At 39.6% G+C, this 71,691-nt stretch overlaps 3 protein-coding genes across 5 annotated transcripts; 2 read left to right on the top strand and 1 right to left on the bottom strand.

Moving 5' to 3' along the window:
- Positions 1–15,438: 15,438 nt before the first annotated feature.
- On the top strand, positions 15,439–47,370 carry aox6 (aldehyde oxidase 6). 3 transcript variants are annotated; one of them, XM_071910579.2, is made up of 36 exons: positions 15,439–15,494; positions 16,629–16,686; positions 17,489–17,585; positions 18,420–18,528; positions 20,221–20,347; positions 20,560–20,621; positions 21,569–21,646; positions 22,318–22,398; positions 23,768–23,912; positions 24,571–24,663; positions 25,755–25,906; positions 26,803–26,896; positions 27,072–27,181; positions 27,851–28,035; positions 28,847–29,009; positions 30,265–30,280; positions 30,384–30,460; positions 31,284–31,453; positions 32,991–33,117; positions 33,429–33,551; positions 34,043–34,139; positions 34,248–34,372; positions 35,158–35,291; positions 36,220–36,307; positions 36,782–36,868; positions 37,922–38,113; positions 38,972–39,199; positions 39,337–39,432; positions 39,966–40,094; positions 41,509–41,583; positions 41,781–41,833; positions 42,808–42,922; positions 43,561–43,626; positions 44,259–44,447; positions 45,927–46,094; positions 46,982–47,370. In XM_071910579.2, exons 1-36 carry the CDS (start codon positions 15,441–15,443, stop codon positions 47,030–47,032), a joined length of 4,014 nt encoding a protein of 1,337 aa, XP_071766680.2. In that variant the 5' UTR covers positions 15,439–15,440; the 3' UTR covers positions 47,033–47,370. The 3 variants fall into 3 exon arrangements, with proteins under 3 accessions (XP_071766680.2, XP_071766681.2, XP_071766679.2); XM_071910580.2 differs by lacking the exon at positions 30,265–30,280 and adding an exon at positions 20,887–20,889 and having other exon boundaries at positions 30,371–30,460; XM_071910578.2 differs by lacking the exon at positions 30,265–30,280 and having other exon boundaries at positions 30,371–30,460.
- A 4,442-nt stretch (positions 47,371–51,812) lies between these two features.
- Positions 51,813–64,749, top strand: bzw1a (basic leucine zipper and W2 domains 1a). Its single transcript, XM_071898921.2, has 12 exons — positions 51,813–51,910; positions 53,071–53,144; positions 53,294–53,470; positions 54,223–54,317; positions 54,581–54,646; positions 55,659–55,794; positions 56,745–56,854; positions 57,659–57,829; positions 59,109–59,255; positions 61,541–61,679; positions 62,463–62,585; positions 63,897–64,749. Exons 2-12 carry the CDS (start codon positions 53,081–53,083, stop codon positions 63,926–63,928), a joined length of 1,260 nt encoding a protein of 419 aa, XP_071755022.1. The 5' UTR covers positions 51,813–51,910; positions 53,071–53,080; the 3' UTR covers positions 63,929–64,749.
- Positions 64,750–68,889: 4,140 nt separating this feature from the next.
- On the bottom strand, positions 68,890–71,010 carry LOC139911397 (transcription factor 15). The gene is made up of 2 exons (XM_071898923.2): positions 70,483–71,010; positions 68,890–68,925 (listed from the first exon to the last, which is right to left on the bottom strand). The coding sequence occupies exons 1-2, from the start codon at positions 71,008–71,010 to the stop codon at positions 68,890–68,892; spliced, it is 564 nt and encodes a 187-aa protein (XP_071755024.1).
- Positions 71,011–71,691: the final 681 nt, after the last annotated feature.

Genomic DNA, 71,691 nt, shown 5'->3' with positions numbered 1-71,691 from the left:
CCTTCACTCCTTACTGTTGGTTGTTGATCTAAGAATTTAAGCTTTTTCTACTGTTGCACTCTCTGTAAGTCACTTTGGAAAAGAGCTAAATTCCTGAAATTGAAAACGTAAATGATTCCACGGCAAACAAATTAATGAATGAAGGAGGAACTTGAGTTATTTGAAGTTACTTCACCTACCGCAGTGGAAACGTCTTTGCTGCATTTATGTATTTGGTTCGTTTGAGTTCAAACTGTCCAATTACAAGCCAACCAGGGCTTGTAAACAAAAGTCACATGACTCACAAGCAGCTCGTTCATTGGACAGAGTTTTGGTAATATAACTAAGCATGATGGACTTGTCTGTCTCTTCTTCTGTGGTGTTCATACCAGTTAAGAACACATGAAGAAGAAATAGCTGAATATGAGCATCAGTCCAAACTTCATTTTGTTCTGCTAGGCTTTCCAAGCATCCGTCTCCTTCTACCCATAATCCCTTGCGTTTCGGGGCGGTTTCCTGTAGTTGGAGGTGCAGTTCTCTTGTTCGAGGACTGAGACTCTCGGTGCCGTTATTACAGAGGTCAAAGGTCATCGTTCTCACCTGGACAAACCGACTGAACTGAATGAGGAAACGCTGCAGAGTCTGAATGAACTGATCAGAACTTGCTGGCTGTGAACGAGACGTTCATTTGGGAGAAATTAGTCAGTACAGTCTTACAGTTGAGGTGGAAATGCAGCAGGAAAACCCCTTAAAGTCCCATATGAAGAATCAAAGGGTAGAGGCAAGAAATTAGTTTCGTTCCAAAATCACTACGAAACCAAACCCCTTAATTTTATCCCAGAAATATCCTTAATTTCTCATTACATAAACATTAATCATCCATTAAAAATAACATAGCTTTAAAAAAGTAAGGGTTTTTAAGGGATTTATTCATGGGTTGATTCACAGACACACTAGAAATTAAAGGATTTTTCATGCCTTTTGTGCAGGTTTACAGGTTATTAATGAGTTATTAAGGGAAAGTTCCCGTCTCCCTGAATTTTACATTAAATAAGAAAGTAAGCAGTCAAACATTAAGGAGAGTTTAAGGGGGTTTTGATGGGGTCTCCTCTGTTAACAACTCCCTTAACTAATTTTAAGGGGATTTTGCATGAATTAAAGGGTGAATTCATGTAAATACAAGGGTATTTTAGGGCATTACTGTTTCGTAGAGTCTGTTTTACAAATTGAAAATTCAAATCTGCTGTGACAAAATAATACAAGCACAACATGAATTTTTTTAAAAAAGATTCAAGTTGCTGCCTTTTTAAGACCTTCGTCAAAAAATGATTGACATTCCTGAGGATGGAATCATCTGTAATGGTGAAATATTGATTGAGCAAATTCAACTGACATCTTTTTTTCCCCCTCATAATGAATCTTTGCTGTTATGGAAACTGACTCATTCAAATAGTCTCCATCACATCCAGGAAGTACTGGAAGCCAAGTCATGTCTAATGCAGAGTTACATTTATATTTTAGGCATTTAGCCGACAATCTCATCCAAAAATGACTTAAAATGAGCGTAGCACTAGAATAAGCTGATATTCAGAGATCGCCAAGATTACATAACAGCCAACAGAAAGGAGGTCAAGGGTCAGAGTGCCCCAACAAAAACCTCCTGCAACCCTAGAAGATCATTTCTCTACACAAGTGGTAAGTAAGAGCTGAAAAGAAGACATTTTCCGAAGTAAACGGAAGACAGGAAAGTGTGGGAGAGGCAGAGATGGAAACTAAGTACTGGACTTAAGTACACTTTTGAGGTTCTGGCACTTTACTTGAGTATTTTCCATTCTGTGAGACTTTCTACTTTTCCTCCACTACATCTCAGAGGGAAATCTTGTACTTTTTCCTCCTCTACATTTATCTGCCGGCTGGAGTTACTAGTTACTTTGCAGAATAAGGTTTTACACGCAAAACATACGATAAGCTCATAAAATATGTTGCATTGTTAGAGTTTAAACTCCAACAGTATATGGAGCAGTTAGACCGACAACATTAAAATACTTCTGACAGGTTCATGCTTCAATAATTTAACTCTCTGACAGAATGACGACTTTTTCTTTTCATACTTCAGCACATTTTACTGCTAATACTAAAATTTTATTTTGAGTATTTTTCCGCTACTTTTACTTAAGTAAAGGATATGAGGGCCTTCCCCGGCCTTTCCATCAAACAGATCTTATTCATTCTTCTTCTTCTTATCTTACTCTTGTTATTTTCCCCACCTGTGCCACCAGTTTGTATAACACAGTTTGTAAAACACATCAAAACCCTAAAGGGAAATTCCACCCAAAATAGGACTTTTAGATTCGGTATCGGAATCAGTTTTTGGTTTCAGTATCAGAATCAGTTTTATTGGCTGAGTGAGTTTGCATAAACCATTCATCTTGGTGGTTTTCTCCTGTAGGTCATATTTAACGTTAAAAACACAAAATTATAAAGAAGTAGTATATAAAAAAAATGTAAAAGTAAAGACTTAGGGAATAGGTCTCTTTTAATAAATAAAATAATATTAAAAAATTATGTCTACACTGAAAATAATGATGAATTGACAGTTAGATCCTGAGGAATATAGACCAATTAACAGGGGAAAATATTATTTTGTGTTTAATCATTATTCAACTGACTTTTCTTCTGTTCCCCCCTCATTGTTTTATTTTATTTTACTTTTCTTGTTGTATCCTTGTATGTTTTGTTCCTTTCTATCTCTGTAATTGTTATGCATGAAATCATAATGAAAAAAGAAAAAAAAGTTTTCCACGAAAATCCATGAAACAAGTGGCGTCACGCTGGAATCAAGCAGAATTATCTCACCACATTCAGTTCTTTTACTTAATTTAAGAAAAATAAAAACTTAAGACTGAAAACAACAAGACTAAATGACTCTTCAAAACATATTTATGACGTCACACCCGGATACACACAGCACACACTCTTCCTTTTTACTCCAATACGGTAAAACACTCCTCCCACTTCCCATCAAACAGTCGCAATCCGTCTGCAATACTGTTAAATATTTAAAAGCTACATTTGTCATGACCTGTAATAAAAGATGCATTTCTGCTCCTCCTCCCGCAGTAATCCTCGCTCTCTTTTGTGTCTCTGCAGCAGACGGAGCTTCACGTGATCCGTTACAGATTTCCTCATTTCTACATGGTATAATCCTACTGTATAATTCATCACTTCTACAATTTACACAGCGGGGAGCTTCAGCCGAGCAATGTGATCAGTCAGAGATGGTCTTCAACCGCAATGATGATGATTCCCCACGGCGTCCTGGCTTTTACACAACCGCTACCAATGAACGCATAAACGAGATGACGCTCTTTACTCAGAGAACAACAGTAATGCAGCTGCTGATGCACGACTCCCAAATTTCTGGAGTCGATAGGAGTCGCTGGAATCGACTCCTAGAAACTAAACATATAGGGAGCTACAGTTGAGACCGGTGTGTATGTGGCGAATAAAAGGCAAAGCTGTGGTAACTCTTCCATCAGGGAATAGCCTAAAGCTGATTCACGCAAATGAAGAAATCTGAGAAATAGCAATAATAATTTTGTATGCTTACCAGGAAAACACTCACATACTAATTGTAACAACTGTTTCCTAATTGCCTGTTGACCAATTAGCCATTTTATGTACGCAGGCAAAAAGAATCGTCGGTCAAAAAAGCGGAAATCGACAGATATGGAGAGTTGACTCTGTTGTTCTGAAGCTTATAGGCCCTTGTCACGTCGTCATGGTAACAGCTTCCATATTGGGAAACCGATGCATTACAACTTCCTGTGGCAACTTAATTTTTTTTGCGTCTTATTGACAAACCAATCCAACAAAGACGACAAAAGCAACAAAATTGTAACAGTTACTAGCACCAGATACATAATGTAACAACGTTATGCAAATGAGGTGATGACTGCCAAGAGATGACAGCAGACGAGGAGAGACTGAAGATAAAACTTTGTAATCTTGCAGTCTTTGTACTTCACCATGTTACTTTTGGGCAGGTTGTGGAGCGATCTAGTGAAGGCCAGAGCTGGCAACTGGAAGTCGTAATGCACCTGTTTCTCAATGCGGAAGCGGTTACCATGACGATTGAAATCAAGAAACGAATGCTTTTGGAGTCGAATCTCAACCACGACACCAACATCAGAAACAAAGCACCCATAAACACAGTAAAGACTGTCCTCTACTGTATTATGCCTTTTATATAAGACTTATCAATGCAAATGTACTGACTGAAAAGTTTTCTTCAAAGTAGAAGAAAGTAATAAAAGTATTTCCCGTGGCATAGAAACCATGGCTAACGTTACTTTATTGGCAAGGGCAGAAGTAACAAATTATATTTACTCTCCTTACTGTAACTGAGCAGCTTTTTTGTTTACTTGTACTTTCTTCAGTATTTTTTTAAGTCTTGAATTTTACTATTACTTAAGAATGTTTTGACTGACGAATTATACTTTGCTACATTTGCATCCATTACAGAGTACAATTCCTGTAGGCTTTCCATAAGCACTGCAGCATAAACTCACATAATCGTGAATTGAATCTGCATCAAACGTACGCAAACTAGGGCTGGGCGATATATCGTATAATATTGATATCGTGATATGAGTCTAGATGTCGTCTGGGATGTTGGTTATCGTAATATTGTGAAATAACTTAAATGTCACTTCTTCCTTGTCTTAAAGGCTGCGTTACAGTAAAGTGACACAATTTTCTGAACTTATTAACATGCTCTGGCTGAGTCAAATGAACATTGATTGGCTTTACCTGCTCATCATATCCATATTACTTATTACTGATCACACATTACTGATTACTAATTATCATTACTAATTTAAAAAATTATATTATGTAGTGTGTAAATATCTTATGAAAGCACAAATACTCATCTTCAAAATATTGTCACATTATCGATATCGAGGTATTCAGCCTAAAATATTGTGATATTTGCGCAAACTAATGGAGGAAAGGTTAACCACCTGTAACATTAAATGCTTGAAACATTAAGTTAACTAAATGCTCATATTTATCCCTGATAGTTTTTTTAGCCGCTACATATTTCTTCATTTAGTGACATATATATAAAGAGGTATAAAGACACTTAAAGAGTCTCACAGAACAGACTGACACATGATTCAGGGATAACAGGACAGGCGAACAAGTGGGTCAAGTTATGGGAGAATTTAAGGGCAATAAAACCGCTCTTTTGTTTCAGAAACAGGTAAGATAGGCGTCCCATTAGCTCCATGTTTTATAAGTATGTGGAGAGAAAGAGGTGAGTGCCACGCCCCCTCTGACATCAAGTTACGGTTGCTTTTCATTTGTACTATTTAGTCACGATTCATTCTAATTATGTAATTACACAGCGGATTACAGTAATCCACCCTTCCCCTTCCCCTTCCCCTTCCTCATGCTTCCAGGTCTTTCCACAAGATACTTGCGTTTGAAGATACAACTATTGCTGAGCTGGAAGTCCTTTTCATGTGTGTGATTTCATTCATCTGCGCTCTCTATTGATTTCCAATGTGGACATGTTTGTGTCAGTTTGTGCATTACTTCCCTGTAGGCAAGTTACGTGTTTCTAATAAATATTAACCAACCAATAACATGGGGCATTTGATTTGCCTGAATTTCAAGTGATTTTGCTGACAACTTAAACACACTTTATTCAGCCATTTTTGGGGTGTTCTGTATTAATTTTCTATTGCAGGTGCTTACAGTTTCTTCATGATTTGGTTTATATCGCTTCCAACAACCCAGCAGCAGCATCTGAATGCCGTGGCGAACCAAATGGCTGAGCAATTTGCACCACCCATGCGGTACATAACTAATGCATGACTCACTACATTTCAATTACCCTCTCTATCAGACAGCTGAAAACAGTATGCTGTGAGGACCAGCAGGGTTTTTGGGGTTTAATAAAGGAATACACCGATACCAGAGAGAGATATCAGGCTGCATGTGCTGTCGATCTGTCCTGCACTGTCAGGTGAAGTCCTGTTATCCCTATCATGTGTGCTAGTGTTACTTATGTCGTCGATGGCTCCATCATGGAAGTCCAGTGGAGAATTGGCTGTGTGCAAATAAAGTTTAAATCTCTACCAAGCAGCTAGCAACAGAGAGCTAGCTGAAAAAGCTTGTTGTGGTGTGGCTGTAGATCCAGAAACAGACTCCAAGTAGACTCCAAAACACGAAGAAGAAGAAGAAGAAGAAGAAGAAGAAGAAGAAGAAGAAGAAGAGTCAGCTCAGTTAACCTGAACAAACTGCTAGCTAGCTAACTAGCCAAAAGGCTCATTTAGCAAATATTAACAGGCAACTATATCCGCTACCAATGCTAGCTTACTAGATATGATAGTAGTTTTAGTTTGATAGCAGTTAAAGCTAAAGTTAATGCTAACATGCTAGCTTCTACTACTGTACGTTAGCTAGTGTGCTAATCAGATGTGTTAACAAGACAGTGATGGTTAGCTAGCTAACGAGCTGGCATTATCTAAACACTAAATGATCAGTGATGAAATGATCAGTTCCCAGACAAAAACAGCACAGAAATGAATCATATCTATTCAATTCTGTTGTTGTATGTTTAGAAATACAATCAGCTGTTCACAGAGCTGAGGACCTCCAATATGGCCGCCAGAGGGGGGGTTACATCACCTGAAAGCTCTCTATTGGATATTAAAATGATTCTGATTTTGCAATATGACATCAGAATTCCCCAATACTAAAATCTGAACCAAGTGACATGCAACATGTCAGAAATCAAAGCAGAGTGGTTTGATTTTCTGCTTCTTTCACCCACAAAAGGATGTTGGGTTTCTCTAATGCAGAAAAATAGGATTAAACCTCAATCGTTTTTGTGCAGTGAGCCCAAACTAATGGTCTATATCCATACTGTTAATTAAAAGTAATGGACTGGATCTGTTCTCAGTATTGGCAGACATTAAAAGTTTATGAGTCTAGATAAAGAAGCCGTATCAGTGCATGATTATCAGATTTGGCAGCAGGGAGGTGTAGTGAGAAATTCAACCACAGGACCTGAGCTTAAAACCCCCTAACAACAAGCATCCGCCCTGCTGAAGTGTCCATGAGCAAGACACTGAATCCCTACCAGCTGACCTCTGACCCCTGACCCCAGGAAGAGAAAAGATGCTTACTGCAGGGACTCAGTAGAACATGAAAATACTGTAATTTCACTGTAGCTGCGTAACACCAGTCTCTCACTGCAAAAAAATGGATTTGAATGCAGGTTGACACAGTGAGCGTGTTTACATGCACACTAACCTGGTCACTGGGAATAATCAGGTTATGGCAATAATTTGATTGACGCGTTCACATGCACTTAATGCGATAACAGGGAAAACCCCGGTTTACACGATCCAGTCAAGAGTTGGGTTTCTCTCGTTAAGGAAGTGACGTAAAACTCAAACTTCCCGCCGCTTGTTTTGGATTTTGAATATGGCGGCGCACGTTTTTTGTGTCATTACTTTGTACTGCTTACAGTTGCAAAACAGTTTAACAAACGCTCTCTCTCTCTCTGCCATGTTTACTGCTCCCAGGGACGTTGTTCTCTATCCAGTTACGTTTACGCTCATGCGCAGATGTGAGAAAACGACAGTAATCAGACTAAAGGTAAACATTAATTATAATTTCAAAGACTGGGTAAAAACCTAGCTGTTGTTTATCAGGTTTCTCATGATGTGATAACGCCCTTTATCCAATTAACAAAATCACACTCTGTTGTTTACAGGACCAGTTGAATAATCAGGGAATTGCCTTAGTCGGACTATGATCGCTTTATCATTGAGAAGCCAAAATCTACACAGATACAAACTGCATCTGCTTTTACATAGAGTGTGTAACCTCCAATCAGATTACTGTTAACTAATATTGCTTGGTTTGATCACACATCCACTTCCTAAATAACCTTGAAACCAAAAGCAACACTTTTGTTCCTAAATGATATATCCAACATTTGAAGTCATTGCAATATGACTGCTGGTGTTGAAGAACAGAGTCATTATTCAGTTTATGAGTCATCTGAAGACCTTTGCTGACAAAACACATTTTTAAAAATTTTCAAATACTGACTGGTTGATTTTGAACGTTTTCCAAAATGGATTTACAGTGTTTTGGAGTGAAACCCTTCAGATGCTCCAATGTCAGAAAAAGATATTTCGTCTTATAAGGTCTCAGCAGGGCTTCTCTGCTCCATTATTGGTTATTCCTGGCTCTCCACTCACTGTGGCTGCTGACCTTTGACCTCCTCACTATGGTTGCTTAGGAATTGAAGCTTATTTTTCTATTGCACTCAGTGGACGTTAGTCTGGATAATAAGAGTGTCATCTAATTGTCTAAAATGTAAACAAACCATAATAGTTGCAACAAAGGATACCAATACACATTACCGCAAAATTAGAATAATTAAGCTAAAGTGAGTCTTTGCATGTTTGCTTTCCTCCATCAAAGCCTTTGGAGCAGCTGCTGAACTCACACTCCATAACAAGAGTCATTTCTCTGCTTTGGAAACATTTAGGGGGATTTTGACAGAGAACAGAAGAACTTTGTCTCATTCAAAGCTGAGAGGAATCATGAGTCTGAGGCGGTTGCATAATATGCATCCAAATAAACCGACACACACACACACACACACACACACACACACACACACAATGTTGTGACAATTCAATCTCCATTTCCTGCAAACCAAATGTTACTGAAAAACTTCAGAATATCATGCAGCTAGTATAGATAAAGAGAGAGGAAATCCTGTAGTAACACCAAAAGAGATGAAAAAATATGATTAAATACTATAAGGTTTTTGACAAAGACACAAAAAGCCCCTATAAGACTATTATAGGAATACTGCAATCATATCATAGGAGATAAAAACACCACAAAGTACAATAACATCATATAAACTCAGTATTGAGCAGCACAGACACACTATAGCTCCCTATAGGGATATTATAGGAATATTATAGGAATACCACAGGAGATAAAAATACTATAAATTGCCATAAGACCACTGTAAAGTCACTTTTTAGTGCCGCAGACACACTATATCTCCCTATAGGCATATTATAGGGAATATTATAGTGATTTTTCAGTATGGAGCCTTGAAATGACAGATGCATTTTGCAGCAATAACCTGTAGACAGGGGTGCAGTAAACATAAAACTCACTTTACCCAGCTGTGTTTTTTAGCCTGACATGAACATTTATGACCTCAATTCATAGTATATGGTGTAAATTGTAAGAATAAGGTGTTTTTTAAGGCATACAAGTGATGCTTTTCTCTAACTGATGTGTGCTGTTTGCCTTATGGAGGTCACACTTTCATTCACAGCACCACATCCCAGGATACAGGCTGCTCCAGTAGAGACATTTCGACTGCACTTGTGGGATTAAATCTGGAAACATCACCCAGATAAAAAAAAATAAAATAAAAAATAAAGCCAGGCTATTTGCATCATCTCTGTACCAACATCAAGCCATGATCCAGGCTTTACTTCCCACGGCTTTTGTGTGGCGCTGTGGACACAAAGGGGCGCAGAAGCCGCATGTATCCCGCTGGAACAACAACTCATCCGCTAATTAAGCCTCCTCTCTCCACTTTAACACCTTCTACATTCATACGTTTTGGCCCAAATCGGCTCCGGTCGGCTGTCTCTAATTGACTATCCGCTCGCCCGCTCTCCAAACTGCGCCTCCGTCCTGCATAACCAGCCCCCAACTTTGCGCTCCGCCGTGCCGGAGCGGAGCCCCGGACCTTACCTCGGTGGTTTCCCCGGTTAAAGCGGTCGGGAAGCCGGGGAGGGTGAAGTCTGACAGCCGGGACCGGTAATTCCTGGGGAGCTTTTCCTCTTCTCTCTTTTCTTTTCTTTTCGGGTAACGATGTTTTTGTTTTATTTTTCTTTCCACACACAAAAAAGGCCCGTGCAGCTGCAACTCGCTGCTGGATCGGTCTCCTCCTCCTCCTCCTCCTCCTCACAGCCAGATCGCTGCCATGGGCGGTGACGTCACAGCCACACACACACACACACACACACACAAGCAGATAGACACACACACACCATGTGCTTCTCACACACGCAGAATTCAGAATTTGAATTCAAAACACACCCTCTCTTTCACACACACGCACGCACACTCTCTCTCTCTCTCTCTCTCTCTCTCTCACACACACACACTGACAACAAGAATTTGAATTGAAAACACCCTCTCTCTCTCTCTCTCTCTCTCTCTCTCTCTCTCTCTCTCACACACACACACACACACACATTGACAGGCTTTGACAGACAAACACACACAGAATTCATAATTTGCATTCAAAACACACACATTCACACACTTCCCAGTGCCAATACATGTTTGACTTTGAGTGTGTGTGTTTTATATGTGTGTATTCTACACTTAATATAGTGTATTCATGTGTTGTGTGTATGCTGGATATGTTGAATATCCAGAATATTAATATAAATTGATAAAAAATGGATACCAAAAAAAGGTTTTTAACATTTTGGTTAATATTACTAGAAAGACCCTTACATTTGAAATATTCATAGACATTAAACACACAGACTTTAATTAGATATTTTCAGAGCAGGATATTGTATATATATCAGTATAATGTATAGATAATACTAGCAGGAGTATATTAGCCTCTGCTTTTTTATGCTCACATATATAATGTCATTGGTGGCAGCTGGGAACAGTGAGACAGTATATTATAGCCATAATTTACCCTGAAAATATTGCATCAATACGTTTATGTCAAGTAGGCTATAAATATTTAAAGTTACACTTCAACACTAAATAAAAGACCCAGTAATAATGTTTTATAAAATAATGTTCTGTAAAATGTGTAGTAAGTCCCAATTGAAGTCCTGATTTGGTTTTACTATTGATTTTATGTCTTTTTTTTATGTATATATATATATATCTTTTCCTATTTGAGGTTCTATGAGTATTTCTTTTACTGATTCCAACACTTTGTGTGATTATTTCAGAATTTTACTGATGTCAAATGACAGAAAATGGAACATTTCAGGGTCATGTGATAATATTCACTGTTTCAGAAAAAAAAATCAGAATCTTAATAGTAACTTATTTGCTTTTATTCATAGATTGGAGTTTTAGTTCAACAAACATTTCTCAGAGGCAGAAATAATCTCATTGGTTGAGTTAAACCTCAGTGGGCGGAGCCAAAGAACCACAGCTTTTCTCAGCGCAAGTTAGCTAAATGGCAAAATAAAAAACTCTGGTCAAAATATAAATAAAAATACAAATGTCAGTGACTTCCTTTTTTCATTTACTATTCATGACCATGGCATCATGATGTTGAAGGTCAGCAGCTAGCTAACTAGCTTACCTAGCTAGCTATAGGCTAGTGTGGCTAGTTTGAACTTGAAGGTCAGCTAGCTAACTAGCTAACCTAGATAACTTAGTATGATAGATTGTATTTTTTCAGTTAGCAGCAGAGCACTAGGCTTCATAATATTAGCTTCCTCCTCTCTTACCTCTTGTCTTTTTCACTGAGCTTCACTCTAATGTTACTTAGCCAGAAAAGCTGTGGTTCTTTGGCTCCGCCCACTGAGGTTTAACTCAACCAATCAGATTATTTCTGCCTCCAAAACAGCTTTGTCTCCAAGAAATGTTTGTATTAACTAATCCTCCAATCTGCCGTTTATTGATTTACTTTTGTAAAGCACGTGTAAAGTAGCTCATTTTATTATCATATTGTGTCCTGGGTTTTAATGCTGTTCAGTCCCATCCCATCATCCCTCTCTCCTCTCCACAGTCATGTTGTGAGTGTGGGCCTGCAGCCGGTTGACCTGGCGCTCTGCGGGGGGGCAGCAGACCGGCGCTGTGATTGTCGATGGCCTCGCTGCCTCTGCAGACCCCCCGACAGGGACCGAGGTTAAACATATCGACTGGTTCTGCGCTCGCTCGGCCCCCCGACCGGACAGTAAGTGCAACCCGGATAAAGGCGGGCTCCCAAGATCAGATGGAGGACAGCGTTAACGTGCACTTTATCTCTCTATTTCTGCTTCCCTTCCCTGCAGTCATTTACTCTTCGCTCTACAACACTGACCTGCATCGCCCCTGTGTGTGCAAGCAACACACTCTCTCTCTCTCTCTCTTTCTTTCTCTCTTACACACACACTCAAAAACTCTGTGCTTACATCTTAAAATGTGTGATGTAACACGTGCCATGTGGGGGAAACTGTTATCCACAGTTTATCCCTTACAGTATAATGAGCACATAGTTTTTTGCATGGGTGGCACCGGTGGGAACCAAACTGCAAAATGGAGTTTTATTTATGCAAACAGTTTTAGTTCTACAAACAATTCTCAGGGGCAGAGCTGCTCTCGAGGCAGAAATAATCTCATTGGTTGAGTTAAATCTCAGTGGGCGGAGCCAAAGAACCACAGCTTTTCTGGCTAAGTAACATTAGACTGAAGCCCAGAGAAAAAGACGAGGTAAGAGAGGAGGAAGCTAATATTATGAAGCCTAGCGCTCTGCTGCTAACTGAAAAAAAATGCAATTTAGCCAGGTTAGCCAGGTTAGCTAGGTCTAGCTAGGTTAGCTAGTTAGCCTAGTTGAACTTACAAGTTCAAACTAGCCATACTAACTTTTAGCTATCTTGATAAACTAGTTAGTTAGCTGCTGACCTTCCAAAATCATAACTGATTAAAGTAGTCATTGCCATTTACGTATATTTTCATTTATATTTTGACCAGAGTTCCTTCTTTGCCAGATTTGCCAGTTAGCTAACTGCTCTGAACAGCTGTGGTTCTCTCCAGTGTTGCCGAGTCTCTTCTGAGGAAACTAGCTGTTGGCTGCTCCAAAGGTTGCTATAAGTCATCAGATGATGTCGTACACTGATTTGCCTTCGAATATATTAACTACAGTAGTAGTAGTAGCTTCTGTAGTAGAAGCACTGCGATCATCAGACTTCGACAAGTAAGCAGCGCACCAAATGCTTTGAGAGTCAACACATCAACATTGTTCCCCATTGTCCAAAAAAGAAGCTACATTTGTCGCTAGTTGCTTTTTGAGAGATAAAGTCACCAGGTGGGTCTGAAAATTCAATTAATCTAACAACCAAGTCACCGGTGACTGTGGTTCTTTGGCTCCGCCCACTGAGGTTTAACTCAACCAATCAATTATTTCTATTAGGTACTGTATACGGTCATGCTAATAATGCCTAATTGAATTGAATTAAATGTAATTTAATTGGCCGGGCAGGCAGGCAGGCAGACAGTCAGTCAGTCAGTCAGACAGACAGACAGTCAGTCAGTCAGACAGACAGTCAGTCAGTCAGTCAGACAGACAGACAGACAGTCAGGCAGACAGACAGTCAGACAGACAGACAGACAGTCAGTCAGACAGACAGTCAGTCAGTCAGTCAGACAGGTCCAGCTCTGTTGGTGGAGGTAAAAATAATAACAAGCCTAATAAACATGCCTGATACTTTGCTTCTGAACCTGTAGATCTCAGCATTCAGATGAGCTTTTATCACCATCTGCTGTTTCTTTGATGTCATTACATTTTTTCCACATTGTGCAAAGATGAAGATTACATCATCACATGTGTTTTGTTTCTGTTTTTATGCTTTTTAATCTTTTATATTGCTGTGTTCTATAAACCAGTACAATTTCGTTGGTGTTAATTACACTTGCTTGGACACACACATTAATAACTAAAAATCGTATTGGTTTATGGAGCACAGCAATGTAAAAGATTAAAAATCAGGCTATAAACATAAATATTAAGCATCTATCTATCTGCCTACCTCTCTATTTATCTATCTATCTATCTATCTATCTATCTATCTATTTACTTATTTGTTTGCTGTTTGCTTGTTTGTTTGCTTGTTTGTTTGTTACTCTCCATGTAACTGAAGAGTTTGACTCTGCAGTACAGTTAGTCTGCATTTCATAGATAAAGAAAGAAAGAAAGAAATGTGGCTCCAGTATGGTAAACTCATAACCCAGACACACAACAACAATGTTTCATCCAGTCGTGTGGGAGTTCGGTGACAGAGCAGCAGACTGGACGGTTCATAGTGTTTCATAACAGTTTGGTCTCAGTCTTTTCCAGCTGAGCAGAGTTCAAGTTAATCATTAAGATCCAACATGCAGGTGAACAGCAGGCGGGTCTGAAGGAAAGCAGAGACAAGGATCTGACAAGTCATGCACGCATTTTCATTTCTTCAAGATCATCATTCAATACAGTATTCAAATATCACAGCAAAATGTAGTCTTATAGCCTTTTTTAGCCTTATAGTCTCTATAGGAATATTATTCATATATTTTAGTGTTGTTTTTTTTCATTAGGAACATTATCATTTTGTCAGCTAAGCTACATCCTGTCCTTTAAAAGGCGTCAAGATTTGTTTAATTTGATATGGGAGTCCTTAAATAACAGATATTTCATTTTGGAACCAAATTTTTCGAGAGCACATAAGGACAAAGTGGGCGGTTACTAATGCCGAAAAAACAGAAAACTCAGCCGCATCAAGTCAGAGAAGATTAGGTAGAATTAGACAGGAAATTAAGTGATGTTGCCTTCAAAATAAAAGCATAACATTTCGTCACCTTTGGCTTTGTTTAAAGTTTTAAAGTAAAGGGTTTTCCTTCTGCAAAGTTTGTCGAGTTGAGGAAAAGGAAGATCTGTACTATATTTTATTATTTTTTATTGTTATTATTCCTTATTATAATTTTATTATTATTGCAGGAAATTACGTAACTGAATCTGAAAATTTTGTTTTGAAAATCTCCCTATCAATTTCTGTACGTCTAATTTGAATTTATGGATTAAATCTAGCATTGATGTTCTACCACCATTTCTACTAGAAAATGTCAAATTTGGAATGTTTATAGAAGATAGAAATATATAATTTTTAATGAATAATTTAATTATTTTGGCAAAATATTTCATACACAAATGTAAATATTGCAAAACACAACCCTGTTTAACAGCCTTTAAAAAGGAATTAGTAACATTTTCCAAATCTCTAAAATGTATGAAAAGCATGAATGCCCAAAAATTACACTTTGTATTTGCACAGTATAAAGTAATTTAATCCCTGGAATGTATACATTGTTCTTTTTTTTTTTTTTCCCTTTAATTTACTATTTTTCTCTTTGTTTTGTTTTTGTTTTCTCTATTTCCTTTTGATTATTGTCTTTGACACATATGTACTGTACTCAGCTTACTCTGGTGATATATAAAGAACTGTCATTGCCAATTTGTTGTATATTTGAAGACTAATAAAAAAAAAAAATTCTGTACGTCTCTGAGATTTCGATCCGGGCTTTTATTTTGGAAACCAGATACCGGAAGAGGTGTTGTTTATTCTGGCTGACTTGACACTAGTGTTGAAGTCTTCCCTGTGAAAAACGGAGAAATGTCTGAAGTTAAAGGAGGAGATACTTTATGCTTCTTTGTCAACGGCAAAAAGGCAAGTTTAGCTTTTAAAATATTAACGTTTAATAAGTCTAATAAATCTAATACGTTTGTGTCTTGTAGTTTTAGTGAATGTTAGTTTTTTGATTAACTTTGAGTTTGGGAGGTGGGGGAAATCCTCTCCTCAGCCAGAAACATTGATTTAGGGAATAAATCTCTAATCAGATTAATCAAATTAGTCTCAAATTAGGAATCCTAAACGCCGGGTTTAACGGGTATAAATGTCATTCAGTCTTATTTACAATAGGCTTACTAGCTACAAGAATGTAAAAAAAAACAAAAAAACGGTTTCTTAGCCTATATTAAAAAGAGTTAACGGCTAAGTCAGTTTGTGAATTTTAACATTTCTAATGTTGTCACTACGTTTCGGTTTAGTTTATTTGCACGTTGTAATGATAAAAAACTGATAACTGATAAAACTGATAACTCTGGTTAAAAAATCTATAGTAATCGTATAGAAAGATACTGATATCAGAGAAAAGCTCCAAGTCCCCATAGGAATATTCTAGAGATAGGAAATAAAAAACACCATAAATAAATTATAAGGTCACTATAAACTCAAACTCAAACTCAAACTGTGCTGGTGGAAGAAACTCCCAAGACGCTTTTAAAAAAACTCAATGGAAATTAAATAAAATAATTAGATTTGAAATTAAATAACATTGATGCAGGGAAATTGGGAGGAAGTGTGTGTGTGTGTGTGTGTATGTGAAGCCAGTTGAAAGATAGGTTTTGCATTAACTGGAGTGGAAACCAGACTGTTCATCCCTTAAAAAAAACAAAAAAAAAACATTAACAAACCCAGGGAGGAAGAACAGTTTCATCTCATGGAGGTGGAGAAGTCTTGGAAACACGAACACTAATCCACTAATCCCTTAAAACTACCTTACATTTTCATTAATTTACATTAATTCACCCCTTAATTCATGCAAAATTAGCTGAGGGAGTTATTAATGGAGGAGACCCCATCAAAACCCTCTTCATTCCTGACTGCTTACTTTCTAATATAATGAAAACTTCAGTGAGACAGGAACTTTCCATTAATAACTCATTAATAACCTGTAAACCTGCACAAAAGGCCTGAAAAATAACATAATTAATCCTGAATCTGCTTTCTTTGTCCACACAGGTGACAGAGAGCGATGCAGACCCTGAAACCATGCTGCTGTCCTTCCTCCGACAGAGGAGTATCCTTCAAAAAATCCCCCAAACACGCTTTACATGCAGTTTTATGATCAGTTTGGGTTGTTTATTAAGTCAGTTGAGGTCAAGTTTAGTTGTAAAGAGCTTATAACAAAACAAGTTCATCACAAGGAGCAAAGGACATCCATAGAGATAAAAACCAGAGAAGAATTGAAAGAAATGAGGCCAGAGTGTGTGTGTGTGTGTGTGTGTGTGTGTGTGTGTGTGTGTAGCGTGGTAATCCCATCACACGTTTTCCAGATAAACACACAGCAGTGGCAAAGTTATGGCATTTTCAAAATTTCAGATTTTTAGCAATGCCATATTGCCAAATTTTGCCAAATTGTAAAATGTTTTAGGACTGCAAATGTTTTGGCAAAATTTTAAAATATCATAAAATATCATAAACTTTTTGGAAAAGTCATTACATTTTCAATAATGGGACTATGTTTATCAGTTTTGTCAGATTAAAAGTTAAAGTTGCAGGAGTAATTTAAAAAACAACAAAAAAAAGCATACATTTTACCTATTATTATTATTATTTATTTGAATATTTATCTTGATTATCTTATTTTATGCCTAATTTGCCACATTGTTTTGTATTTTATCTCTTTGTTTTACCTCTGTCTTTTATTTCTGTGAAGCACTTTTTTGATAAGTGCTATGTAAATTAAGTTATTATTATAAAGTTATTACAGTGATGAATGAAGTTGTGGAAAAGTCCTGTAAAAGTCTTAGTTACTGAAGAGTGCCCGGTGGGTTTAGGAGTGTGCAGGTTGCTGTTTGTCTCCTTGACTGGCGCTCCAGTGCGGTTAACTGGAACCAAGTCGGGCTGCGGCGGCGGCGGCTGCGGCGCCTGCACCGTCATGGTGTCCCGCTACCAACCTGCCGCCAAAACCGTCCTGTATCCTTCACCATGAACCGCACGGTCCCCGTCCTCAGCTCTGATTGGCCGAGACACGCTCAGAGCCCTTGAAAAATAGCCAACGAACACAAACTTGTGACTGCATGACAGATCATTTTAATGTTAATACACTAACCAGAAATCCTCAGAAAACCTCTGCTCATGTGTCACAACCGTGTTGTTTATCTATTGTTCAGTGATGTAATACAGCCTCCGGCGGCCATGTTGGAGGTCCTCAGCTCTGTGAATAGCTGATTGTGTTTCAAACGTCTCAGCAGAACTGAATAGACTGGGTGTTTTGGAGTAGAGACAAGACAGTTTACTGTGTCACAGTAACCTACATTTGGAAACAAATCCACCTTATCACACTATTCACTTTTACTGAGAATGTTACTGAATGGATCTACAGACACACCACATTTGTTACCAATGGGTGCAAAGTAGGGCAGAAAATGTAGTTTTTCCAGCCACAGTGGCTGGTGGATTACAAAATACCAGCCACTTTAACCATTTTATTAACCAAATTTGATTTTTAGAAGACAAGAGAACTTGTGAATGATGCCAAAGCAGACGAGCTCGCCAGCCACAGCCCAAATTCACCAGACTGTGGCTGGTGGTGATTTCCCATCAACCTAAGCACTTCTTAACCGTTGTGTGGGAATGGACCAGATAGTAGAGCAGAGTGAAAACTGTCTCATCCCAATCTGGACAGAAAAAAACACGAAAAACAAAAGTAGAGTCCACACACTGAATGCCTAAATCATGTTCTGAGGTGTTGTAGGACGTTGAAACTCAGATCCGCTGACAGTTTCCCTTCACCATGCGGCTCTTCAGCCATTACTCGGCGAACGCCTGCCTGCTGCCGGTCTGCCAGCTTCACGGTGCTGCTGTCACCACAGTGGAGGGAATCGGCAGCACCAAGACCAGGATCCACCCTGTTCAGGTCAGTGCTGGTCTACATGTATGTAGAGTCCAGTATCTTAAAGAAAACTAAATATCTAGGACTTTTCAATGCAATATGGTTTTAATAGGATAAAAACTTGGTAAGAGCGTCATGAGTTTGATTTCTAGAATCAGTTTCAACTTCAATAAATTCAATCATTCCATACAAATTCAGAAAACAGAATTTAAATTCAGTCGTCTGCTGGAACAAATCTCATCACTTTCAATCTGAGTCATTTACACAAACACAAGATTTCAAGTCAAGACTTGAGAAACCTTTTCAAGTCATCAAGTCAGAGTCGAGTCCCAAGTCAGCAGAACCCAAGTCAGGTGTCTCAAGTCTTCTCTTCTTCTCTTATTTCTCACACTGGGAGCTGCAGAGTCACTGACATTGAGCAGCTGCATTGAGAGCAGTTGTGGCTTCAGTGTCTTTCTCATGCAACAGTGTTTCTCATCCATTTTCCACACCCAGATTTTCCCAGCCGGTCAGTCAGGGCAGCTGAACTGGTCATAAGCCTGTTTCTCTAACAGCAGAACAAACACGACTTGACAAAAAGACTATTAACTTTTTGCAAGATAGATAGTTTGGAAGAAAACTGATGAAAACTGACACATTTTTTTGTAGTTGTGGAGTCACTGCCATTTCATATATGGTGGTATTTGTTGTCAAGTTCAACGTTCAATAACAGAGTTGTATGATAATTTGAATGGATCAACAGCCACACCACAACAATCTGTTACAGTCATCTCGTTTTCTAGCCTGGTTGTCGTAGTTTTAGACATTAATTTGACACAGCAAGGTCTCTGCTGGACCTCCATGATGGAGCCAGACGACATGGTGAGGGGGTGACATAACACCCGCTCTGACGGCCATGTTGGAGGTCCTCAGCTCTTGTCAACAGTGGAACAGCTGGCTGTGTTTCAACAGAATTGAACAGACGGTTAATTTCTGTCTGTTTCTGACTGAACTGATCATTTCATCACTGATCCATCTGATTGATTTAGTGTTTAGATAATGTCAGCTTGTTAGCTAGCTAACCATAGTATCTGGTCAGCTAACCATCACTGTCTTGTTGTTAACACATCTGATTAGCACACTAGCTAACGTTAGCTAGTAGCAGCTAGCGTTAGCAGTGGATAGTAGTCGTATGTTAACATTGACATCATACCTATTTAAGAAATGCCCAAGAAAACAAACTTCTAGTTAACTAAAACTACTAGCTAACGTATCTAAGCTAGTGCTGGTAGTGGCTAGTAGTTGCCTAATATGCTAAATTAGCCTTTTGGCTAGCTAGCTAACAGTTTGTTCAGGTTAACTGAGCTGACTCTTCTCAAGCTACAACTCAGAGTGTTTTGGAGTAGAGACTAGGGCTAAAGACAAGACAGTTTACTGTGTCACAGTAACCAAATCCACCTTATCACACTATTCACTTTTACTGAGAACGTTACTGAATGGATCTACAGCCACACCACAACAAGCTGACTCAGCTAGCTCTCTGTTTCTAGCTGCTTCGTACAGATTTAGACTTTATTAACTAACAGACTATTGTCCAATGTTCCTCCATGATGGAGACATGGTTGCTATAAGATTTGTGATGCAACTGCAAAGCCTCTATAAACGCTACGATTATGAATTGTGGAAACAGAACTTGCGGTTGTGTGGTTTTAGATGTTATGGATGTCTTGTTCACAGGAGCGTATAGCGAAGGCTCACGGCTCCCAGTGTGGCTTCTGCACTCCAGGCATGGTGATGTCCATGTACGCTCTGCTGAGGAACAAGCCTCAGCCCAGCGTGGAGGACATCACCGAGGCTCTCGCCGGTACCACGGTCACACACTGAAACACACACACACACACACACAAATGTACACTTTTACATTTTAGAAGGAGGGTTTTCATACAGAGTGGTGTTTTGCCAATATTTGCTGCCGGTGAGAAGTTGGGTAGAAAACAAATCTGACTCCAGTTCCTCTATCTATCTGATGATGGACTTGTCTGTCTTTTAATCTTGTCTGTCTTACCTGTTTTTCAGGTAATTTGTGTCGGTGTACTGGATATCGACCCATTGTTGACGGCTGCAGAACTTTCTGTCAGGTACAAAGTTCAGCTCTTCCACTAAAACAACTTATATAATTCAATAATAATCAACATTCAGACTGCCAGTTATCACAGTTTAATGACCATAATAGCTACTCTGAACTTCATAACTGCTCTGTGTAAATATTGTTGCCCTCATAATACTTGATAATAATACTGGAAGCCAGAGGTGTGACCAAGTCGACTTTGCTCAAGTCCCAAGTCAGTCTCAAGTCTTGAGGTACAAGTCTCAAATCAAGTCCCAAGTCTAAATGTAGAACAGCAAGTCAAGTCAGAACAAATCAAGAGTCCAGTATCAATTTAATATCTTAAAGAAAACTAAATATCTAGGACTTTTCAATGCAATATGGTTTTAATAGGATAAAAACTTGGTAAGAGCATCATGAGTTTGATTTCTATAATCAGTTTCAACTTCAATAAATTCAATCATTCCATACAAATTCAGAAAACAGAATTTAAATTCAGTCGTCCGCTGGAACAAATCTCATCACTTTCAATCTAAGTCATTTACACAAACACAAGATCTCAAGTCAAGACTTTAGAAACCTTTTCAGGTCATCAAAGTACAAGTCAGAGTCAAGTCCCAAGTCACCAGAACCCAAGTCAAGTCAAGTCAAGTCAAGACACAGAGATCACTTGAGGAAAAAAACACTGACAGATATTTTTTCTGTCATTGGAAGTTTACATGTACAGAGGTTTCCGGTAGTGAAGTCACCTGGTTTTGGGTTTTGGACTGAAAATCATAACCTGAAGCTACCTAGTATCCTTTAATAAAGACCATAATTTGTTTTATTTGGGGTCATCAATCCTTTTCTAGTTCACGAACCCCTCAACGGAGACGGATTCTTATGATCCAATGATAAAATCATGAAGTGAGGAGAAATATCATCATTATGCTTAATTGCTGCATGCAGTGTGAAATATCGATGAATAAATCCTCACAGGAGGCCAACTGCTGCCAGGCCAGTGGGAACGGAGGCTGCTGCCTCAACGGGGATGAAGCCACGGATAAACCAGGACATGTGAGTTCAAACCCCTCTTTTCTTTTCTCATCCCTTTTTCTCTTGTTTTTTTCTTTTTGTTGATTTTTGTTTTCTGCTTCCCTTTAAGAACAAACGTGTAAAAACTACACCTCCCTTTTCTGCTATTTAGTTTTTCTCTTGTTTTCTCCTGTTTGTTCTTCTTGTTACCCTCTCTGTTCTATTTTCATTTCTTCTTTTCTCTATTCTTTCCTTCAATTTCTCATTCTTCTCTTTTCCCTTTCTCTCTTTCCTCTTACCTATTTTGTCATTTATTTCCTTTACTTCTTCCTTTTTCTCTTCTCTTCCCTGTTCTACTGTCATTTCTTATTTGTCTTTTCGCTATACTTCTACTTCCCTTCTTCTTACTTTTTTATTCTTTTCGTTTCCCTCACCTTTTCTTTTTCTCTTTTCTTTCTTTTACGTTCCTTTCTTCTGTTCTCTTTCCTTCTCTTTTCTGTTCTCTTCTTTTCGTTTTACTTGATACCAAGCATCCTCTCTCAGACCTTTGCGGTCAAATTCCAAGAAATTGCGGCTATTTCTTACTTTTGACGCTGCGTCGCACACATCACTCCTGTAATCATGAGACGGTAAATCCCAATTAAAGGTCGTTTTCTCAAAGGAGCGCTTGTTTTTTTTTTTTTATCTCCTCACCCTGCCTGAATGTGCTCCAGGTCGCGCCGCAGCTGTTTGACAAGGAGGAGTTTCTGCCATTGGACCCGACGCAGGAGCTGATCTTCCCACCAGAACTGATTGTAAGACTCCAGACATCGTGTTAAATAAACAGGAATGATGATATGGAGCAAATTTTGATATAATCAGATAAAAGAAATGCTGTAATGTGTATCAGACCCTTGGCAAATACATTTGAATGAACTTATTAGTTCCAATTTTGCAAAGGTTGACACATACAGCACACAGTATAAATTCACATGGGACTGTTTGGGATATAACTCACTAACAATGCTGTCTTTCTGCCTAACAGCAACTGTTACCGTTTTACAGAAAATTATGTAAGATACATGGCTAACATTTGGTTCATATATCAAAATAGGTTATTTTAATGATAATATACAAATGGGGGCTGAATTTGTAACCTGTTATGATGTTTTTTTCCCCCTTTTTTTACCTGTTAGAATTGCAGCTAGGTAGCAATGCTACCAGTCTTTTTTTTAATTCATGTTAGCATTACAAAGTTATTAAATCTTACCTTTTTAAAGTCTGTTGACAGCAGAGACAGGAAATTATGTAAAAGACATTGCTAACATTTGGTTCACAATGTAAAAATAGATGACTTTGATGTTAATATGCAAACGGAGAAACCAGTCAACATGTTTTTTTCCCTTTTTTTTTTTAAACCTGTTAGCAGTGTCTAGCTAACTGGCTAGCGATGCTACCTGTCTCTGTTTATGCGTGTTAGCATTAGACGTTATCAGTTCCCAACAGTTTACAGTGTGTTGACAGCAGAGGCGAACATGTAAAAGTTGGCTAACAAAAATACAAATTAGATGCTTACCTTTTTAATTCACTGACGATTTTAAAATTACTGAAAGCTCCGTTTGTTTTGCACCAATTGAGTTCACAGTCAATGTGTTTAAAGGTGCTGTGTGCAGCATTTTTAAACATCAATACATCATTATTAAATTATGCACCTAGTTGCAATTTCCGTAAACCAATGAGAGCATGGTGGAGACGATTGGTCGCCTCTATCTCACACCAGTAGTATTGTTAGTGCTAGTGTTTGCCCAAATAGAGACTACATTTCCCATAAGCCCCGTTGCTTCCCGCCCCCCCCCCTCCCCCTCCCTGAAGAGGATCAACATGTTGGAAGTGATTTCTCCATCTTCCTTTCCCTTCTTCCACCATCTGCTGCCAGAAACTCTTTCAGCTTTAGCTCCGTTTGCTCCGGAAGAACAGAACCTCTTCCTGTTTTGTGCCGTAAAGTGATCCAGCAGATTTCCCTCCGAATCCGACCCGGCGGCTCACAACCTAAAATACAGTGTAGAGGCCGGTAGAGGCTGCCAATTCTTCTCAGCAATGGTCTTTGATGGTCTCTGATGCTACAAAGCCACATGTAGCACCTTTAGGAGTAGCCACGGTATAAAAAAGGCTCTTCCCTCCCAGCTGATGGCGGAGACGGCGAGCCAGCAGACGCAGACCTTCCGTGGGGAGAGGATGACCTGGGTGACCCCTGCCTCGCTGGAGGATCTGGTCCAGCTGAAGACCAGACACCCCCAGGCTCCGCTGGTCATGGGCAATACCAACATAGGTCAGCAGTAAAACCACATTCATCCACACAGTGTTTCTGTTAAAGTAAAAAAATAGATCAGAGTCACTTTATCAGCAAGTACAATACATTTTGCGGAAATTTTGTTTTGGTGCCAATGGTGCAGAGACATGTTGACAACTTGCATACAATAATAAACACAACAGTACATACACATGATAGACCTAAGCATTACTTCACTATTACATCTTCTAAACCAAACTTCATGTGATTCACAATAATAGCAATTACGAATGTGGAATTAGACTGAATGTGGATTAGAGTGAAAGCATCCCGATTAAGGCTGTGATCACATAGAACATTTTCTGTTCCTAGTCCACATCCCAAGTCTCAACTCTACGCATGACATTAATGTGAAAATTGACCTTAAAATGGCTGCTGTCTAAGCAGAACCCCTGGATCAGATGATAAACAGTCTCTGTTCTCCCTTGGATGATGTCATGTACCATCATCCTCTGGTTCAGAATCGACTCCTCATCCTCTTCAATCACTAACTTTCTCTTATATCCCTTTTGTTAATAATGTAACGTAAAATATTCTTTTTCCCAAAACAAATGTAAAGCGTTTTGATTATGAACTCTTGATATGTTGTTTGGATCCTACCAGTACAGAACTGTAGTCTCTCTGCTTTGTGTTCAAGGTCCGGATATAAAGTTCAAAGGCGTCCTGCATCCAGTGATAATATCACCCACCAGAGTTATGGAGCTGTTTGAAGTCAGTCAGACACCGCAGGGTAGGAAACCTCCACCTTCCTCACAACAATGTCAAACAAGACAAGACAAACTGTTTTAAACACAGAGTGGAAAATGGGTCATTGCAGCAGCAAAGAGTAGCAGGATAGAGATAAAAATACAGTAAATTAATCACAATCTTCATCATTCTCATTGTGTTGAGTATTGAAAGATGGTAATGTGCAAAATGTGCATTGTTAGTTATTCACATTAACAGAGGAGAAGGCACTCAGTAGAGTACAAACCACAGCCAGCGCTGAACAATTCTCCAATTTGCGAAGGGTGTTATTACACTGTTGTAAGTACATTATGTATTAAGGAGATTTTCAGCAAGTACCTACACAGTAATATTGTGTACTTCAAATACTTTTCCATTGGTTAACACTACGAAACCAAACCCCTTAATTTTATCTCTGAAATGTCCTTAATTTCTCCATTACATAAACTTTAATTTTCCATTAATAAAGTAAGGTTAGTATCATGGGTTTATAAGGGATTTATTTATGGGTTGATTCAAAGAGACACTAGTAATTAAGGGATTTTTCATGCCTTTTAGGTTTAAGTGGAAATTAATGGAAAAGTTCCTGTCTCCCTGAATTTTTTATTAAATTAGAAAGTAAGGAGTCAAGATTAAGGGGGTTTGCATGAATTAAGGGGCAAATTAATGAAAATGTAAGGTTATTTTAAGGGATTACTGGTTCGTAGAGTAATATACAAGTTAATACACTGGAATAAGGCCATTGTAAAGTCAAGTGTTACCAAATTGTCTAATGGCAGAAATCCCAGATTCAGATCGCCACCAAAATCGAATCAACTGATCCTTGGGCCAAGAGCGATCTGTCCACCAAATTTCAGCTAAATCCGTTCATAGCTTTTTGTGATATCTTGCTAACTGACAGACAGACAGATGAGTGAAAACATAACCTCCTTCCAATTTCTAATTACACAATCAATGAGTTATTTACAGGTGTCATGGACCCAACGATCAATGCGTAAACAAACAACACTATGAACTTTGAATTCAAGTGGGAAAAACAAAACAAAAAATCACCAAAACTGAAGCAGTGTGGTCGACATGCTTGGCTCCCTGCAGGGTTTTGGGTCGGAGCGGGCAGCAGTCTGTCCCGGGTCAAGTCTGTTTTGGAACGGCTGGTCCGTCAGGTTCCCACGGAGAAGACGGAGCTGTTCAGAGCGCTGATCCAGCAGCTGGGGAACCTGGGAAGCCAGCAGATCCGCAATGTGGCGGTGAGTTGATTTTAACCGCTAGTTTGTCGGTTTGGGAAAGGAAAACTCCACCCACGGATACTCTTCAGTGTTAATGTTTCATCAGTCTGTGATCTATTTTGTGCTGTAAACTTTTTTGGTGAACCTACTTTCCCTCAACCTGCCTCGTCTACTTCTACTTCAGTTAGTCATTTCCTACGTTTCCCAGAATGCCTTTCGACAAACCCCTGACAGCCCTTCTTCTTTCCCTCCACTCCTGCTTCGTTCTTTTCTTCCCTCCTTCCTTTCTTCCTTATGTCCTTCCCTTCCACCTTCTGTTCTCATTTCATTCCCCTTCTTTCCCTCCATCCTTCCTTCCTGCTCTTCTTTCTTCTTCTTCTTCTCATTTTTCCCCTTTCTTTTTTGCCTTCCCTCCTGTCTTCCTGTCTTCCTTCCTCTCTTACTTTATTCTTCACTTTCGTTCTTCTTTGTTGACCAATCATCTTACATTTTGGGGCAAGAGGGGGAGCCTTGAATACTGCCAGCCAATCAGAGCAGAGGCTCTTTCTGTCTGGAAACGCCCCCAAAACAGCCTGTAGCTCTTTACATGGTAGAGGGGCACTGGAGACTATATTATTTCCACTTATAAAATATATACAGGTGTTTCTTACACTCAAGGTAATGATATAAAAATGTTGGAAAAGTAAAAAATACTTACCCTTTAACATCAGTTACTCCCTGCAGACAACCAGTGCTTTTAAATGTAGTCGCATTTGATTTTGTTGATGTTTTATTCTGAAATTGTTTATCAAATCCATGGATTTAAAGGCACCGAAATGAAATCATACAAAACATTTTTTTTAAATACCATGAATTGATGAATTGAATGATGTGTTTCTTGTCTCCTGTGTGTTTCTCCTTGTTTCTGCGTGAGTTAGTCCCTTGGGGGAAACATCGTGAGTGCGTACCCCAACTCAGACCTGAACCCTGTTTTGGCTGCTGGCAACTGCAAACTAAGTGTCATTTCAAACGGTGAGTCACCAAAACTTTCATTAGTTTTAGTTTGTTTTTATTATGACGCAAATATACTGTATAAGACCATAGCAAGAAAAAGGCTAGAATTGAGAAGTCAGAAACTCAGATTTTGCTTTTCTTCAGTCCTGATTGTTCAGGTCTGAGCAGCACTACTGTCTGATTTATATTCCAGGAGGAAGACGAGAGCTTCCCCTGAATCAAGATTTCTTCATCGGCTTTGGGAAAACCATCTTGAAACCAGATGAAATTGTTGTCTCTGTCTTCATTCCTTTTTCCAGAAAGGTACAAATATTCCTTTTTTTTTAAACTAATCGTGGTAATCATGGAAAGGTTTGCTGAGGATGTGTGATATTTTTTGTTGGGATTTTTATGTTGCGCCATGGTCCGCGATGAAGTCACCAGTAAAGGTTTTACGTTTTCCAATGAGATTTTGAAATAATAATACAATAAAATACAATTTCTGTTGTTGTTTTTGGGATTTATTGTCAAATAGGTGTGTGGTATGATAGCTAGAATGAACTAAAAAGGCAAAAAAGTTATTTTTCATTTGAATGCTCCTTTAAAGTCGCATGTGAAAACCCACATGTGAATTCAAAGCACATGCACTTTTTGGACGCATGTTGGTTTTCATACGTGAACATGTGGAATTTCCCATTGACATTTTCACCTGCGAATTGCCTCTGTATGTGAAATTAAGTTTTCACATGTGAAACAAATATTGACATGTATATGTGAAATGTGAAAAAAAGTTTACATGTGGAAAAAAACCCACTTCATCTAGACATTGAAATTTTTACATTTGAAGTAAAAACTGTCACAAGACGTCAGCAATACTTGAGAAAAATTGTTCACATGTGAAAGCCAACATGTGTCCAGAAAGCACATGTGCTGCTTTGAAATCACATGGGACCTTTTTGGTGAGGGTAACGCAGCGCCCTGTTTGTCCTGCAGGGGGAGATCGTGCGAGCTTTCCGCCAGGCTCCGAGGAAGGAGAGCGCCTTCGCCACGGTGACGACGGGGATGAGGGTGTTCTTCTCGGAGGGATCCAGGCTGGTGCAGGAGCTCAGCGTCTACTACGGAGGAGTGGGACCGGCCACCGCGAGCGCCGCCGAAACCTGCACCGTGATCGTCGGAAGGTCGGTGTGGGAGGAGTTAGGGTAGTCAGTAAAAAAAATTCCTCGTTCCTTCTTCATTTCTGTCTTTTCTTCCTCATTTTCCTCCTTGCTTCCCTATTTCGTGGCTTCCTCACTTTCTCTCTTTCTCATTTCCTTCCTACCTCCCTTAAATGTGGCCTTCCTTCCTTTCCCATTCCCTTCCTTTCTTCCCCACTTCCTTCCTTGCTTTCTTATCTCTCATCTCCTTCCTGTCTTCCTCATTTCCTCCCTTCCTCCCTTATGTTTGTCCTTCCTTCCTTCCTCTCTTGCTTCATTCCTTACTGCCTTGCTGTCTTTCTTTCCGACCTTTCCTCCTTCCTTCCCCATTTCCTTGCTTACTCTGCCACTCCCCTTGTTGCTTCCTCTTCTTCCTCCTTTTTTCCTCATTTCCTTCCCTCGTTCCTTATTTTTGCCCTTCCTTTCTTCCCCTCTCGGTTCCTTCCTTTGTATGTTCTTTCCTTTCCTTCCTTTGTTTGATTGTCCATTCCCTCCTTTCCTTCTTGGTTCCTTCGATCATTCGTTTGACTGTTTCTTCTTTCCTTCCTTCCTTCATTCCTTCCTTGCTTAATTCCTCCCTGTAATCCATTCATCCATCTGTTCATCCAACACTTATTGCCTCATTTCACACCCACATATCATTACATTACTCTCATACTTTTGGCTGATGCTGAGTGATGTTAACTTCATTTCTTAGATCACTAGCATGACAAGCAACCAATAGCAAGGAGGTCAGAGGTCAGAGGTCACAGCACCCTGACAGTAGATACATTTTCCATCCCAATGTGTTCTCCAGGCCGTGGGACGAGCAGACCCTGAGCCGGGCCTACGACGTCCTCCTGGAGGAGCTCGCCCTCCCTCCCTCGGCTCCCGGGGGAAAGGTGGAGTTTCGTCGCTCGCTGACGCTCAGCCTCTTCTTCAAGTTCAACCTGGAAGTCCTGCAGAGGCTCAGAGAAATGGTGGGAACGGGTTCTGCTTTAAAAACCTGCCGTTGCTTTGGCAGAAATGCAAGCGTTTTGCCCGGCACTACTTTATGTGAAGTGGTTGATGCTGCAGGATAGGGCTGAACAATTAATTGAAAATTTATCGAAATCGCAATATGGCCTACTGCAATTTTCAAATCGCAGGAGGCGCAATATTTGTTAAAGGCGAAATGTGTGTCAAAATGCCATTTTAAATTAAATATTGTCATGCTGCAGAGATGTCCTGGCCTACACATCATATTCTACAGACTTAAGAAAACATCTTTGTTTGGTACAGATCCCCGCAAAAATCAAACCATAATCATTTTAATACGTTTTTCAATGAAAATGAAAATAATGATGTAAAAATTATCATTCTCTCTAATATCGCAAATCATATCGCAATTGCAATATCAGTCAAAATAATCGCAATTAGATATTTTTTCAAAATCGTTCAGCCCTACTGCAGGATCTAGGTTTAAACTAGGACTGTCAAGTAAAATTTTACTAGGAATTATCTGAAAGGAGTCATATTCAACTGAAATTTGAATACTTTTGATAAAATTGATATAATTTTGACACATGCAATCAGGACGCAATGAAGGGACAATGCGTTCTAAACAGAGATTCAGAGATTCACAACATGCGCTTTGCCATTATTGAGTTTCTTGAAAGATTTAGGTTGGTGTTTTGTTTTAAATTTGCAAGAGAGAAGATAAATCACTGGATGAGTTTTGTCTTTTACTGACTGGGAATCCAAATGTCTTCCAAACATCGCTTCTTAAATTAAGAGGAGTGGTGATCTGCTCGTCAGGCTGAGTTTTCTGCCATGATGCAGCGAGCAAGCATGTGTGCTAAAAAAAAAAAAACGAAATAAAAGGGCAGTGCAAGAGTAGAGTTAGGAGAAACCATTGCTGCGTTATCCTATAATCAAACCATCAAGTTCAAGTTTATTTCTGTAGCTCTTTATCACATGCATCTCTCAAATGAGTTAATACAGAGAATGAGCCTAACTAGATCTAACTGATCAACAATCAACCATAACCTAGAATAGAATAGAATAGAATAGACTAGAATGTAGAGGCTAATTGAAACGATGAGACTCAAATTCCTTTTGATTTTGTTGACATTTGACTGAAATTGGAATATTGAAATTTGTTGTAACAGTCTCAGTGTGAACTCACTCCAAAGTTATGATAGCCCTGACTCTGCTGTTTCTAAAGGGTTGTTTTCAAGCGGTGGATTGGATAAGACAGAGTGTCTTCAACGTTTGGAGTTACTAAGGATACAACTTCAACATCACATTGAGATGATACTTCTACCGACCTGATGTTGAAACCTCTTTGATTTATTTTCAGGATGTGATCACAGATGAGCTTCCAGAGGAGGTGCAGAGCGGGATCAAGCCTCTGCCCAGACAGATCGAACCCAGCCTGCAGGAGTTCCAGGTCAGGAACTATCGCTCATCCAAAGCATAAAGATACAATCCACAATTCAGTTTAACCATTTAAATGTTAGATATATTCACATATCTTCTTGAAGAGTTGGACTTGTTGATAGAAAATGGTTATAAATCCATGTAAAGCTTGTGTTTAGCTGTCACTCACTGCCAGTCTTTCTATGAAAAGCTCAGTCCATAAATCAATAAATTGTGTGCTTGGAATTATAAAATTAAATTACAAAATTGAGTTATCCACATATTCCTGACATTTGAATGTTACTTTATGCTTGTGTGGTGTTATTTTTAGTATTTTAAGTGTAAAATCCAACAAATCACTGTATAAACAAAGCCATGAGAGGGGCGTAATGTGTTAAAGACACATTCATTCTTTAATTTTTTATTGACTATCTACATTTTTTAGTTTTAAATTTAGATATTTTATTACCTTTTCATTCATTCCCTTTAGTATCTTTTTAGTCTTTGTCACCAATCTGCACTTCTGTTCTTTGCTGCTGTAATGACTTAATTTCCAATGGGGATCAATAAAGTTTATCGCAATTTATCTTTAACCCTGTTATCGTGTCAAAAACAACCCATCAGCTTAGGACATCTTTTAAAAAAAATTTTTTAAATAAACTCAAAAAATGCCTGGTCCCCAAGCTGAAAACAAGGCTGTTTTTCTTAGTTTCTTGGTTTTTTTCTTAGGTTCTAAAAAGTTGACATTTTGGCGATACAAGGTTTTCTCCCCCGTAAGCTGAATGTTTATCACTGTGAAATAAAATTGACAGCTTCTTCTTCTTCTTCTTCTTCTTCTTCTTCTTCTTCTTCAGAATGTGTCAGAAGGCCAGAGTCACCAGGACCCAGTGGGGCGTCCCATCATGCATCGCTCCGCCCTCAGCCAGGCGACGGGGGAGGCCGTCTACTGCGATGACCTCCCCAAGACAGAGGGGGAGCTCTTCCTGGTTTTGGTCACCAGCACCCGATCACATGCTAAGATCACGTAAGTAGCTATAGCGACTATTTCTAAGGTATTTAAGTCAGAAATCCGATAAATGATGAATTTCAGAGACAGGATTCCCCTCAATTTCTGTAATATGGAATAAGGAAAATAAAAATTGAGATTTAGTGTCAGAGTTCACCGTTGTCAAATTTCGACCACATAACGCTGAGTTTAAACATTAACGCGCCAACCAAAACTCCCCACTCACACTGGTATTTAAGTGTCGCTTAGCAACCACTTTGTTTAGCTACTGTTCAAGAACTATATTGCTTTGCAGAAGAATAACATTGTATTATTATTACTAGTATTATTTAAATTATGGCCAGTTAAAAAAAATCATAAGATTAATTGAATGTTTCCTTTCCTTTTAATACATTGGTGTGTCACTGACATTTTATAAAAGCAATAACTTGACTGTTAGAGTGATTTAAAAAAAAGCGAAAGGTAAGAGACGAATGTTGCTTAATTCCAGTCCATTCACTCCTCACAGAGAGAGATGCCTGATTATCCAGATCTGCAGTGTAATCACACAATGAACAGCACATGACTCTAATCTGTCCAGGCATCTCCTCCTGTGCAGCAGACAGCCGCTCTGCTCAGACAAGAACCCCAGTTTTCTGGGCAGGACGTCCTGAATGAGGCATGCAGATACTAGCTTGGCATATAATCAAACAAATGGAGACAAATGTTTTCACTCTTCAAATAATTTTCCTGATAGATTTCCTGAGGAGGGCAGTAAAGTGTTTTCTTTAACAGATGTTTTGACTGGTCTCTTCTCACCATGACTGCAAACATATTTAATGAAACTGAACCCCTAATAATGTTAATTCAGTGGTTTAAACTTTGAGCTACAGAATGATACTTGATATATTGTACATTTACTTGACTTTCTGCACACTTTATTGACCTACTGCACATTGTCTTGACTTACTGCACATTTTTCTTGATTTACTGCACATTTTCTTGATTACTGCACATTGTCTTGACGTAATTCACATTGTCTTGACTTAATGCACATTTTCTTGTGCTACAAGATCATTTCAAATTCGGAGATTAAACTAGATTTCTGTTACTGTAATTTGATAGACTTCATGTTTAATTTCTCTGCATGTCATTCAGCGCATTATATTCATGTACAGTACGCCAATCAATATGAACAAAAATCTGATATATTTTCAAATAAGCTGCAATTCCAGTGTTTTTCCCCCTTAAAAGACTCAATCCTAACATAACTTAGACCAGTTTTATGCTAGTTACTGTGATGTACACCATGAATTTAGGTCATGTAGATTCATTTCAGGCTAAAAAGGAGGGCTTAGTGAGTTTAGATGGGTTTACCCTCCACTACATCCCTGCATACATACACTTCATAATGCTGACTGATGGCGCACCGGGCCTTAATTCCTCTCGTACAGCTCAGAAACCCGGTGAACCGGTTCTGCCACCTGTATGCCCACTTTGGCCAAGCGATGTGTGACCATTTAACCCGCTTTTTGATTTAAAAGTGTTTGTTTAAAACCGGCATCTCGTCCACCAGAGGGCTGGATGTGAGCGAGGCTCTGCAGGTTCCCGGTGTGGTCGACGTGATCACACACAAAGATATTCCAGGGAAGAAAGTCCGCACGTTTTCTGGGTATGATGAGGAGCTGCTCACTGAGAAGGAGGTAGAGTGGAATTTGATGAATTTTCTGGGGAAGTCAGGGAATATCAGTTGCATTTCCCAAATGAGTCACTTTACAGGAATATAGCAGAATGTATTTTCCATCTTTTTCTTACACATTCATCAAATTAGATGATGTTCAGACTGACAAACAACATTAACAAACCAAGAAGGATTAACTTTGCTCTGACTTAGTCATGGAAAGTCATGGAAAAGTCCTTGAACTTTAGGGCCACAGTGGGAGGAAGCCCTGGCTTGACTACCAGTGCTAACTAGTGCAGTAACCATCCTTGTCTCCATGCTGTTTGCCTGCAGGTGTCGTGTGTCGGTCAGATCTTGTGTGCGGTGCTCGCTGATACGAAGGCTCACGCTAAACGAGGCGCGGCGGCCGTGAAGATCGGCTACGAAGACCTGCCAGACCCCGTTTTTACTGTGGAGGTCTGTGGAGTTCAGTTCAGGTTTTACTGTTGTCGGCCAAATCCAACCAAACCAAGGATTTTGGAGATTCTGAAATTATCCAGTAATTTCTGATTGCTTTTCCTCTGTATACTGTATGACATAGAGGCGTTGTAGCTGCGTCACAAATCTACAGTAGCAACCACATCTGGCTCCATCATGGAGGAACATTGGAGAATTGTCTCTTGGTTAATAAATCTCTAACAACCAGGCTAGAAACAGAGAGCTAGCTGAGTCAGCTTGTTGTGGTGTGGCTGTAGATCCATTCAGTAACGTTCTCAGTAAAAGTGAATAGTGTGATAAGGTGGATTTGGTTACTGTGACACAGTAAACTGTCTTGTCTTTAGCCCTAGTCTCTACTCCAAAACACTCTGAGTTGTAGCTTGAGAAGAGTCAGCTCAGTTAACCTGAACAAACTGTTAGCTAGCGTTTGCTAGCTTTGACCATCCTATCTTCTCATTTCTCTCTGTCAGGAAGCCATTGAGAAGAAGTCGTTCTTTGAGCCTCACAGAGTGATCGAGAGAGGGAACGTGACCGAGGCCTTTAAAAGCGTCGATCAGGTTTATGAAGGTAAGACGAGTCTCTTTCTCTTCGTGAAACGCATGAAACACGACCGGTCTCCGTTTTAATCGATTTCAAAGTGTTTTCTTCTCATTACATGTGTAATTGTTTCCTCAGGAGAGATTTATATCGGCGGCCAGGAGCATTTCTACATGGAGACGCAAAGCATGCTGGTCGTTCCTGTAGGAGAGGAGAGGGAGTTCAAGGTTTATATCTCCTGTCAGTGGCCAACGTACACCCAGGTACACGCCCAGACCTTCGCCGCAAACTTGTAGTTCTCAAGTCCTGGACTCGGATTCAAGGATGACTTGAGCTCCAATTGTGATGAGTCATGACTCGACTCAGACTTGAATATTGACAACTTGGACTTGGAATCAGACATGAATATTGATGACGCGGGCTTGGACTCGGACATGAATATTGATGACTTGGAGTTGAATATTGACGACTTGAACATGGATGCAGACTTGAATATTGATGACTCGGGATTGGACTCAGATGTGAATATTGATGACTCGGGATTGGACTCAGATGTGAATATTGATGACTCAGACTTGGACTTAGCCTTGAATATTGATGACTCAGGCTTGGGCTTGGACTTGAATATTAATGACTCGAACTCGGACTTGAATACTGACGACGCAGACATGGACACGGACTTGAAATATTGATGACTCTGAGTTCGACTCTGACTTGAATTTTGATAACTTGGGCTTAGACTCGGACTTGAATATTAATGACTCAGACTTAGACTCAGACTTGACTTCTGACGACACAGACTTGGACTGAGACTTGAATTTTAATGACTCAGGCTTGGACTCGGACTTGAAAATTGACGACACAGACTTGGATTTGAATATTGATGTCTTGGACTCAGACTTGAATATTGACAACTCGGAGTTGGACAATGACTTGAATATTTATGACTCAGACTTGGACTCGGACTTGAATATTGATGACTCCTACTAGGCAGGAAAAGTTTTTTTGTTTCTTTTTACAACCCTGTGTGTCATCTTCCTGGTTGCAGGACGCTGTTGCGGAGACGCTGGCTGTCCCGTCCAACAGAGTCACCTGTCACGTCAAAAGGATTGGCGGAGCTTTTGGAGGAAAAGTCCTTAAAACGACCGTGTTGGCTTGTATCACCTCTGTGGCTGCATGGAAGTAAGTCCCTACCAACTTGGCCTTTAAAGGTCTGTAGTAGTATCTTGGGTTGTGTCTCTTCCTCCATGATAAAACAACAAAATCAGTGATTCTGTGATCTGTTGCTCCGGTAGAGCAGACTGGAGAATTGTGTTTTTTTTCTCTCTCCATTCACTGCCATTGTATGGAGGAACAGTCTGAAAATCACTTCTAGCACATAAAGGAACGCCGACAAAGCACTATATATAAAAAACTAGTCATGCTGCTGAATTGTTTTTAAGTGAATCGCTTTCTTTATGTTTATCAAACCTTTCAGTTTGAACAAGTTTAACACAGAAATCCGGTCGGAGGAAACGTATGCCGATGGAACGAAGAAAATAATACGCTTATCAATAATAGTAAATAGGCAAAATAAAAGTGAGAGACTCGTTTTTTATATATTGGCAGAATGTGCTTTGTCAAAGTCCAATCTTTTTCACATATTTACAATTATTGGTAAACATAATTTTCTTCGTTCCATCGGCATAAGTTTTCTCCAGCCGGAGGAAATTAATTGCCGAATTAATTGCTTTTGAACTTGAGCCTGAGCCTGATCAAGACTAAAGCAATGACGTGAAGTCCAGTGAAGTCTCATTGGGTTTGGGTATAAATATTGAGTATTTGTATTTGTATCACACTTACTTACAAACAGAATTACAAAGAGCTTTACAGAGAAAAACAATAATCCATAAAACAGATAAGATAAACAATAAAAATCAGACTGAATGAATAAAAAGCAGGAACTGTAATGTTGTTTTATGCCATTTATATATAAAAAAAAGCCTGCCTGGATTTGAATGATAAGAGTGAGGGAATGGCTGAAAAAAATTAAATATTTTCTATATAATCTATTTCTATTTCTATATATATATATCTTTAAACATGCCTTTTTCTTTTTTTACCCTCTCAGGACTGACCGGCCCGTTCGCTGTGTTCTGGAGCGAGGGGAGGACATGCTGATCTCAGGAGCCCGTCACCCTGTGCTGGGAAAATACAAGGTTCTCTAAACACTGTGACTCTTTTAGATACTCACTTGCTTGAAGTGAAGTTTATCGAAGTTTATTTTGACCAGTTGTCATTTTCTGCAAATAAATGTTCTGAATGAGAATATTTTTGTTTGAAATTACAATCAAATGTGACCAATAGTTCATAAAAGAATATCAAAAGTTAGATTTTACACAGACACATAGCTGTAAACTGCAACTGAACATTTTGGTGGTCTCTTATTTTTTTCATTTTTTTTTCTGTATTAAAAATAAGCAAAATACACTTAGAATATTCTAAAAATGGCAACAGATGGTTTTGCAACACCACAATTTTGAAATGGGAATTTTTGGCAGGATCCAACAATTTGTGGTCTGCTATTTGATTGCTTTTCACACTATATATCACACAATAGTGATGGAAAAGTCATGGGATTTGTTAGCAAAGATGCAGAGGAAACCCTAATAACTGATTGCTGTCTGCTTCAGGTGGGTTTCATGAATGATGGAAGGATCGTCACTGCAGATCTGCAGTACTACACCAACGCCGGCAACACTGTAGATGAATCCATTATGGTGAGTATGCAGCTGTTATGGTCAGTATTTACCAGAACCAGAGGTGATCATTCAAAGTTTGTTTTTAGATTTATATCTCATGAAGAATTAGAGGCGTGTAAGAGACGATAGCAGAGAGAGATGACACACTATATTTTCCACTTGTATTCTAATATCACAAAGTAATTGTACTGTAAATACACTGTACATACAATTCTCATATGTGATTTGTTTTTACATACTGCCTCTGTAGCAGTTGGGGTATTTTTTACTAGCACTGCTGCTGAATGTATGTTGACGAGGCACTTTTTTCTTTCCTTTGTAATATCATGTATCATTGTAAGTCGCTCTGGATAAGAGCAGGGGCGGACTTTGTGATTTGGGGGCCCTAGGCAAAGGCAAGCATGGGGCCCCCTGAATCCCACCATCCACCCTTTTAAATCCCTCCGTTCAGTACAATTCCTTCAAGTTGGGCTGAGCTTTGTCTCAGTCTCAGTCTCTTGTAGAGAACTAAGATACAAGCTGGTGGCAGGTTCTTTGCTCTCTGAATAGAGAAGCCGAAAAATTATACAAGTATGATTTTCAGTACAAAGACAAGGAGTGGATAGGGGGTTGAAAGTGTAACAATTGGGGTGCTATGTGTGAGTTTCACATCCTTGACTTTCTGATAAAGACAGGAACAGAACACAACGATCTGGTAAACAATTTGCATGAAGTACTTTTCATTCAGTACTTCTTCTGCAAACAGATACACACTGAAGAAAGACTGATATACTTAATGCATATAAATGATTAAAGCTTAATTTCTTCCACATTTCCTTGTTTTTTTCTTTTTCGATGCCACTTGAGTAGCTGGGCTTCATTTTTTTTTACCTCTCTCGCAGCAACTGGGGCAATGGAAAAAAAATAAGCTTAAAGTCAAGAGGCAATTTAGCACCAGAAGTTAAGTGGAATAGCTCACTATATTCTGAGTGGACAAGTTTTACAATAAGTAAATATCTTTTAGGCCTACCCTTGCCTAATGGTAAGACTAACCCTAAAATGTAAAATGTAAATAGTCGTTCTCTCCTGCAGGTAATTGAGAAGATTCTCCTTCATATAGACAGCGCCTACAACATCCCCAACATGCGAGGCCGCGCCTCCGCCTGCAGGACCAACCTGCCCTCCAACACCGCCTTCAGGGGCTTCGGCGTGCCCCAGAGCATCATGGTCGTGGAGAACATGGTGAACGACGTGGCCGTGGTGCTGGGACGCCCTGCAGACCAGGTCAGGAGCTGGGGGTCAGGGGGGGCGTACAGAGGTCTGAAGCGCAGGATGTGTTTGATTGGTCTGCAAAAGAAGAAATAAGATGTGATGTCACCTTCTATAGAGTACAACAGGTGGTGACATCACCTGGCACAAAGACCAGCCAATAGCATATGGCCAGATTTGGGTTTGGGGTTTAGTTACTCTTTAAAAAAGGAAGGTTAGGGTTAGGTGTTAGGGTTAGGGTTAGGGTTAGGGTTAGGGACACGGACTGCCTGATATTCAGTTTTTACCAAAAGGCCAATATCGGCCCTCAAATATCAGCAAGCCGATACATCAGTGTAGTCCTATTTACTGTATATGGTCAATTGAAAGAACTTCAACACCTGGGTATGTCTCCAACTTAGACGGGAATCAGCTGTGATTGGTCTATTTGCATGACTTCAATCAGCTGTTTCTCAATAGCAATAAAAAAAATATAGGACATATATTTGTGTTTCAATATACAATGTGAACTGCTGTTCACTTCAACTTTAGCCTATAGGTTTAGAACATGATGTTATCTGTTCTGACATACAGTGTGCAAGCATTTGTAAATTTGGCAGTAAAAATCCATAATTTTGGTCTTGGTTGAGCTTGTGTGTAAAAGAAATTCAAGAGTTTTTAAAATATGTTCAATGAATGCATTTTGTGTCAAAGGAACAAGAAATGTGTTCATGGTACGGCCCGCAACAGACCGATGTTGTGCTAACTGTGTTAAGAGTTATGAAAATGTGACTACAGAACTGATAAAAGGTTGCAAGCAATCGTAAAAAAACTGTAATACACCAGATAGGAAGAGAAGTTGTAACTTATCTCTGTCGTCGGACTCTTCGTCAGATCCGGGAGATCAACATGTACAAAGGGCCGTCGCTCACCCACTACAAGTTTGAGTTCGACCCGGAGAATCTGCTGCGCTGCTGGGAGGAGTGCAAGACCAAGTCCGACTACGACGCCCGACGCAGAGCCATCGACCAGTTCAACCAGCAGAACCGCTGGAAGAAGAGGGGAATGTCCATCATCCCCATCAAATACGGCATCGCATTCGGAGAGAGCTTCCTCAATCAGGTCTGGACAGCTGAGCTTGGTGATGCTGAACTGTTGGCCACAGTAGAACTTATTAACTTGTTTGTTTGATCCACCATCTATCGGCTAGTCGTCTGTATCTATCTGGTGATACTGGTGTGTGTGTTTCTGTGTGAAAGGCTGCAGCTCTGGTCCACATCTATAAAGACGGATCAGTTCTGGTCAGTCACGGCGGGGCGGAGATGGGCCAGGGACTCCACACTAAAATGCAACAGGTACCGTCTCACGACCATGAGTACATGTACGTATCTTGCATGGTTTACCCCAGTGGGAATTGAACCCCTAACCTTGGCAGCGTGAGTGCCTTGCTCTATACATTTTCTCTGAGACGCTGTAGATTCTCCCTGTTTGTCCAAATTAAATTCTGCTGTCGGAAATCTTCTCCTCACAGAAATTTAAAAAGTGAAATCCAAAAGTGTCTGGACTCACCAGTGACGGCTGAACCTAGCTAGCAAATGTTGTCAAATATCAGCTGCTGCATGGGGAACAGGATTTTACGTTTGGCAGCAAGAAAATCTCGAAAATGAAAGCGAAAATGGGAATTTCCAACTTCCAACTGCTACTTTGAAAGGAACGCAGCAAAAAAACAAGACATTTAGTTTACTGACATCACCTTATAAGATTTCTGGGTAATGAAGTCCTCAAAATTCAAAAAAGCTGGTTTTGCCGAGCCTGTACGGTGTTTCATCAGCACCGCCTTTTCTTGAACTCGCTGCAGCTGCAAGTGACCTGTCCCGTTTCCTGGTAGGTGGCGAGCCGGGAGCTTCACATCCCCTCCTCTAAGATCTACATCTCTGAAACCAGCACCAACACCGTGCCCAACACCTGCCCCTCCGCCGCCTCCTTCGGCACCGACTCCAACGGCATGGCGGTCAAGGTAAAGTCTACTTCCTGGTGTGTTTTCCCGCAGGTTCTTTTAGGCGATTGTGTGCGGTGTGTGCCGTCAACCCATGATGATGCCGAAAAGACGCGTCCAGAGTAACAACAAAACATGTCAAATCCGTTTTTTCCCCAAATACCAATCAAGTCTTTGTTTGGCTTCATGAAGGCCCAAATGTAATAATTGACCATAACATAATAACTGCCTGTTGTGTAATAAAATCAAATGTAATAAAGCCTGTTACATAATATAAACCAATAACATAATAAAATCTTGAAACTGTAACGTAATAGCATTTTTGCCCATAATGTAATAACTTAAAACTTTATTGACCATTTATTACATTATATGAATACCAATTAATCAAGTAACTTATCTCTACTCACACTAAAAACAAAACAAAACAAACAAAAAAAAGCTGATACAAACTCTCCCCAAGTGCCACAAAGCCTGTTACAAGAATCACAAAGTATTCCTTAGCACCAGACAGTATCACAGAGTATCAAAGCATTCAACAAAGACCCACAAAGTATCACAAGGTTTACTGGAAATTATGCAAAGCAGCGAACCACAACACACACCAATAAACAATGTGGGACAAAGGGAGCCAATCCCAAAAGCACCACAAAGTCCACACCAAGAAGAACAACACAGTAAATTAAAAGACATTGTAGACTTCAAGGTTTTATTATGTTATTGGATTTTTATTACGTTTTATTACATTTAGATTTTATTACATTACAGGCAGCCAAACTATTGTGGCAATAAAATTATGACAGTTGTCTCAGGTGAATGATGTAAGATTTACTTGTTGTCATGGCAACGCTGACGAATTCTGATTTGAGCGTTCAAATACAAGTCACATGTCGGTCGCATGGCTCGGGATCCAGTTTTGTACCACATATCCATACGGAAGTGAAAAAATTCGACTTTTTGCTGTTGACACTAACAAACATCACATCTGAGTCACAAATAAATCAGAATTGGGACACTTTCAGCCTTGGTGTATTGTAAATAACAGTCTAACGTCTCCAGCTAACCAGTTACCAGACCATTCCTTGTCACTTCTAGTGGCTAAAAAAAGCAAAATCTGTTTCAGTTCCTCTTGGAGCCAAAGTGCAGCAGGAGTTCAGCACGCATGTAGTAAAAAGTGGGACTAATGCAATAGCTACATCTGCAGTCAGAAGTGTAAAAAGAATGCCTGCAAGCCAAGAAACAATATTAATATATTACTGTCAGACTGGGAAATCTATTGAGGTAATGTATTCCCTGTGTTAGACCACTATAATATCAGAAAGGCACGGCACAAATACATCTGTATGTCTGATCATGTAGTTTGTGTAAAACCAGTTTAATCGATGCAGTGTTATGCAGTATAATGTACTTTATGTGTGTTTTTTCTCTCACTCAGAATGCCTGCCAGAAGCTGTACCAGCGACTAGAGCCAATCAGGCAACAGAACCCCAAAGGATCATGGGAGAGTTGGGTATGATAAGAAAAGATGAAGCTGATAACCTGATGATAACCCGTGGGAGGATTGGAAAACTGGGGAAATTACAGCATTTAATGAGATCCAGCTGGCAGACATGAATCTATTCCAAATCATATTATTGAATTTCTTCGGGCTGCTTAATTGTTACACAAATTGTTGTTTTTTTTGTTGTTGTTTTTTTTGCAACTCAGGTCAGGAATGCATTTTTCGAGAAGATCAGTTTGTCGGCTACTGGATTCTACAGGTAAGACACAGAGGTTAGTTTAGTCTCACTTAAAAAATCATAAATAATCCAAATGGATTTGAAATTAAATAAAATTGTCTATATCCATGGCTGTGTGTCTTCAGTGTAGCACATGATTTAGTTTTACTTGTTACTGCTTAATAGAGTCAGCAGTCTTCCCTTTATTAAAGATGATTGATGAAGTTTGTCTTGTTTATCTTACAGCAGTTTGTAACTTAGTGAATAAAAATTCTATATGACTGTAATTTCAATTGTGATTAGTAATAGTGGTGATAGTTTTAGCAGTGGTAATAATAGTAGCAGCAGTAGCAGAAGTAGTAATCCTTCTGGTTGTAGTAGTAGTAGAAGTAGTAGTACCAGTAGTAAAAGTAGCATTAGTAGCGGTAGTAGAAGTAGCAGTAGTAATAACTTAATAATAACTTTATTTTTATAGCACCATTCATACATAGAACGCAACTCAAAGTGCTTTACATAAAATAGATTAAATCAATTACAAGCAAAAGAAACAAAATCAAAAATACAAGCAACAGCAAGACAGAATTTAAAGTACTAATAATAGCAGCAGTAGTAGTAGTAGTAGAAATAGTAGCAGCAGTAATAGTAGTGGTGGTGATATTAATAGTAGTAGTAGTGGTAGTAACAGTTATTGGCAGGATTAGTAGTATTAGTAGGGGTCTTAGTAGTAGTAATACTAGCAGTACAGCAGTAGTAGTAGCAGTAGTAGTATTAGTAAGGATGGTAGTAGTAGTACTAGTAGTAATACTAGCAGTACAGCAGCAGTAGTAATAGCTGTACAGCAGTAATAGCAGCAGTAATAGTATTAGTAGGCATGGTAGTAGTAGCAGTAGTTGTAATACTAGCAGTACAGCAGTAGTAGTAGCAGTAGTAGTATTAGTAGGGATGGTAGTAGTAGTAGTACTAGTAGTGTTACTAGCAGTACTATGTGTGTGTGTGTGTGTGTGTGTGTGTGTCAGAGGTCCAGACTGTGGGATGGACTGGGACCGGATGGAGGGTCGGCCCTACTCCTACTTCACCTACGGAGTCTGCTGCAGCGAGGTGGAGCTGGACGGCCTGACCGGGGACTACAGGGTCAGACAGCCAATCACAGTCCAGCCTGGCTCACATGCTGCTTACACAAACTGTTTATGGTTCATGTTTCATGGCAAATGTTACTTATCGCCCCAAACCCCTTCATTATATCCCTGAAATGTCCTTCATTTCTCATTACATAAACATGAATTATCCATTAAAAATAACACAGTTTTAATAAAGTAAGGTTAGTATCATGGGTTTATAAGGAATTTATTCATGGGTTAGTTCGTGGAGACACTAGTAATTAAGGGATTTTTTATGCCTTTTGTGCAGGTTTACAGGTTATTAATGAGTTATTAATGGAAAGTTCCTGTCTCCCTGAATTTTACATTAAATTAGAAAGTAAGCAGTCAAACATTAAGGGGAGTTTAAGAGGGTTTTGATGGGGTCTCCTCCATTAATAACCCCCTTAACTCATTTTAAGGGGATTTTCTATGAATTAAGGGGTGAATTAATGTAAATGTAAGGGTATTTTAAGGGATTACTGGTTCGTAGAGCCTTTTAACCAAAGACTCCATTTGGTTTTTTATACTCGGACCTTTCGTCTAAATATGACTCGCTCAGACTCGTAATAATTTCTTCAGACTTGTTAAAGAGGAGTCGGTGAAACAGTGTTGTGGTGTTTCTCCTGGCAGACGCTCAGGACGGACATCGTGGTCGACATCGGCAGGAGCATCAACCCGTCTGTGGACATCGGCCAGGTGGGACAGGGTTATTATTAAAGTCGACACTCTGCTCTGTCTTTGGTTTTATGGATTTGGAGTTGAAAGATGGTCATGAAGGGACAATGTACTCAGTTTAATGTGCAATTCTTTCCTTGTTTCTTTCATTCTTTCTCTATATATTATTTTTTATTTCTTCGTTTGCTTTCATTTGTTACCTTTCTCCTGTTTTTTCCTTTCCTTCCTTTTTTTGTCTCTTTCTTTCTTCCTTTGTTTCTTTTTAATTTTCTTTTCTTCACTTTCCTTTGAAAATGTTCTCTTTCATGTTTTTTCTTTCCCGTTGTCTTTCTTTGTCTTTATTTTCTTGCTTTCTTTCTTTTCTTCATTTTCTGTTTCTTTCTTTCTTTTTTCATACTTTTCTTCACTTTCTTTTGATTTTTTCTTTCATTTTTATTCCTTTTTATAATTTTTTTTCTTTCCTGCTGTTTATTCTTTCTCTTCATTTTCTTGCTTTTGTTCATTAACCTTTTTCTTGCTTTCTTTTTTCGTTTTCTTGCTTTCTTTTTTCTTTCTTCATTTTTTGTTTCCTCCCTTTCTTTGAATTTCTCTCCTTCCTACTTCTTCCTTTCTTTCACTCCCTCCCTCCATCCTCCCTCCCTTTCCTCCCTCAGATTGAAGGAGCCTTCATCCAGGGTCTGGGTCTTTACACCCTGGAGGAGTTGAAGTTTTCTCCGTCTGGGGTTCTGTACAGTCGTGGTCCGTCTCAGTATAAGATCCCCGCCGTCTGCGACGTCCCGCTGCGCTTCAACGTCTACCTGCTGCCAGACTCCCACAACCCCCACGCCATCTACTCCTCAAAGGTCAGAGGTCGCTTCCTAAACCTTTATTCATCCAGGGGAGCGTTTCTCCCTCTGCTGCTCAAAGAAGTCAGTTTTCACCAAAATCCCTTTAAGAGAAGTTAGTTCACTCGGTTGTCATCAGAGGTGTGACCAAGTCAACTCTGCTCGAGTCCCAAGTCGGTCTCAAGTCTTGAGGCACAAGTCTCAAGTCAAGTCCCAAGTCTAAATGTAGAACAGCAAGTCAAGTCAGAACAAATCAAGAGTCCAGTATCAATTTAATATCTTAAAGAAAACTAAATATCTAGGACTTTTCAATGCAATATGGTTTTAATAGGATAAAAACTTGGTAAGAGCATCATGAGTTTGATTTCTATAATCAGTTTCAACTTCAATAAATTCAATCATTCCATACAAATTCAGAAAACAGAATTTAAATTCAGTCGTCCGCTGGAACAAATCTCATCACTTTCAATCTAAGTCATTTACACAAACACAAGATCTCAAGTCAAGACTTTAGAAACCTTTTCAAGTCATCAAAGTACAAGTCAGAGTCAAGTCCCAAGTCACCAGAACCCAAGTCAAGTCAAGTCTCAAGTCTCAAGCAATTAAAACTGTGACTCGAGTCCAAGTCATGTGACTCGAGTCCCCACCTCTGGTTGTCATAAATAACAGTTCTGCGGCTGCGTTTACCTGAAAGTATGATTGGTGGATTTTCTTTATGATATGCGTACAAAGGTGCATCGATTGGCTCACGCAGTGATGTAGTGGAAATTGATATTTGTACTGGAATAATAAAACTGCTTTGGCATTTGTATTTATATAGACATTTTTGTTTTCAAGTTTGTTCAAGAAGAGAAGTTTGGTGGATATCTCATTTTGGATCTCTTTTAGAACTGAGCAGTAAACTGCCCTTAGTGTTTTTTATTTATTTTTTCTTTATTAAGGTAGACAGCAGGAGTCTTATCCAACACACCAGCAGTTCAACCTGTTTACAGTCATTTTAAAATTCTACTCCACCCTGTTGTAATATGAACCTTTTCTACAATAAATGCATTTCCTCAGTAAGAAATATAAAAGAAAGGATGCAACTTCACTTTAAAATGAGCTGTTTATTTCAACTGTCTATGTTCAGCCTGCTCATATTTGTGTTTAAACTGACACATTTTTTTTTTTAAAGAATTTCCACTGAAACGTGTTCATGACAGTGATGCGCTTAATGCATTTTTTACTCAACTCTGCTCACTCCCTTTGTTTTGTTTAACTTTTCATCCTTTGAACCAAAGTTCCCTTTGAATAATTTTGTAGCGATGTCAACTCAATGTAAAAAGATAGTTTTTGATTTTATTCTCATTAAAAAAATCACTAGAAATAGGCATTGAAACACAGATTTTTCAAAATTTTCTTCCCCAGACTTCCTTGGCTATAAACTGTCTGCAGGTTTGTGCCACTTTTTCTGACCCCTGATGTGTTTCCATCCCTCTACATCCCCGTTCTCTGCAGGGTATCGGAGAACCCGTCCTCTTCCTGGGCAGTGCTGTGTTCTACGCCATCAAAGACGCCGCGGCCGCCGCCCGGTCCGAATCCGGTCTGGTCGGCCCGTTTCCCCTGGACAGCCCCGCCACGCCGGAGAGGGCCTGCCTGGCCTGCGCCTCCCCCTTCACTCTGAAGGTACTTCGACAATACTGAAAAACTGATAGTCCTCCTTCATGTATTTATCCTGCACCTGTCCTGTATTAGCACTGTACGCTCCCTCACAAAAAAATCACATGTGAAAAACCACATTAAAAAACCACACGCTAGTATTCAATCGATATGGGTTTTATTGAAGGCCGATACTAATATTTTGTACTGATATTTAATATATATTAAAAATTTGACAATTTGAAACAGCATTCAGAGCATCATGGGACACTAAAACTCTCCACTGAAACCCAGACTGATTTGAATTATTTTAGTGTCAGCAGCTCTTTAAGGCAGGGAGACTCACCACACCTTGGCTATTCAATGGTAGGAAACTCTGGGAGACATTACTACTTTTAAATTAAGAATTAATTTACAAAAGACATAATTGAAGTAAACGCATGAATAAAATGTGCAAAGAAAATAAGATTTCACTGCAGGTTTTCCAGTCTGTTTTTCTGTAGGTGGACGATATCTGATATTTAATAAAAGATCAATATCGACCTGTTATATCAGCAAACCAATATCATCTAATCGCAGTACAGTGGCAGCTATTGTTCAAGTCCCCCTTCATGCATTTATTGCCTCATCTTTATTCATTTTTGTTTCTTTACCCATTGTTTTCCACAAACTAAACTAAACGAATCTAAACTAGGGCAAACAAAAGAAAGACTGAACTTAATTGAGCTGAACTAATTGAACCTCAACTAAATTGTTATGATAAATAAAAAGATAAAATAAGGTAAATTACCTTACGCAAATTCATAACATAGCCTATCGGTCACTATGTATCACATTGCCATGATTGCCATAATTTAATGAATTAATGTAAACTGATTTCTGTCTTTTTTTTTATTGTTTTGTTTATTTTCCAGATTCCAGCCAGCAAACCAGGATCTTTCAAACCATGGGCTTTAAATAGCTAAAACAGAAACTGTATTCTTTTATTTAATCAAATCACAGCTATATTGACTCCAAGCTGAATGTAACTAACATGAATTTAAGCTAATTATTATACTAATTTTGTATATGTAAGCTATACACAGTACTGTAATAACTCATTATCTGTAAAAATAACATCAACATTTGCACTAATTTGTCACAAACTCAGATGTTAGACTGAAATCATATTGTGTATTCTCATTCCCAACCATGTATCATGTGAAATGAATGCTTTTATGATGATTTACATTAACATTTAGTTGTGCTTTTATCCAGAGTGATTTACATTATCAATATTTGCAACAGCAGAATAAACAATTGAACACATTGAATAAATCAGCTAGAGAAAATGATGTGACATTAAAATAAAAATATAGTTTAACATTATCAGTTGTTTTGATAAATTAGCCTGTTGAATAGTTAGCTAGCTAAAAAAGCCAAAAAACAACAGTTCAGGTTAGCTTATCTCCTGCCCTGTCAAAAGTATTGATGGGACAGAAGTAGACTATTATTGCTTTGAAATGTAAACCCTAGTCACAACCTTTGACCTTTAAAACACTAAGCACAGTAATTACTACAGTAATCTGACAAGGTTTACAGCATCGCAGACTCATATCTTATACAATGATCACAATGGCAAAGCAGTCCATATTTCTATGAATGACTAACTACTATAAACTGACCCAGATGTTCCTTGCGGGCCGAGGCTGGATCACACATTGATGCACCATGGGGTCGAAGTCCCGTCGCTCGGAGACGAGGCCTGAAAGAGCGACAGGAAGCTCTGTTAACTGACAGCAAGGAGATTAAGAGATACAAGAGAGCAGAGGGTGCTGGTGAAGACATTTGGTGCCTAGCCTGGTTCTTATAGATTCAGACTTTATAAACTAACAGACATGATCAGCAGGCTTGCAGGCCTCGTACCGCCTGAGTGAACTGGTCCTGACAGGCCGTAGCAGGAGAGCTCAGAGGGAAACCGTCTCCCAGTCCTCTCTCTCTGCAGCGATGGCCGCCGCGATGGCAAAGAAGACTGGAGGCTCACCTACACCCTGCAGTAACATGACAAATAATCAGAAATATCTGCAGGTTTCAGAAAGACATATTAAAGAGTAACTAAACACCAAACCTATCTATTGATAAAAAGCATGCAACTGAAATTGCCATCTGCTATTGGCTGATCTTTGGTGCTGGGTGATGTCGCCAAGACATTTACATAGCTGCATTAAAATGAAAATTAAAAATAATGTTGTCATTACATGGTGAAAAAGAAAAGCCCTTTTAATACCTTTTAAGTCATGAATTTATTTAATTTAATTTAAGACACTTAAAGAAGTCTTAAGGACCTGCAGATAGCCTGAATAATTAATAACAGTATTAGGCCAGTGCTTCAAGCAAGGCGGGACAAGGTGCTTGTACAAAAAACGTAAAAAATCTTTGTACTACTGTAATAATCCTAGATAGATTATTAGACAAATTTTAGAGTGTATGTATTCATCATCTTAACTCATAAATTATGAAAAAATACCCCATTCCATGCCAGTATAAGCAGATTTTAACGATGAAAAGTATTGATATCGGCGATCCTAGCCTTGGTATTACTTGGTATTGGATCAAAATCAAAACCATCAATCAATAGGCTACAGTGAGACTGACGTGACGCTTCATGACACTCAGGTTAAAAGCCTTCCCAGCGTCCTCAGTACCTAGGACAGGTAGACGGCGTGGGGTTTCTCGGTGTCGGCCAGCAGGTGAACGTCGAGCCGGGCCGGGACGTCGCAGAGGGCGGGGATCTTGTACCGGGACGGGCCTCTGGTCATCAGGACGCCCTCTGTGGAGAACTGCAGCTCCTCGACGGTGTACAGGCCGACGCCCTGGACGAAGCCGCCCTCCACCTGGAAAACACCAGAGGAACTCGGATCAGTTCATTTATCGGTAGGATGAACCACTTTGAGGTGTTGCATCTTGTTTCTGAGAGGCTCCTACAACACTAAAGACATAATACAGGAACAGCTGACAATCACAAAAACCATCAACAATTAGCATAGTTACATGAAAGCTGGAATACAAGATTTCTTTCCAGTAATAAGTAGTTATTTTATCCATCTGGACCATGGAGTCAGGTTACAAACTGGCAGTATTACCGCTGGTAATTGACTTGGCCTTTATCAGTGTTAATTTTGCTGTCCTGATTGTTTTTTTTTTTATTATTCATTTCTCTATTTATCTTTATAAAAAGAAAGAAAATGTTGCCATTTTTGTAATTCAAAATCTTGTCGCTAATAAAAGTATACACACTGCCCGTCTAAAGTTTGGGGACACCTGGCTTTTGAAAATGTTTAATAAATCAGCATGTTGTCTTTATCGGTTTGCAATAACTTAACCCCATTAAAGACTAACTAGGTTTAGTTTGAGAAAAAAAAATCATACATGCAAATATTTCGACGATAAAACTAAAACAATGACATACAATTATACGTACAGTTTTTTCCAGGCGTTCCTCAGAGACGCTCTGCCTCCTGCAGGACTTCCCACAGGTTTGTGGTGCAGGCTGGGAGGCAAAACCTTCTCTTCAGACCAAAGAGACACTTTGATGAACATGAAGCTGAGTGTTGAATAAATATATCCAAAGTATTAGTAAATAGCTATTTTATGTTTTAACAAAAGCATTGCAGGCATTTTCCCCCTTCTTCATTGAAAAATTGGTTGGTAAGAGCTGATGTGCAAAGTACCGCTAGGTTAATAGACAGCAAAAGATGCATAAATGACAGATTTGCAAAATACATCTAGGTTGATAGATAGCTTGAATAGCTTCTGGCACAATCCAGAACCAAGCAGGTCATTTTGTCCAACTTGTGTATTTGTTTATTGACTGAGGCAGAGGTTCTTTTAGCCCTAACCTGACCCCACTTTTAGCCCTAACCTGACCCCACTTTTAGCCGTAACCTGACCCCACTTTTAGCCCTAACCTGACCCCACTTTTAGCCCTAACCTGACCCCACTTTTAGCCCTAACCTGACCCCACTTTTCACCTTAACCTGATCCCACTTTTAGCCCTAACCTGACCCCACTTTTAGCCCTAACCTGACCCCACTTTTCGCCCTAACCTGACCCTTCTTTTAGCCCTAACCTGATCCCACTTTTAGCCCTAACCTGACCCCACTTTTCACCCTAACCTGACCCCACTTTTAGCCCTAACCTGACCCCACTTTTCACCTTAACCTGATCTCACTTTTAGCCCTAACCTGACCCCACTTTTAGCCCTAACCTGACCCCACTTTTAGCCCTAACCTGACCCCACTTTTCACCTTAACCTGATCCCACTTTTAGCCATGACCTGACCCCACTTTTAGCCTTAACCTGAGCCCACTTTTTACCCTAACCTGACCCCACTTTTCACCTTAACCTGATCCCACTTTTAGCCCTAACCTGACCCCACTTTTAGCCCTAACCTGACCCCACTTTTAGCCCTAACCTGACCCCACTTTTCACCTTAACCTGATCCCACTTTTAGCCCTAACCTGACCCCACTTTTAGCCCTAACCTGACCCCAGTTTTAGCCCTAACCTGACCCCACTTTTAGCCCTAACCTGAGCCCACTTTTTACCCTAACCTGACCCCACTTTTCACCTTAACCTGATCCCACTTTTAGTCCTAACCTGACCCCACTTTTAGCCCTAACCTGACCCCACTTTTAGCCCGAACCTGACCCCACTTAACCTGATCCTACTTTTAGCCCTAACCTGACCCTTCTTTTAGCCCTATCCCAAACGCTGAATATCTACAAACTACTTTTCACGCTGCTGTGAGAATCACCTGAAACTCAGTTAACTTAACATAGAGTGTGACCTATTTACCTTATTTTGCCTTTTCTTTTCTTTTCTTTTCAGATCTAACTTATCCTCTTGCTGAACTTACAGCTATTTCTTATCCTTGATGCTGTGTCACAAACATCACTCCTATAATGATGACACTGCAAATCCCATTTAAAGCCCGTTTCCTCAAAGGAGTGCTTGTTTTTTTTTTTTTTACCTCCTTAACCTCCCTGAATGTGCCCCAGGGCGCACCACAGTTGTTTGAGGAGGAGTTTCTGCTGTTGGACCCGAGCTGATCTTCCCGCCAGAACTGATTGCAAGTCACCAGACATCATGTTAATTAACAGGAAGTTAAGCAGTGATGATGTGGAGGACAATTTGATGTAAACTGTTAAATGAAATGCAGTAATGTGTATCAGACACTTGGCAAATTAATTTGAATTTAAACTTAGTATTTCCAAGTATTCCAAGTAATTTATAATTTCTTACTGTTTTACAGCAGGGACAGCAGAGACAGAAACAACATGCTCCACACGCTCTTGCATGGCTAACATCATGACAAGCTAACAAAAAAATACAAACTAGACTGGATTCACAACAGCAGCACATGAACAGTTTAACGTTATTATTAAATTACAATTAATAAATGTTATAATTGTATTTTGTCTTTTTTAACTTTTTTTTAACATAAAATAAAAAAGTATTAAATACATAATTTCTTTGATTATATATTAATAGAGTAAAATGTATTATATATGATATATCATTAGAATGATTTAACAAAGTAATCGACTCATAAAGTTAAATAATAAACGATTAAAATTAAGTTGATTTATATAAAATACTGTAGGACTGCCCAGTCCCCTTTAAAAAAAAGTAGATGTTTTCTTTTTTTTTTTCTGACGGAACGCCACATTAAAGCACGCATGCGCAGTGGGCGGAACCGCCGCCAGTCTTGACGGGAAGGTCTTTTTGTTTGGGTCGTGGAGAGAGCTGATACTTCGTCTGATTTCCCTGGTTACCAACCGTTTTTTATCTGCATTAATTTCGGTAAGTACCTGTGCTTTCCACTCAATCTGTTGTCTCTTAAACCATCTTTCGTTTACAGACGTGTGACTTCACCCATATGTCGATTTATAGAGGGAAAATTACGTTTTTGCCCGTAAATGTTGCCATCATGGGCGCCGCTGTAGGGCAAATTTTCATGATGAGAAAGCAATGGCTTTTCCCAATCTGGCTAGCTAACGTTAGCCACATCACAACTCACAAACTTGTACTATATTGTTGAATTTAAGGCCAGCCAAGTTGACATTCTGACAACATGTTGCCTTGTAAGACAGATGAAAATATCCCGTTGGTTTTGATCTGTAAATGGTCATATTATTTTACTAAACGACGGACTACTCCGTTAGCTAGCTAGCGGGCCCGGCTAACTGGCTTTTGCTTGGCGCATGGTTGGGCCCGGTGCTAACTTCAGGTTAGCCAGTTGTCTCAGGATTTTGGAAATGTGTTACCATCGAGGCCTGGATTTACTGTTATTTACACGGGAGTAACTGTTCACCACCGGGAGAAAAGTTGAAGTAGTAATAGTACCTCCGCTGTAAAGTTAAGTGCGAAATTAAACGCCCCGGGCTATGTTCAGTGATGTTGTGGTAAATACAAAGGTGGGTACCAAAGATCCAGTCGGTTATCATTATAAGACAAACTAACACTGATGAAAACAAAAATATAATATTTTTTTTAGTAAAACATGAATTTGTGCAGTTTTGAAAAGTCCTTACATCAATCTTAGTTCAATACTTAGTAAGATATTCACTGTGATTGTACTGAAGTGACTTGTGTCCGCCTATAAAGCTGACTAAACTCTATAGCGTTTATAAATAGGATATCCTCCAATTACATCCCGACATATCTCATAACAAGCGGAGAAAAACACTTCTAATTACAAGGAAGCAAAGTTACAGTGCTAACGTTAAGCCAGAGTTGTTTAGCACTTTTGTCATAAATCTTGAATCATCTAAGATCGTTTTTTTTTTTTTTTAGCTGGTTCCAAAACTGGAATGCAACCAAAATCACACCCCAGCACTGCTGTTATGAAACATAGTTTGAGGAAATGCTGTAGGCTGCTCAGGATCATGTATTAACTTGCAGCTTGTATTTGGTGGAACATCATTTTACTAAACATTAACTGTGATTTTATCTTTTCCCAGAGTGTCTTTTATGAATAATCAAAAGCAGCAAAAGCCAACGCTAACCGGCCAGCGTTTCAAAACTAGGAAAAGAGGTTGGTGTTTGTTTTCTCTACTTTGCATAATTTCCCCTTTGCTTGCCAAATCATGCACTCTCACTTTTGGCTTTATCTGTCCCCAGTTTTGCCTGATCCTTTCTGTTTCTTTGAATCCAACATGTCTGCCCTCCCCCCCCCCCCAACAGATGAAAAGGAGAGGTTTGACCCTACTCAGTTTCAAGAAAGTATCGTACAAGGCTTGAATCAAACTGGCACTGATTTGGAAGCGGTTGCGAAGTTCCTTGATGCCTCTGGCGCCAAGCTTGACTACCGCCGCTATGCAGAGACACTCTTTGACATCCTGGTGGCCGGCGGCATGCTGGGTGAGTCGTCTTAAAAACAACAAGCTATTCCCACAATTCTGTGCTTTTCACTGATTCACAGGGTGTCTGCAGTTCCTGGAAAAGGTCTTTAAAATGTCTTGAATCACACGGTCTAAACTCAAGTCCTTTTAAAAGGTTTTGAATACAGCTACATGTAGCATTTTAGGGCTTAAATTCAGTTTTTGAGGTCTTAAAAATGTAGCATTTTGTGCTGCAGTGTTTTAAGATGAGATGAAACTTTATTGATCGCTGTGGGGAAATTAGGTCATCGCAGCAGCAAAAGTAAAGGACTCGGCAGGGAAAAAAGACAAATGGAAGTAGAGTTGAAAATACACAACAAAAGATTTACCTTATACTAGACCTTTTGGAAGGAACACCAATTTGAAAAGACATACAAGTATCAGAATATGCTGGTTTTTCAGTTTGGACAAGATTATGGTCTATACACAGGTGTTTTTATAATGATAATGCCACAAAAATAAATACTTGCAGGGGTGGGAGATTTTTCTTGTTTCTTGTTATTGGATGTGAAAATGAATCAGTCAAGCCCGACAATGTAGAATTGGTCTTAACGATCAGATTGATTTAAGTGTTTATACTGCCAAACAAATGCGTTTACATAAATGCAATGCAAGCAGGAATTGTGTATATATATGAAAGGTAGTAGTGTGAAGAATAAACTGTAGTGCAGGCAGGTAATTCAGGGCCGTTTTTATAATTTCTCCCTCTTCTCTCTCTCCTTCACCCTCCAGCCCCAGGCGGGACTCTGTCTGATGACATGACCCGCACCGAGTTCTGCCTCTTCACGGCACAAGAAGACCTGGAGACAATGCAAGCATATGCTCAGGTAGAAAACACGCCCAGCTACTCTGTTTTCACATTTAATTGGTTAGTCATTTTTGTTTAGTCGGTTAGCTAGTTAATTCGTTTCAGAGGCTTTCCCACCCTGCCAAGAATAAAACTCTGAGGGAACTGAATACTTGTAATTTTTTTTGGAATGAAAACGGTCAACTTTGAATAGTTTCAATTCAAAACAATAGGTACTGGCCTTCACAAAGCCATATCAGTCGAACCCTAATCTCCACTCACGTTTATTTTTTTCCCCACCAGGTTTTTAACAAGCTGATCAGGCGTTACAAGTACCTGGAGAAAGGTTTCGAAGAGGAGATCAAGAAGGTGAGAGTTTGTCTGTGTGTTTTTAACAGGGAACCAGAACCAGATTCACATGATGGGACTTGTGTTGAACACTGCAGAAGTTGGCAACCTCTTAAAATATGTGTTGACGGGTTGTTGTACGGGCCTGGCATGTCTCTTAACGGGGTGTTTCGATCAGAAAATGTGCGATTAAATTATTCCAGTAGATGTTGCACGGCTATTATCTTATTGACAGATATACCGTGACTCAACAGATGTTTAACGGTGTTGTCGCAGTATATTGTGGTGCAGAAAGTGAGTGGCGAAATGTCTTCAACTCAGATGAACCCAGTGGATTTTGTTTATTTTTTTGCATACTTACTTCCTGGATGACTGAAATGAATCTATACAAGACATTTTATACCACAATTGTTCGACAAGTACAGCCACACCCTCACCACAGCCGCAGGGTTGTAAACGTTGTGGGCATTTTGCCAATGTAACCAACTGTCATCTGGAGTCCTGTTCTAAAAGCTGAGCTGCCTGGTAAAATGGTGAAAGTAGCTGGTGAATCTTTGATTTAAAGGGACGGCCAACCCAGTTAAAAATATTAATTATAGCACTCTTGAATTCTATGTTTATCATTCACCAAGATCTGGGCGTTCCTAACATTCAACAACTGTAATAAAGTGGAGCTTTTGGGTGTTGTATTTTCTTTAGTGACACAGTTCAGAGAGCTGCTGGGCGAGCGAGCTTCACTCTACACTAGAGAGAGAGAGAGAGCGAGCGCCGGCTGCTCAGCGGCCAGGCTTGATAAATTCCAAACTTTTTACACAAAACGCGTTCTACTAGCTCAGTCTAGTTTGAGCTAAAGCATTCACCAGCAAAAAGCTTTTTTTGTCAGCACAGATTATCCGTTGCTATTAAAAACGCATGGCTCCAAACATGGCTATCCCTTTAACAAACTTCTGTAGCATGTACACAAAAAATCTAGTTTAGTTTACCGGTGACATTGTTTTTGTCTCCTTATGTTTTTTATTTGTCTCCTCTGTAGTTGCTGCTGTTTCTAAAGGGGTTCACTGAGTCTGAGCGCAACAAGCTGGCCATGCTGACCGGCATCCTGCTGGCCAACGGCAACATATCAGCCTCCATCCTGAACAGCCTTTTCAACGAGAACCTCGTCAAAGAGGGTGAGCGGTCTGGCGCAGAAAAGAAGGGAAACGAGTGTAGGGCTGAACAATTAATCGAAATTTTATCGAAATCACAATATGGACTACTGCAATTTTCAAATCGCAGGAGACGCAATATTTGTTAAAGGCGAAATGTGCGTCAAAATACCATTTTAAATGAAATATTGTCGTGCTGCAGAGATGTCCCGGCCTACACATCATATTCTACAGACTTAAGAAAACATCTTTGTTTGGTACAGATCCCCGCAAAAATCACACCATAATCATTTTAATACGTTTTTCAATGAAAATGAGAATAATGATGTAAAAATGATCATTCCCTCTAATATCGCAAATCATATCGCAATTGCAATATCGGTCAAAATAATCGCAATTAGATATTTTTTCAAAATCGTTCAGCCCTAAACGAGTGTAGCCTCTGCAGAAAGACACTTAACCGTAGCCTTTTCCTTAAGTAATTCCAAAAACGTTAAATCAGGGTTTTATGGGAGTTTCCTTCTGAGATGCTCTATACTCCATGTTGCATGAAATGTAGAATTTTTAAATTTTCTTTTTAAATGATTCATCCTCAGTTGTTGCCATTTTGTGAAATGGCTCAAACGTGTTTCCGTAATGAGTTCTACTTTCATGCAGGCAATCATTTTATCAGCGTTGTTAATTTTCCCAAATGGTTTATCTAATCTTAAAAGCACTACAATGTTGCAATGTGTTAACACAATATTTAATTTGCTTGTATTCTCTAATGTTACTTGTGTATGTAATCATTTTACCATGGTTAATAACTTGAGAGCTATTCTTAATTGACTTTTACTTAAATGCCAGCAATCAGTTTGTTAATTTTGGAATGAAACTTCCATATTCTTTTGCCATTGGATGGACATGTTTTATATTGGTCTGTGTAATCGACTGTGCTGGACGGAGACTGAACTGGTTTTATTTTCTCGGTCCAGGAGTCTCTGCAGCCTTCGCTGTCAAGCTGTTCAAGTCCTGGATCAACGAGAAGGACATCAACTCTGTTGCTGCCAGTCTCCGCAAAGTCGGCATGGACAACAGGCTGATGGTAAATGACCTAACTGCTTGTTATTATTCCATGGTGGGAAAATGCCACCAGCGAAATACTGGTAAATTTAGCTCTGGCTGGTGAGTTTGTCTGCTCCAGCAGCCACTTGGTCAGGTAATCAACCATCATCTGGAGGTCCTGTTGTAAAAATCTAGTTGTCTGGTTAAAATCTTGAAAGGGACGTGTGAAGTTGGTAAGGTAGAAAAAAGTTGGTTTCCCACACTGCCAATACCTTATAAATTAACACATTTTTATTCACCTTATGCTGCTCCGCCCACTTTGCTATCTTCTGGTACGAAAACGATTGTAATCGTCATTCCGGTTAAACGCTGGCTAGCTTGTCTGCTTGCTTGTCAATATGGAAACAATGAATGAAATATCATCCAATAACATCATCTAAACTGCCGATCAGATGGCATAACTGTACCGCATCCATCTACTACTGGGTGGATGGTATGAAAGTGTTCTTAAGTAATCTACGGGGACATTTTCAATTACTTTGTACTGTCCTTTGGAGTGGATGGTGCCGCTATGAAGTGAATTGATTTAAATTCTTTTTAGCAAGCGAACAAGTAGCGTGTTTTCTCATGAGCTAGTAGCGAACACCGTAAACAAAGCAGCTGTAATCTCACTTCTGATCTAAAACAGAAGTGAGATTACAAAATGACCAGCAGCTCAGTGCCCTAGTTCCCGGAAAAACACGAAGTGAATACTGGAAAGTGTAGTGAATACCAAGTTTTCTTCAAGCGTCTGCTTTTGTATGCAAATTAACACTAACCTAAATGTATGGTTGCTGTGCCGCAGGAACTCTTTCCTGCCAACAAACGGAGCTGCGAGCATTTTTCTAAGTACTTCACCGACGCGGGGCTGAAGGAGCTGTCGGACTTCGCCCGGAACCAGCAATCCATCGGCGCCCGCAAGGAGCTGCAGAAGGAGCTCCAGGAGCTGATGTCCCGCGGCGACCCGCAGAAAGAGGTCAGTACTGTGGGGTCTAGTTTTTAAAACCTCCCGTCTTCCTCTGGGTTTGGTTTAGTTTATTTGCACATAACAAAAAAAACACATTAGGAGATTTACCAAAGAAAGAAAGGGAAAGAAATGTACATGTGCCGGTGAGGTAAAAAGCCCAAGATCAGCTTATATCGAAACCTCACGTAGGTTATACTAATTAAATTACAATCGTTGAAAGTTTGTTTTGTTGCGTTTCGTCTGGTGTCGTTCAGCAATACAGCTACAGCAGCACAGCCACAACACTACCAACACTGCTAGAGAAAATGGGAAATAAAATGGTAATTTAGCCATTTATCTTCCCCTTTTAAAACACAAAGTAGTCCAATTCTGATGTTAAGAAATAGTATTTTTATCACAAGAATCCAAAGAAAACAGGGAAGGATGTGGAAGTGAAACTGAGCATCGCTGCCATTGGAAATTTGAGGAAGCGCTGTGAAAATCCCTCTCCAGACAGCATTAGTATTGCCAGGGGAGGTCAGTAATTAAGATTTTTTTTTGGCCATGCACATTGTCAATTTCAGTCAGTCATCTGGAAGGTAAAATGATTTACCATCCAACCATTTAAGGTTGCTAAATATGTGAAGCACCAGACTGAGCCTAAACATAGGTTTGAGTTTGGTCTATTCATCTCTGATTGGATACCAGTGAAGACTAACTGTACCTTCACACTGCAAGCAACTTGGCTGATGTGCTGCTCTATTTTGACTGATTGTGGGCGGAGCCAGAGTCTCCGATTGCATCTATATCGTTTTGAACAGGCAAATCATGTATTTCTCACTGCGTTAGCCTTCGTGTTTCATGTTGTAAATCCTACTTTAAAATGAGTTAACTAGTTAGCAAGTGCTGCTTGGGTAGCATTAATTGAAAATAACCAGGAAAAAGTCAAATAAATGACTTCGGAGCTTACCATCGACCGCAATGATGGATGCAACCGTTCTCCAAGCATCGTTTTCTTTTTTAGACGTTTATTCCTGTCATCTTTCAAATAAAAGTTGTAGAGATCTGGGAAGGTTTGACTGTCTGGGATCAACTTGCACTTGCAAAATGAAACGAGTAAGCGTGCAAATCTTACTGGCTGTTGAAAGTTCAGCCATGGGCAACTTCAGAGTTTGTTGATCGGCCAAGTTTCCCTGGTTGCTCAACGTTACGGGAACCGAATGGACTTTTGGTGAGTTGTTTGCTCACAGCGTGAACGCACAGTGAGACGTTTAGCCCGAAACACACCGGTGTTGTCTCCCTGATTCAGATTATCGCCTACACCAGGGAGGAGATGAAGAAATCCAACATCTCTGAGCAGACCATGATCGGCATCATCTGGACCAGCGTGATGAGCTCAGTGGAGTGGAACAAGAAAGAAGAGTTGGTGACCGAACAAGCCATCAAACACTTGAAGGTACGTGACAGTGGCGCTGGACAAAAATTCATTTCACTCATTCAATTATCGTGCTTCAATTTCCCTATTAGCAAAGTATCACATCATTTATCGTTTATTTGAAGCAATGTCATCTCTATCATAACGGTACAGTTTGGGTATTTCTAGATAACTTTTCCAAAACACAATGAAGCAAGGATTTTAAGAGGCATATAATGCACAAACCTCCCTTAAGCCCAGAAATGTGTATTTTATATGAAATGTCTATCTTGTATAGTATGAAGAGGTTTTGCTGGGAAATGACAACTTCTGTCCCAGATTGAGATGCCCACTATTTGATGGAAATGATTAGGGCTACAACTAACGATTATTTTCATTGTCGATTAATCTGTTGATTATTTTCTCGATTAATCGATTAGTTGTTTGGTCTATAAAATGGTGAAAAATGTTGATCGGTGTTTCTTGTTTTGTCCACAACCCAAAGATATTCAGTTTACTGTCATAGAGTAAAGAAACCAGAAAATATTCACATTTAAGAAGCTGGAATCAGATAATTTTGACTTATTTTTCTTAAAAAAATTACTCAAACCGATTAATCGATTATCAAAATAGTTGGCGATTAATTTAATAGTTGACAACTAATCGATTAATCGTTGCAGCTGTAGAAATGATTCCTGGTATAAACTCTTTATTCTGTACTGAAGTTATCTGCTGCCTTGAGCCATTAACCGACAAAATGCTTCAAGGTGGCGAAAAATATTTGGAAGAATGTAGCAATCTATTATTTTTTTTGTGTGTAAAGCAACTAGCATCATGTAACACATTGATTTATTGTGTTTTGGATTTAAACTCTTCATGTATTCCTAAAATATACTTCTGTAAAAGCTCAACTGTTTGTTAAATCATCAGAATGAAATGTACGCTTCAGACTTGCCACTCTCCCTTTTTAAAATGATCGTGCACGTCATGTTGCAATTTCAGCATCTGTCAACAGAATTGCCAGATGGTATTTTGTTGCCACTATTCAGCCAACAAATTATGTGAATCAGCAGCAGTGTGGTGACACTGAGAGGCTTCGGTACAAATTTGTGATTGTGTGACATCCATTAGTTACAGATTAATTATTTCTTCTGTTTTTGTTCTGATGTATTGCTTCCTGTGATAACATCGTTGAGTTGGAGTATAATTTTACAAGCCAATATGTACAGAGCTGGGGAAAAAGAGGATTTGAATTCACCCTGACATTTACATGGCTGTTATTGATCTGTGTGTGGTGATGCAGACCTGTCAGCGCCTGTCAGGTCTCAGCCTGTTGAGGTGGAGTTCGTACTACGTTATCAAATGGTTACGTAGTTGTTGTATAACTTGATTTGGGTTAGAAAAAGACGACAATATCACCCTGACAGCTGCTGTGGTGCCAGCAGAAAATGCTTTGGTAGGCAACTTAAATTTCCCCCCAGCAGGAAAAGCCCTGTCGTAGAGAAAGATCAACAAGTGAAAAATGAGGAACTGGAAAATGTCACTTGGAATCATTTTGCTTTTGCTGCAGTGTGACCATCCGACCAGCAGAGGGTGCATTAATAACATATATGGGCAGAAGAAACGGCAGCAGATGTTTCCTCATTGGTTGTGCGGGTTGCTAGGCTAAAAACAGCAACTGTTGCCAACTTGGCAACTTTGACTCTAGATGTAGCAATTAAAGATGGATCTCGCTTCTTTTTTAGTCCACAGGGAAAAGTGTTCCCAAAGGATTTGGCAAAAATTCAGGGTGTCTGCAAAATCTTCAATGTCTTGAATTTGATGACCTAAATTTAAAGCCACACAAGTCCTTGAATACTGTCAAATTCAGCGGTCGTCTTCTATTCAGTTTGAAATCAAATTTTATTTGTATAGCGCATTTCATACAAAAAGCAACACAGTGTGCTTCACAAAGCCAAAGTAAGAGCAATACATGTATGATAAAATAAGAACATACACACATGGAGAGGACATAGACAATTTAAAGTGCATATAGATTCAAGTACAACGGCAGCAGACATTTACTCTAAAAACCCACCATCAGTGCATTTAGTTAAAAGTTAAAGGCAGCAGTAAAAAGAAATGTTTTAAGTCTACTTTTAAAAGAACAAAGTGTTTGGTCGCCTCTAATGTCACTTGTAAGGTTTTAAAAACATTCTTGCAGTTGCATCTTCCAACATCGTTCGCCCTCCGAGGCGTAGCTGGATCTGTTCCTGTTTCCCACTTCCTGGAAAAAGAAGCCGGTTTGTCTTATGCCTCGGCCGCTTTGTTTCTCTGTCCGTCCGCAGCAATACAGCCCTCTGCTGAAAGCCTTCACCTCCCAGGGCCTCTCTGAACTCAGCCTGCTGCTGAAGATCCAGGAGTACTGCTACGACAACATCCACTTCATGAAGGCCTTCCAGAAGATCGTGGTTCTCCTCTACAAAGGTGGGCGTCGAGTCCGATGATCGATGTGACTGAGTCCAAGCTTAAAAGAAAAAAACCCAACAAATGTTCCCATGTAATTTTAAGGTTTCCTGTTGGGAAAGCAAGAACATTGTTTTGAATATAAACCTCAGTCATGAAAAATTGTGAATAATGCAACATGCCATTTTAGTAGATGCTTATATCCAAAGTAGATTTAAAGCAGATTGTTTTCAATATCTATATATTATGATATGGTTTATGTATGTAAAATCACATTAGATAATCAAACTGATTTTCATTGCATTGAACTGCATGGAAATGTGAAGCGTGATGTCAAACAAAACGCTTGAAATCTTCAAATGATGATCCTCAAAATGTTAAGACCTCATTTTGTTAGTTTTTTTAAATAAAATGTCATCATCAATTTAGGCAATATTTGTGTATCACGCTGTAGGTGGAATTTTAAAAATGAAGCAGAAGCTATAGAGGGAATTTAAAAATGAAGCAAAAGCTATAGAGGGAATTTAAAAATGAAGCAAAAGCTATAGAGGGAATTTAAAAATGAAGCAGAAGCTGTAGCAGAAGTTACAATATTTGAACTTTTAGCAAAAGTGTGCCACCCTTAAAACGGGTTTTCAAAGGGCACAAAAATAACAAGAGCCACGAGCCAACTTCCCCCCAACCACCTGTTTACCGCTGCTACCTAAAAGGAGGAGAATATACAGTATATACATTTTAAAATGAAATATAATGTGCTCATGCTGCACAGTCCGCCGTGACACACTGTCCTTTCCCTCGCCACAGCGGACGTTTTGAGCGAAGAGGCCATTCTGAAGTGGTACACCGAAGCCCACCTCGCCAAGGGGAAGAGCGTTTTCCTCGAGCAGATGAAGAAATTCGTCGAGTGGCTGAAGAACGCCGAGGAAGGTAAGAATAAAAACACACACAACACTGGTGTGATTTGAAATGGACACTGTGTACGGTTTTCAAATCAGATGGGATATTGCAGAGTTAAGTGCATCAGTATGGACTGTGACTGTGAATATAGAGGGGTGCGAGTAAAAAGAGTTGGAGTAATACTCGCTTTTTGAAGACCGATACCAATATTTTTGAGTTAAACTGCCAATAACCTGCATTTTGTTGCAGATATTTAGATGTAAATATTATCTATCTACTAATTTGAGGAATCTCTGTCTGTCTGTATGTGAGTGTGGGGGGGGGGGGGGTGTATTGTTGGGGACCCAAGGAAGTACAGTGTCGGATTTGGTGCAATTTGGACACTCGACACGTTCAGTATTAATAAACTTTGAATAAACAAGCGAACAGCGCTCTGTGCAGCAGCGGGGCGAACAGGCACTGCACTAGTACTTCAAATTTTACAAATGTAATGGGGAAAACAATTGAAAGAAATTGAAATTTCAGTTTTTGCTGCAGAATTTTATTCTTGTGAGGGTGGAAAAGCCTCCGGATCGGCATTTAGAGCATCATGGGAAAACTCCACTGAAACTCAGACTACTACTACTACTACTACTACTAATAATATTAAATTATTGATGCATACTTGTGTGGAATCTGTTCAAAATGTCTCACTGGAATCAGTTCAGGTTAAGGGCTTCTCTTAGACACGGTAGTATTGATCAATTCAACAATCAATCTGGAATCAGACTGGATCAGATCCCATTTTTAAAGGACAATATTGGCAAATTGATCAGTCTAACCATACTAGAGTCTCCAGTCTATATAGACTGACTGTCTGAAATAAATGTTCTGTTCACCTGCCAAGGTCTGGTAAACATGACTATCTTAAGATAGTCAGCAGTAAAGATGATATTGGATCGATACCAATATTGCTTTTTAAAGCGGATATTGGCCGATACTGATGAGTTGCAGCATCCCTAAATCAAAATTTAATGATTTATCCCCCAGGCCTTGAAAATTTGTGGATTTGAGAAAAATGAAATAAGGCCTTGAAAGCCTTTGAAAATGAATGGATGTCCTTGAAAGTACTTGATTTTGTTGATGAGGAGTAAAAATAAAAAAACGAGGCGTCTGATGTCTAATTTTGACCAATTTCAAGTCCTTAAATTTCACCAAACGGAGGCCTTGAAAGTCATTAAATTAGAATCTGTGTCTGTATGAAATCCTGCGGTCACGTACTGTTTCTGATTTCCTGAACGTTTCCTGTGTTTTTTAGCGAAATTTTTTTACAATAAGTGTTTTCCCTCTTCCTCTCCCCAGAGTCAGAATCGGACGAAGAGGAGGCGGACTGAAACGTCCGTCGCTGGGTCGAGCATTTTTTTTAACCAAGTAGCAGCAGGAGCAGTAGAATGTCTCTTCCCCCTTCGAATTCTTCTTCTTCTTTATCTTCTACCTCCTGTTACTTCACTTCCCCCCCTCATCCCCAAAACATTTAGACGCAATTTGAAAGAAAAACGAACTCTAAAAAAAAGAAAGAAAAGGGCTTCAGCGGACAAGTCGACTCCTTTTATTCGTACCATTGGTAACATTGGCAGGTTTCGTGAATTTAAACCTCAATCATCAAAATTCACAAGTTGGTAATGTTTTTAGGTGTCGGCTCGTACCGGAAGCGAATCTTTACCTCCCTTCTCCCCCCCCTTAATCTTTCGATATTAGTGTTATCATGCCTTCTGTATTTTTTTTTTATTTTTTATTTTTTTTGGATATGAAACATTCCACGTGAACGCGACGAACGCTGCCGCCAGTTCTTCGAATCCTGACCCGGAAACAGTTCATATTGGATTTCGCCTTCTCGCCGTCTGACCGCAAAGGCAGCCGAAAATGTTAATTACTTGCAATATTGCCAAAGGTTTTTTTTTTTTTTTCCTCTCTCTTTTTTTTTTCCCCTTCACCCTACTCATGTTTTCGCTCCCGTTCGCCTCTTTAACTTCGCCTTGGTTTTTCCAGTTCTGGGTGAACCTGAACCACGAGGCGAGGCGGCTCCGGCCGGTCCTCGCCGAGACACGCCCCTGTTAAGATGCCTCGCCAGCTAATTGATTATTATTGGTTTCTACTTTCTTTAATCTGATATAAACCAATTGACTTTTTTATTAAATAAAGATTATTGAAATGATTTTACGGAGTTCTTTGGCTTTTTTTTTTACATTTCTAAGATGTGAAAGTATGGCAGCACACTCATCACTACAATACCGGAAATGTAAAGTTTCTATTGGTGTCCTTTGCTTTTTTAATTAGTATTATTGGTATAAACATGTAGTGTTGGTACATAGTTTTAGCATTTTCTTTCTGTTAAACATGAACATTTAATTCACATTAAAAGAAAGCGTTTATCTCCTGCTCTGACAAAAGTATCGCTGGTACAGAAGTGACTATCATTAATAGCATTTATGTTCATGGGATTTGTTGACATTAAATCTAAATGCTAGCATGACCTTTGACCATTAATACACACAAATTAGTCACTACTATTTCCCTTTTGTAGGGCAGAGTTCAGAGTGGAAGCATCAGGCGCTATGATGAGATTCATTAATATTGAGAAATTTCTGTTTTCTATATCGGAATCAATTTTATTCTCCAAATACAAAGTAATTTGTCTTGGTGAGCTTTGTGCAGAAAACCCGACAGCGTATTTTACAGCAGTCTTTCTGGGATTACAGCACCGCAGACACTTACTGGTTTCATATTCTGCACTTCTACGGTTTAAAAATAAAATAAAATAGGGATTTCACCAGGATTTCATGAGTAAATAAACTGGGTCTCAGTGATCTCTAATTCTCTCATGTCATGCTGATTCTGAGTCCTTTGAGTTTCACCAATCAAGACCTTGAAAGCCTTTTAATTTGATGTCCGAGTGAGAAAACCCTGTACACACTCACTACCACCTCCTGTGTTCAATAAGACACAGAATAAATAAGTTACTGCTTCTAGAAATAAGTAAGTTACTACTTCTAGGAATAAATCAGCTTCATTATGTTCTGTCAGAGCCTGTGTCCGCCACTAGAGGGCGCCTTCCTCCCACATCTGTAATGGTAGTACTGGTATTATTTGTTTTATAGGATATTGTGTAATTCAGTTTTTATATTTTTGTTTACCTTACTGTTTTTCTTTGCCAGAGGTTTGACCAAGTCAAAGACCGAGTCCAGTATCAATTTAATATCTTAAAGAAAACTAAATATCTAGGACTTTTCAATGCAATATGGTTTTAATAGGATAAAAACTTGGTAAGAGCATCATGAGTTTGATTTCTAGAATCAGTTTCAACTTCAATAAATTCAATCATTCCATACAAATTCAGAAAACAGAATTTAAATTCAGTCGTCTGCTGGAACAAATCTCATCACTTTCAATCTAAGTCATTTACACAAACACAAGATCTCAAGTCAAGACTTTAGAAACCTTTTCAAGTCATCAAAGTACAAGTCAGAGTCAAGTCCCAAGTCACCAGAACCCAAGTCAAGTCAAGTCCCAAGTCACCAGAACCCAAGTCAAGTCGAGTCTCAAGTCTTCTCTTCATGCATCAAGTCAAGTCTCAAGCAGTTCAAACTGTGACTCGAGTCCAGGTCATGTGACTCGAGTCCCCACCTCCTGTGGTGTGTAAAGCACTTTTAACACGTCACAAACTATTCTAACCTGTTGAATGATGGAGGAGAAACACAGTGATAATTACGCTCATATTTTATTGAATTTTATTGTACAAAAATACATTTATCTTCAAAGCAGCTTCTCAGTATTTGCCATGTGCAAAGGACACAATTGTCAGATATTCAAGTACATAATCTAAACAGTAATGTTACACATTAGAGTAGATTTAGAGGTAGGCCTTCATATTCTATATGGCTTCAAAAAAAAATAGGTTTGAGGTAGTGTGCAACATTTCCCAGTGATATCTTTTTTATCTGGAGAAAACAAATGAATTATTGCTCATCCATATGCGCTATATAATCAATATTAAGGGATCCAGTTGATCGTAAAATGCTTCAATTTTTCTATTTTTCCAAATCGTTGCATAAGACAAACTTTCCCTGCTGCATACAAAGGCAACCCACATTAATGTGCGCACACACACACACACACACACACACACACGCAGTCGCCGTTTTGTGTTTTTGAATTAATAAAAGGTTTGTGCAACAATGCAAAAGTAAACATTTGATCACACTGCGAAAATAACCATCTGAACATGACATTTCATCTTGGATTCAGACTTCAAAACCAAATCTTACTTTTCTGAAAACAGTTGAAGAAACAAGTGAAATGATCTCACTGCATTTGCATTTTTCCCCCTTAGGATTTTAAGCCTGAATGTAAGATTAAATGATTTGTTAAACAGACATTTTTTTACATGTTGTCTTCGCAAGTCAAAGTATTTTTACAGATCGTACTTAAACTTTTCTATTCTAAACCCGGAAGACTCCTAGAAAGCAAAACTACTCACATTTAGTCACATTATACAATATTTGTTATTTTGTGCAAGGAGTCATACATGTTACACCGTCTATAAACATGTCAGTTTCCTCTCCTGATGGGCCTACATTAAAAAAAAAAAAAAAAAAAAGGGGGAGGGGGTCAAAGTAATAAAGCAGATTACATATTCTGTGTTGTTCGCCTTTTCCAAGCTGCCTCACAGTCACTGATGTCGCTGTCATGACGACCAAACCGTTTCTCTAAACCCAGCTGGAGTCAGATCCAGTTCAATCTAACCTCTTTAAATACTTTAAATTAAAAAACCTAATTATCAGTTATTTGCATGCCTGGATTTCCCATGACCACCAAGGACGCATCAAGCAAACAGCAGAATCTTTTAACTTCCTGTCTGAATTTTTCAAAATAAAAGTTGTAATCTTAAACAACTACTCGATGCCTTTCAGAGCTCATTAATGTAGGAAATGGTGTTAAAGGATATTCGTAAAGAAAATGACTAAACATGTTTTCAACCTGATTTTTAAACCGTTATCTACAGCTACAGATATTGACAGTTACAGCTGTTGATGAGTTTTTGTGCTGAGATTAGATTTTAATATTTTCGTTAGCCTTAAAAATGGTCAAGTTCACAATGGCTGACCTCAGTATAATTAGCCAGAAAATAGCATCTAATTTAAATGTACTTTACAGCTGCTGTACTTTATTCAGGCATGATTATTTGCGTAATGATTGAAATTCAAATTCACTTTCTATGTTGAAACTGACTGCAAAGCGGATTTGACCCTGACCGTGAAATTTGCCGTCAGATGAGTCGAGCGACTGAGACTTAATGCTGTCGGAAATATCGTCGTTACGAACTGATTTGCTCATGAAGGATCCCAAATGGTTCATGAGACTGGGAAAGTTGGAATTTTCTGACACCAGATGTACTGAGACGGGACGTTTAGGAGGTGGAGAGCAAACGATACTGGAAGCAGGGACCCGACCGTACTTTAAAGGGGCAATAAGTAAGATTATTTTTACTATTTTCCACATTTTAGAATAATAGTAAAGACATCAAAACTATGAAATAACACAAACGGAATTATGCAGCGACCAAAAAAGTGTTAAAACTGGAGTTTCGAAGCCAAAACAGCAAACGCCAAAGCAGTTTTATTATTCCAGTATTCAGCATGGTGATATATCGGCTCTTCGCTACACGTTTTCGTTGGATCTCTGCTCCGATTAGCTAGCTTACTGCTCTACGTTATTAAAATGTTTTATTTTGTTGTTTGTGTCAGTTACAGGCCACCGTAGCTCAAGGGGGGAGACTCGTGTGGGAGGAGAGAAGTTCCATCAGTGTTGTTGCACTTTCTTCTGGTCACCGATAGGGGGAAGAGATTACTGGTGCACCTTTAAGGTTTAGGGAATTGACGCCCACTTGCGTAATTTAGAAAAATCCGACAGCACTTGAACGCAGCAGAACTGAACTGAACTGACAGCAACCGCTGCAGAAGCCGGTCTTCAGTTACTATCATGTGACCTAAGGCGACAAGGCTTTTTTTTTTTAGGAGTTGGACTTGAGTTTTAGGGGGGTTGGGTGGGGGGTGGTGGTTGGGGGGGAGGGGGGGGGTGGTACTATTCGTGCTACCAAAATAGCCCCCGTCAGGTGCAACTTTACACATCGGCTCAGGTTACAGCTCAACCAAAACATAGAGGATCAGACGCACACGAACGTGAACAGAAAGTGCATTTCAGTGTTGATTCTTTTTTTTTTTTCCCGTCCCGTTGCAAAAATATATACAAAGTCCTGCGGTCGTCACATGTAAACATTACGGACGGACTCCTCGTCTCAAACGGCGGCCGAGTGTTTCCCTCCGTCTCTGAGCTGCGAAGGAAAACACACGGCAGGTTTTTACCACACAGAGAAGTCCTGTGAAGGCACCGTGACATGTCAGCAAACAGCACTGTAATAAAAAATAATGAGAATATTCTTTAACATGCAAAAAATATCGATCTTACCAAGTCACTTAGTCTCATTTTCAGTCTCACAATCTTGTTTATATTTTATTTATTAAGTATTTATTTATGTCTTTACGTCTTTATTCATTTATTTTCTTACCAAGTCATTTATTCTCATTTTCAGTCTTAAAATCTTTTTTTTTTCTTAAAACAAGTGAAAAATTCTGCCATTTTAGGACTAGAAAAAATGCCATTAGTCGACTGTATTGCAGCTGTAATTTCTTAAATATGGCTGTTGTGTTTGCAAAAATACAATTTCAAGCGTTTTAAGGTATATTGTGACATAATATTCTTGCACTTGTGCCAATTTCTGCTGTCTATTTATATCTGCAAGGCCTCCAGCCAGGCAAACAGTGTTTATTACCCACAGACCCCATCACATAAACACTACTAATCCAAAACTATATACTGTATATTCATTAAGGTTTAGAAAATCATCAATATCATTCAGTATCTCAAGAACAGAGAGGATCCAGTCGGCCGAGGCGTTGTCATTTTCTCAGCTAAGGACTTTAGATGCTGTCAAACCTTTAAAAAGTACCATCAGTTGTGTTAAATTGTGTTTTTGGAGGTTCAACTTTGGATTTCTCATTTTGGAAACAACCCCTTCATTTTGGCTTCACTCAAGAGTTCAAATCCTTAACTCTGATATAAAATCAATCAGTCAATATCTCCAGAATAGAACGGATCCAGTCTGTAAATGTGTTTACATTTTGTCACAGGAGGACTTAAGACTCCTGTTAACTTGTTATAATCCGTCAGTTTGTCAGAGTAGATGCCAGTTTTTATTTTAGTCCAAAAGGTTAATATCTGTCTGTTAATATCTATCCATATGGATTTTGGATTAAATAAAAAATGCACCTGGAGTTCCTCACTGAACATCTCTATAGAATACAGAGGATCCAGTCTGCTAAACTGTGTTCAGTTAGTAAACTGACATGGACTGAAGTTGCCTTCAAACCTTTAAAAAGTACCATAGATTGTTTTCATTTAGTGGTGTCTGTCACTTTCTTTCATCAGAATCATTTTGCAGCCAAATTTCTATATTCATTTAAATAAAGTTAATTATCTGTACAAGATATCCAGTCTGCAAGAGCGGTATCAACCAACTTTGTCAACCAAGGATTGAAGTTGCTTACTATCCATAATTTGTGTTAAATTGATTTAATTTGGTAAGAATATAGATGCCATTATACCCAAATGGTATAGCCTATATCTCATTTTGGAACAGATATCGATATCATTTTTTGATAAAAATCAGTAGGTTATCTGAGGTTCATCATTCAGTATCTAGAAGAAGGTCCAGTCTGGTATTATTTTTCAACCAAGGCCTGAAGTAAAGAGGACCATGATTTGTTTTGGTCAGTCAGCTGTGTTTTCCCAGCCTGTGCATACAGTGTAACAGGTATGGAGGCAGACTCACCAGTTTCCTCTGGTTGCTGAGGCAGAAAGTGCAGATGGGCCGCAGGGCGGAGCCGCTGAGGCCGGCGGGGCCGTGCAGGATGCCCTGGTAGCGGAGGCACGGCTGTCCGTCCCGGCAGCTCTCCCCCAGCAGCAGCACGTTGGCCAGGTGCGAGATGTAGCTGGACGCCAAGCGCAGCGTCTCGATCTTGGACAGCTTCCTGTCGGCGGGCTCGGTGGGAATGAGGGTGCGGAGCGCCGTGAAGGCCGTGTTGACGCTGTGGGTCCGGTCCCGCTCCCGCGCGTTGGCCGCCTGCCTCTGTTTGCTGACGCCCGGCAGACGCGCGTCTCCTCCGCCGCTCCGCCGCCGCCTCCGCCTCGGCGCCCCGGCCCGGGAGCCGCCCCCGCCCGCCACCAGCAGCAGCCCGCCGCGGGGGCTGCAGCCGCCGCCCGTTGACTTGTCGGAGCTGTCGCTGCCGCTGTCCAGGTCGTCCAGGTCGGAGGGGAAGCCGTCGGGCTGCGCGCTCCTGTCGCTCCCTGTGGACTTCATGCTGGCTCTGGTGCTACTGGGCCGTGCGGGGCGGGCGGCGGCTGCCCGCCACTTTATCCTGGGGTGAAAATAGCACCGGGGGCCGAGCAGCTGCCGCCGATCCGGTGACCGAGGGGGCTTGCGCCGTCCGGCCCCCCGGCTGGTCGGCATGCCATTTCTTGAATGACGGGTCCTTTCTGGGTCGACACCGCGCCGTGGAGAAGGGAAGACAGGTGGAGTCTGTAGGAGGGGGGGCGGGGGAGGGGGGCACCTGTCGTGGTCTGGAGGATGCAGGTTTATATTGGGGTTCGACCGATATGGGTTTCTCAAGGCCAATAATGATATTTCTGGATTGAAGCTGCCAATATTTTTTTGTGCCGATATTCAACATATTTGTTTGTTTATTTTCATGCCAAAACATTTCATAAGATGACAAGTGTTTACAATGTTGATAAACTAGGAAGGACGAACCATTTTATGTCATGGAGGCGCTGGCATTTAGTTATGGAAAGTCCTGAAAAAGTCCTGGAAATCAACATAGGGTTTTCCAAACCAGTAGGAGCTCTATATTTTCCTGATGAAAACACTAGGCTATATCTAAAATTGTCAATATGTTGTATTGGTGCGTCTTTTCATCTCATCATCAATTCTTCACCCAACCTGTCATGGATGATGACAATTTCTGAAGGCCAATAGGCTACT

Source organism: Centroberyx gerrardi, chromosome 21, assembly GCF_048128805.1.
Source record: "Centroberyx gerrardi isolate f3 chromosome 21, fCenGer3.hap1.cur.20231027, whole genome shotgun sequence".
NCBI lineage: Eukaryota > Metazoa > Chordata > Actinopteri > Beryciformes > Berycidae > Centroberyx > Centroberyx gerrardi.
The sequence above is the reverse complement of the archived record's forward strand: the minus strand, read 5'-3'. Positions and strand labels throughout refer to the sequence as shown.

Excerpts from the sequence above, each read along its gene's own strand:
- aox6 (XM_071910579.2), top strand. The coding sequence starts at position 15,441 with ATGTCTGAAGTTAAAGGAGGAGATACTTTATGCTTCTTTGTCAACGGC. Across the intron at positions 15,495-16,628 it reads TCTTTGTCAACGGCAAAAAG|GTGACAGAGAGCGATGCAGA; the intron begins GCAAGTTTAGCT and ends TTGTCCACACAG. Across the intron at positions 43,627-44,258 it reads CGTCTGTGGACATCGGCCAG|ATTGAAGGAGCCTTCATCCA; the intron begins GTGGGACAGGGT and ends TTCCTCCCTCAG.
- bzw1a (XM_071898921.2), top strand. The coding sequence starts at position 53,081 with ATGAATAATCAAAAGCAGCAAAAGCCAACGCTAACCGGCCAGCGTTTC. Across the intron at positions 54,647-55,658 it reads TCGAAGAGGAGATCAAGAAG|TTGCTGCTGTTTCTAAAGGG; the intron begins GTGAGAGTTTGT and ends TCTCCTCTGTAG. Across the intron at positions 61,680-62,462 it reads CGTGGTTCTCCTCTACAAAG|CGGACGTTTTGAGCGAAGAG; the intron begins GTGGGCGTCGAG and ends CCCTCGCCACAG.
- LOC139911397 (XM_071898923.2), bottom strand. The coding sequence starts at position 71,010 with ATGAAGTCCACAGGGAGCGACAGGAGCGCGCAGCCCGACGGCTTCCCC. Across the intron at positions 68,926-70,482 it reads TCAGCAACCAGAGGAAACTG|CTCAGAGACGGAGGGAAACA; the intron begins GTGAGTCTGCCT and ends TTTCCTTCGCAG.